Here is a 72,089-nt window from a genome sequence, read left to right on the forward strand (position 1 = left end):
TGATGCTGTTAGAAGTAGTTTTCAGACTAGAATGTTCTAATATAGTCTAGGTTCTAGACTAGATTACTCTTCAAAAGCAGTTTTTTATGGCAGGGTGGGTTGACTATGCAGATTCAGGATCAGATATGCAGCATTATGTACTTAGAAAATCGTAGCATATAAAGCCATTAAATAATGTATTACAAAGAAGTGAAAGGATTCTTACCCACATTGTGCTGATGTTTTAATCTTCTTTCTTCTACTTTTCTCTATACACAGGTTCAAATGTTATTGTCTGTATTGCTGATTGCTGGTTTTTTTTTGCCACCATTAAGCTGATTTTTAATTAATTTGACACCAATGTCAAACTGTTGCTTCTCAAATAAGCCAGAAGAATTACTTTCAAGCTGTGGAGGAAATGACGTATCATATTATATATTATTATTATATTATTTGGTAAAAAACATGAATGTGAAGGAACTCAATATGGTTCAAGATGAGTGAATGAAGGATTCCTCTCATATTTCTACATTATAAAATTATAGACATTAGTATTCATCATTGATAACAATTCAGATAGATTTTCAAACATCAAAACTGATACAATCACTGCATACAAACCTTCTCTTATGCATGCTCATCTGAATGGATGTGTCACTAGCCTGTGACTTGCCCACTGGCCTCTCAGGCTCTCAGCTGATCCTGATTTCCATCGCTACCCCATCCTGCTCTCCCAGTGGCCAGGGAGGCCACTGCCTGTTCTGCTCTCATTCCCCCATCTGTTCAGCACCCCTGCCCTTTTGGGGCAGCTGCTCTTTGCTTCTCCTTTGATTTTAAAGGAGAATTGCATGCACACATCAAGTACTAACTTTATTAGAGTTCTTTGAAGCCTTACTCTGTGCAACCATCTGTTAGAAAAGGCATGCTTGTCAAAGGCCAAATCTGCTGTCAGGAACTGCCAATTAAAAAAAAAAATATGAAAGGAAGAAGCCAAACTCTCTGCTTCATTAATGCCAATTTTCTTGACTTCTTGAAATATTACAACAGAAACCTCTGAAGAAAAATGACTGAAATATTCCATTCCACAATACAGTAACAGAATATTCCAATGACTTTATAATTAATTTTATAATTAGTATAAAGAATTTATAATTTTTACTTGTCTGCAGAATTGTTCCTATTTTGTTGGTTTTTTTTTCTTTCAGGTTGAACAAGGAGAAAACAAAAAATAAAAAGAAGAAAATTAAAAAATTAAATGGTAGAAATTCTAGAAAGAGAGTTTTTTAGTATAGAGACACTACAGAAATCTTCAAAGAGATTTGTCAATATCTGTTTTCATGGATATTTTGATTAAGCAAAAGGGAGTTTTTGGAATCCAGATCTATCATTTTAGCATTTGTAGTATTTTGTAGAACTGAGTGCAAAAAAAATTATTGTTGAAGGCACATCACATAAAGAGAAATGTAATTTTAAAACAAAGTATGAAAGCAAAGATGCTGCTGTTTTCAGTGCTCTGACACGAACATATGTGTTCTGGTTTAGGAATGGGGGCACAATTTAATATCTCCACTGAATGACTCCAAACTATGCACACTTCCATCACTCCCCACTCCCTGCATGCCCCTGCGATGGGATAGAGAGGAGAATTGGAGGCGCGAAAGGTACAAGTCATGGGCTGAGATAAGTAAGATTTACTGGAAAGAGCAATGAAATGAGACAATGAACAACAACATCAATACTAATGACAGAGTGTACAAAAAAAGGCGAACAGTTTACACCTGGTTGCTCACTGTGGAACACCTGACAATAGGGAATACCCCATTGCTCCCTCTGCTACACTGTATGACCCAGAAGGGATCTCTTCACCTGTTCCCAAAAAGTGCTGTGAGATTGCATAGGATAATCCCTGGGCCCTCCTGGCTACTGCAAAAATTAACTTTGTCCTAGCTGGAACCGGGACAATGTGGGATGAGGAAAAGAGGCATAAAAATTCCTGGAGGTATTTTGTCATCAGTGACCATGAAAATGTCTCAAAGTATTTTGCAATCATTTACTCCCATGTGAAGGAAGAAATACATCTGCTGAAGAATCAGTGTCCAGATGGCTACTCCAAGAGTTAAGAGGATGGCTTAATCAAATGCTAAAGGTGAAGGATACTAGAGTCAGAACTGGATTTAGCTCATATGTTGTCAGGAGGATGACAATGACTAGCTTGTAGAAGAGCTGCTTGCTTAAAGGACATAAACATATGGCTTGCTAAATTTCAGCAATATATAACCCAAGAACATAGTTGTATGAATGCTCAAGGAAGTCACCTTTGTGGTTCTTTAAGTCAAAACCAAAATCATATGTGAACACAAACATCACAGAATCATAGAATGGCTTGAGTTACAAGGGACCTTAAAGATTATCCAGTTCCAGCCCCCTGACATGGGCAGGGACACCTCCCACTTGTCCAGGTTGCTCAGAGTCCTGTCCAACCTGACCTTGAACACTTCCAGGGTTAGGCATCCACAGCTTCCCTATGCAACCTGTTCCTGTGCCTCACAAAGCTCACAGTAAATAATTTCTTCTTAACACGTAATCTAAACAAGCCCAGTTTTAAGCCATTCTCTCTTCTCCTATCAGTATGCGCTCTTGCAAACAGCTAGATAGTCATGCCAAGCTTTTTGTGACTATTTGCTCTCTTCCTGTAAGTTCCCTCAAGAGCCAAAAGGCTGCAATTGGGTCACCCTGAAGACTTCTCTTTTCTGGGTTCAACATCTGCAATTCTGCCAGCCTTCCTCATAGGAAAGGTGCTCCATCCCTCTGGTCATCTTGGTGGCGTCCTCTGGGCTCACTTCAACTGGTCCATGTCCTTCCTGCGCTGGGGATCTCAGGGCTGGATGCAGAACTCCCAGTGGAACCTCTCTTGAACTCCTGGTTTTGCTGCTTTTGATGCAGCCTAGGATGCAGTTGGCTTTCTATTTATCTATCTTGGTTTCATGCCACTTAAATTCTCTTGGATAGAATCAGATAATTACAGTGTCCCTAACCTCTGCCAGGGCCTGCCAAAAATCTGTAGATCGACAGTAGACTAAAGTATCCTGTGACTAGTTCCATGCTTTTTATCTAATGCATTTTAATGCTTATGGAAGAAATGCTAATCAGTTCTATGAAATTCCTAGATGTCAAAGAAGAGATCTTCAGAAAAGATAATTTCAATCTTACAAAAACATTATATTATACAAGTAAAGAGTAAGTCCAAATTATTTTATGCACATGCACAAAAACAAAGACATAAAAGCATTCATCAGTATTTAACTAGACAGAGAATACAGAGAGATGAAAAGATGCACCACAGCCTTGCTCAAGTGTTTTGCTGAAAGCAGAAGAGTACTTTTTAGTATGTCTCCTCTGCTTGCTAAATAAACCTGTGCTGAGAAGAAATATTGGGACCTGCAACATTATTATTGTTGCTGCTGTGTTCGGCAAAAGACTCCCGCGAATATTTCCAGGATGTCAGTGGAGAGAATTGGTTGCCATGGCCAAGCAAGGATCCGGAAGATAATGGTGACTGAGGGGTCTTTGTCTTAGCAGGCAATGTTTCAGCACTGAGTGTAGTGAACTGCCATGTCATCATCAGTGTGTTAGGCAGATGGAGGAGATGGAGGAGAAACAAGAGCTTTTTCACAATCTGCAGTGGAACAGACATTGATCCAGGGTCAGAGACAAGAATATCTTTGTCAACAAGACACTTTCCTCACAACTGTTTTTCCAGATGAGGCAACGGATTCAATGTCAATCCCTTTCTCATAATCAGAAGGGAAAGTAAAAGTTCAGTGTTCTGTGGTAGTTGTTTATTTTGTTTTTTGAGAGGTTTTTGGGCTTTTTAAGCAGCAGAAGGAAAACGTTGAGAATCAGTAAAAGACTTTTGTGCGTGGAAATGGGCAGAAATTCACACCCTCAGGACTTAAGTCATTCACTCTTCCTTCAGTGAACAGGATAAGGCTGGGATGTAACCATAACAGAGCTATTAATTATTAACTGCAACAGCAAGCAAAACACTCATCATATGTGGAAGTAAATAAAATCAGTTAATTTCCCTTGTTGGGTCAGTAAAATGTTACTTCACTGTGTTTCTCTTTGGCTGGTTTACGTCTTTAGCACTGACTCAGTAACAGGAGAACCAAGGAATGATTTGTTCCATTGTATATTTATGACTCCTCTTTAGTATTTTCTTGAGAATGAGGTGACATTTTTTTCTTTTACATCTTGATTTATAGTTGACCCATTTCATAAAAACAAAGACGTTTTCCAAAATATCACTAATTTCTAAGTAGCACTTTGGCAACCTGATGTCTTGCTTAAAGAGAGCTGTTTCAGAGAGATAAATTTTCTTCTTTTTTTGGTCTGGATTTTTTTATTTTTTGTTTGTTTGTATGTTCTTTAATTTGGGGAGCAAATGTCATTTCCTTTCTTCCACCAGCTTACAGATTCCATCACAAGTCATTATGAATTATTATTCATTAGAAAATTATAGAACTGTTTTGAAATAGAAGGTAAATCAATCCATAGAATAATTTCTTCATTTTATTTTGTTACAGTTAATAATTTTCCATTTTCTATGGACATAATCCTTTCTGCTTCTGGAGGATACCAGTAGGACTTATATGTCCAGCTTAATTATATTCAGCATGACATAACAAAGCTCACTGATATGGGGTGAGAAATATATCCTAACTATCATGCCGCTTGAACAATTTGATCATTATAATCAATACTTTGGAGAATTCAAAGATTCTTTGGTTTGTTTTCTAACCATTTCTAATGCTTACTCCAACTCAGACACGTAATGAGAATAGCTATAAAAAGAGATGTGCAAAACAACTGACTCAATCTGAAGCATGCCTGTTGCAGGTGTTTGGTTAAGATTTCCCTGCAGCATTGGGATAGGTACATTTTGTTGTGGTCACAGACTACACCTGAAAGGGGGCAGATACCATTAAATGCCATGTAGGAGCCTGACAACTGTCCAGTAATTGGAGTTATAGGTGGGCAAAGAGCAGAGTTTCTCAGAATGTTCACAATTAATTGGAGGAATTAGCCTGATGCACTTTAAGACTATGTTAAGTTTCCAGCTCAGAAAGAGTATTCACCTTCAATAACCTCAGATGATGAGATGAAAACCGAAAAGCACAATTTGTGCTTCAAACTCCCATCTGACTTTTCAAGACTTACCTAAGAAGTCTTAATGTTTTCTGCCAAAATATGCAAATAACACTGAAAGTCAGAGTAATACATTTAGGGATTTATTATTCGTTCATATAAATTTAGCTTAAATATAGAGTGCAGTGTGTTAGTGAGTTCTGATGCACAAGTAGCAGCAGTTTTAAATTAAAATATCCCATGCAATGCAATTAGTTGAATGTTTCTTCGTCATCATCATCATCATCATCATCATCATCATCATCATCATCATCATCATCACCATTTCTGAAATCCTGCCCTTCCCTTAGGGTTTCTGATGTTCCATACTCATAAGCAGGCTTGGTATGAGAAGATCATGGTGGTGGGTTTTGGTACCATCTATCCTAAAAATATCCTCACATCTATTTTTTTATGTATTTTAGCCATCTCCTCTGCAGGGTTGGTTTTGGGGTTGTTTTTGTTTGATTTTTTTATTTATTTACTTTTTAGGGTGATTTTGCTTTGTTTTTTAAGTTTTTTATTTTTGTTGTGTTTACTGGGCAAATTTCCAAACCCTTAGGAAATGTTAGCTTATGTGGGTTTCAGTTCCTAAAAGTGCTCACATGTGATCACTTTCAGAAGCACATGGTTGGCAGCAGCCCACTGGCTTCCAATTCAATTAGATCAGCCATGTTGCAGTGCTTGAAACAGAAAAAGCCTTAACACTGCATTTTCTTATTTTGTACCATCCTCTCAGATGATGAAAAGACTGCAAGATCTGTACTAGTTGCATTTTCTGGACAAATTTTAAAAATTGCATTAGCTACCCTTTCAAAATGTGGGACTTTTGCATTGGTTTGGCTGTGGAAATTGAATATATAACTGCACAGTATCCAATCCCTCCAATAAATACAGTCAGCGTGATGTGCCAGTAATCTACGTAGATTCAATGATTATTGCAGCTGAGATTCTCCAAAAAATCAGGCAGCAGCATGTGTTTAATGAATGAGCAAGACACTGGGAATTTGTCCAGATCCTTTTATTTCAATGTCTCTGTCTGCCCTGAATTTTGAAATGGAGTAGGGAGCTAGCAAAGTAGCCATGAATACAAGTTAGTGGGGTTTTTTGTACAGTATTTTGAGCATAGTATGTTCTATTTACTGCCTGAATGTACTGTAGTACCAGTGACACTGTGGTATTCATTGTTAGATACAAAGAATAATTATCTGGTTGACATATTAATTTCTGTTATATGTACTATTATCCAAAATCAAAAATCTGTTTTCAAGCTTTAAATATAGATCTTAAGAAAATAAATTTATTTATATATTTACATATAGCTACATACAGACACATACATGTGCACAGAGAAATAAATGCATAATTTTAAAATGTAGTATAATTGAATGGCAAAATTGCATAGATATGAAGAAATTATTGTTACTGCATTTGAGATGTCTAACCATTACAATACATGAATGTGAAAAATAAGTCTATTCCGAAAAACAAGGAAATCAGTGGAACATAGAGTACAAATCTGCTTGGTGACATGTTATGTTCACCTAAAACTGTAATTCAGACAATTATGGAGAAATTCTAGCTACAGTAAAACAAATGCTCCCTATACTAGCCTGCAGATTTCACTGCAGTGTAATCAAAAAAGGCAGCTTCTATACCATGGTCTTTTCAAAGTATTTCTTTATCATCTATTAAAATTGTGATACTCTCTGACTTAATGCACTTTTCATACATTCTGTTAGAGGCAGAATGACCTTTACCACATCATTCAAGTCAAAGATGCTATTTTAACTTTGTTCCTCCACTCTTTGTCCCTCAAAGGGCTACAGATACAGTTGTTTTCATTTCCCATTTCTATTCCATTTTCTGATTGCCCTTTATCACGTCCTCCTGTTCAGTACATTAAACTGGTCTTTCTGGGAGCTGGATCCTGAAACTTTAACCTGTTTGAAGCAATTTAGACTTACCAGCAGCCCCTCTTCCTTTTCCCATTGTGCAGAAAGTTGGTTGTATTTAATAACTTCTGACTATTTCTGTTCATATGTACTTAAAATTCTTACATGTGTAAACAAAGTGGATGAAAAAATTAGATGTAAAAAATAATTTTTGTGACTAATATAGACATTTTATGATTAAGCTTTATCCACCACTTGCAGTATTAGAGGTAGTCCATATTTACAGAAAACTCTTGTGATATTCTGTCAATAAAAAGAGCTCTTATAAGATTGCTAGTTTAACTTGCTCCTCTCTAAGGGACTTTGTTATCTGAAAAGGCAATTTAAAGATAGCTAAAATGAAAAAAGCACTCTGATAAATTACAGACCTGGTTCATTTTCTTGGCTTTATTCATTCCTGGTTTGCAATGCCAGAATTGTTGCAGCAGGACAATAAGTGAAAGGATCCCTGGAAGACCAATTGAGACAGCATTAGCTGAAATTCACTATTTTTTAAATAGGATGCAGAAGACAAAGCAGAAAAAAAAGAAAAAACCAAAACAACAAAAACTCCATAACTGAAACCAAACCTACTGCATTAATGTAGGCAACACCTCTTAAAGACCAGAAATCAGTGGGGGTGCTGACAGTCTTTGTGGTTGTAAAACATGCACTCAGTTTCATAATCTGAATTTTTGGGTCAGCGGTTTTTACTTCATCAAGTAGTATATGCCATAAATGATCTTTCAAATCATTAAATGCTCTTTTCCCTGTTTCTGTTCTGCACTACCCGAGGAAATGCAGAACACAGCACTGAATATCAGTTAATTCAGTTTAAGTTTCTAGTGTTGCCTAAATTTTAGCCAACAAATGTTATATTGTCTTTAGCTTCATGTATTGGATTTCACACAGACTGTTGTATTTACATAGACCACACTTAAAAAGTCCAAAACAAAAGGATCCTGGATAATAATATTTTTAAAATACTACTAAAAATATCACTGGAGTCCTAGAGTCATATATTTGGCCTCAGTTCACATCTTGTATTACTGTGTGGTGAAAAGAGAAAGCTGCAGTATTAACTTGGTCTCTCATAGGCCTGGTGATAAAATATCTTGGTGATGGTTAAAAGCTGGACAGCAAAGTCACCCATTTGAAGCAAAAAAGATCCAGCACAGGCATCACAAAGAGCCTAAAGCAGGAAAATTGGATGGACAAATGATCCAGTCAGCCCTGCTGCTCAGAAGGGTAAGTTAGAAACGAGGTGTAACATCAGCATGTGTCACCCTGGCTTTGTCTATTCTGAGGTCAGGCACCAGCTAGGCACTTTTTTTGGGAATTTAGCAGTCTGCAAGGCTTCCAAATACAGTCATAGCACTCCTGTGTCCCTTGCAGAGCCACAGCCAGCTGCTGTCGGAGAGTCCACTTGGCCTAAACCTGGCCCTGACAGATGCCATGAAATGTATTCTAGCCATTTTTGAGTCCCACCTTACAAGTGTTGGACCAAAACCAGATGGAGGACATCTTTTCACTCCCACATTGCCCATATACATGATAGACCTATTGTGAGATATTATATGCTTCTGCTTTATACTCAGGCTATGTAGTCAAACAAAAATTTCCTGAAAGCAGAGTCTGAAGAATCAGATTTTGATTTGCTGTGTTGACCTGAAAGGAGGTATTTGTGAAATACGGTTTGAAGGAAGTACTGCAGTGTGGAAATCCACACCTATATGCCAAGAAACTCTGAGCCAGAGCAGAGTGCCAGTGATTTGTTGCACATGGATCTCTGCCTTCACTTTCTTAATTTTATGATTAATCATAATTTTATTACTGTAGAATGTTTCTGGTTAATTTACACAATTACTAAAAGATGGAACAAAACCATTATTTACTGGAAAAATCTAAGCATATTAACTTACAAATTCTGGTGATATTATGGTGGCCTGGTATGAAAAAATACCTTCTTCAGGAAAGGTGGACAGTGATATGCCTGTAAGTTTTTTCTAAATTTCATTTAATCTCCCTAGTAAATACATTTTTAATGCATCCCATACTTATTTTAGTTAGAACATTTTTATTTTATCATTTCTGCTGGCCACTCAAATTCCTTTTCTGTAACTTTCATAAACATTCACCAACATACTGCTGTACCATGTTACTCCTATGAGTTTTCAGAGTACTGGATTTTCTATGAAACTATCAGACACTTCAATGTTTTCAAGAGGCAGTGAAGAAATATTTCTGGTATAACTGTGTAGTACACCATAATGTCATATAGCACAGTGCAAGGAGTTATCAAATTTATAATTTTAGCAATACTTGTCTGTATTTTTCTGATTAGAAGTATTTTTCTTCATTGTGCTCCTGGTGAATCATTCATCTCATAGATTTCTAAGACAGTGTCAGTACTTTTGTTCTTGAGTATAAAAAGTGGAAATTTAAACAAAAAACAAATCACAAACTTTTTTTAAGCTACTAGAAATTAGATTTAGTCTTAATTATACACAAAGTTTGATAAAAAGATAGATACTATAAAGATCCATTTTGTCTTTTCAATAAGAATTACACTTTTGGGTAATGTTTTATATTTTCTAAAAACTATTTATGTTGTGTATGCTATAGGATAAATTTGTTGCTGGGATAAATAATTTTAAAGGCATTGGTTTCAACAAAGCTGCAATTTAACTGTTTATAACTTTGTGCTTTTAATCCTTTCTTAGAGAGGTGGAACCAAAATTAATATCTTCCCAAATAAAACTTGGCATTTAAAAAAAATCTCCCTTAGGGTTACTCTTCTTCAGGAGGAGATAGTTTCAAATAGATTGTTTTTTACCGCTGCAGCACCAGGGTACACGTAAGGTTGTCATTATTGGCTAGACAAGCACTGATGATCTGCTGAAAATGGAACAGACAGAGATGTTTCACTCTGGGAACTCTAATAAGGTGTAATCTAAGACATGTTATAAACTTCCCTTCACAGCTTTCTTTAGGGATTGATAAGAGGGGGATCAGTTTTGGTGACTGTAGCCTCTCTCAGTATAGCTTTCTGTACTGAATTTCCAGACAGACAGAGGAACATCAGAAGAGCATTTGAAAAAACGGTGTTGGTAATCTCATTGAAAGGTTTCCTATTCCTGATTCTTGAGACAAATGCCTGGATGCTGGGTTTTTGGAAATTCCTTTAACAGAAAAGTTAAAGCAACTTGTGTTGAACCATGTCCAGCAAAACCTACATAAAAAGACTACAGTGCAAATGAAGGTGGCCATAACTATTGTGCTGAAGCCCGCTCTCTTGAACAGAACAGGACTGCGTTCAGATGCTGGGGCCACCTTTTCCCTGCTGTGAAAGAGTTATCTCATTTTTTCATAGAATGAGGGATCACACAAGGCATTCATATTTAAATTCCTATCATCCTGAAAGAAGACCACCAGGCTGGGAGGGGAAGCTTTCAGTCTCCAAATCTTATGATACTCTCATACTGAGGCTACATGAAATTTGGTGTATTTAATTGTAGAAGCTCTGTTACAAATCTTTGTTTTCAGCTCTTAAAAGTGTGCTGTGAAGAGCTCAGACCATTTGTGGTGAAGTTTATTTCCTTTGTAGTAGAGCAATAGTAAGGACCTCATCAGAACTTTAGGTCATATAAAGGCTTCACTGAAGTACTGATTGATGCAGTGCTTTTGGGAAATGTATACCAGATTTGCATGACTTTTGCAGACTTTTGAATGTTGACAAGGTCAGGGAACTGGTGTGAAGTAGAGAGACCCATACAAAAGCAAGCAAAGAAGGAAAGGCTAGTGAGCACAGAATAACCCTACCACTAATAATGTGAGGCCACAACACGACCACACATAATGCCTCGGTAAAAGATAATGACTCATTAGCAACAGTTTTGTTTTTGTTTTGTTTATATTTTTTTTGGTTGTTGTTGTTGGTTTTGGTCTTTTGTATTTTTTGTTTGTTTTGTTTTTGTTGAGGGAGGAAGTTTTTTGATACTCGATAAAATGTTAGGTAAAAAAAATGTGTCTTTAGACCAGGCTATTTGTGCCAATGTTTTTCAATGTTACTACCTCATGAAGATGAGATTGGAAGTTCTTGCTGACAAGAATTCACACTTGCCCAAACTCCTGAATTGAGTTTTAGATTTTACTGAGTAGAACAATAGCAATGCCAGTACCTCCTGACCTTTGACACTATGACAAGGTCCCCAGATCTGACACTGTTGGGCTAATATTTATTTTAAAAACCCATACAAACAATCATGAGATTACTAGATTCATAACTGTGAAAATATCCGGATAATATTTTGCCAATAGAAATTTTTTGAGTTTGGGGTTATTTTGTGGTGACTGAAGATCAGAAGATCATGGTGAAGGTTTGTAAAGTAATGATATACGCCCAAAACAACAAAAAGGAAGATGGCATATTGCATTTAGTCAGATTCCCCAAACCAAACAGGCGTATATATTTAAAATTTTGCTTTAATTGAAATAACAAATTGCAGACTTACAAGGAGCAGTTTCTCTCTTTTGCTAAAAGCTACATAAAGAACTTCAATGAAATCTTTTAAGCTATTCTTCTTTCTTGCTTTCTCTGGTAGCTCTCCTCCTTAGGGAGAAGCCTTTGTGTTTTACTAAAACAGATTAAGAATCCCTCTCTAAGCAAATAATTTGTATGCATAGTGCTTCCAGACAAAATTTTATTTAATAAAATGTTTGCCTGATTCCAATTTGTATTCATGAATGCAATTCTTTCTGAAATTATATAAGGAGTATTTTACAAAATGAAATATTTAATGTCTACACAGCAAAGAATTAGAGTTTGTCTGTGAGGTATCAGCAAATTCAGCAAGGGAAGAGCATTTGCTAGATTTAGTAAGATTGTTTTACTCTCAGAATGATGAAGTGGTAGCAGTTAATGCAAGTGTATTCTCTCTGTCTATGGCAGTACAAATGATTTGGGAAGAATACACCTACATTCATCCTTGTTCCAGCACTGCAGCAGTGTTACAGGATAGAGAGGACTCATTTATTTGGAACAATCTTACTCAGAAAGGTTCAAAGTCTCAGCTGTGCTAATTAGTACATCTTGAAATCCAATTTTGATGAAGACAGGCTATCATCCACTAAATGGGACTTAAGTCTGCTTTACCTCTTACAAAACAATTTCAATTTATTCTGAGAAATCCAATTTTTCAGCAAGTTCTATTACAGAAAAAAAAATAAAAGGGTTACTAGACAGATTCTGTCTAGTAGTTAAGTGGGTTTTTCAGGAAAATTATTTTCTTAGGTTCATTTTTATACCTGAATGACTTCCTCAGAATGAATGCAGTAGTGTTAGTGGTTACATGGCTACACAGTAAGTAAACCTCTTACTTATAGCAAGGCAAACCTTGAATTCTTTGGTCATTGTGGCTGTGGGCTTTTCCGGGCACTAGCAGAGGTCTCAGGTGTGCAAGTATAGTCTCACTGAAGGCGTTGCACTGCACTTTTCAGCAGATTGAATTACTTTGAGAGAACTGATGAGCCAAGGAGGTTGTACTGGTTTTGACTTTGGAGCTAGCTTATCTAGCAGAGGGTCAAGTTTCTCTGTACCCTCCACACTTGACACATACTCTAAATTTGTTCTTGGAACAAATTCTAAATGATGCAGAGCCTAAAAACAGTAGTCATACACTCGCCATGCAATTCTACCCTTTCCTTCAACAGAAATGTTCAAAAAACTCAAGTTTTGATTTAGTAGGTGCCTAGCTGGGTGTCTGCACAAAGACTTTCATGACCACAGTTACAGTGCAGATCTTCTGAGGCTTTTGAAGTTCCAAGCAAAGCCATATTTTCATATATTTATAAGAACAAGTATTACAATAAGAGTGGCAGACTAAAGGGCAGAATCAACTTGCATATGTCGTATAATTCTTTAATTTTTTCTTTATTTTTAAAGAACTAATTTTCTTAAATCAATAGGTTTAAGATTAGGTTACTCTGAAAATGTTGCAGGATAACATTTCTTATTTCTTTCAGGGAAAGCAAATTCTGTCTATTCCTACATGTTGTGCGATATAATGGCACACAGCCCACACAGTAGGTAATTTGAATGAACAGCAGGCCTTCAAATTACTCTAAAAGGGCTGTTATATTTCAAGCAGGGAACATTTTTATTACAGTCACATTCTTGACATCCCACAGGATGCATATACATTTTTTCTTCTCTATTGATATCAGACCAACAGGCAACTAACTGGAATAAACGGGCATCTCGAAATAACCGTGAACAGTTTACAAATACAGGTACCTCTGCTTTTTGATGCTGGGATATTTTGCACTGAGAGAAAGCTCTACTTTATACTCAGTAACTATACCATGAATTGCATGCAGGAAGCCTCATCACATACAATCAGTGATTCACAATTTCATTCAGAGCAGACAGCTACCAATGGCATTATTCACCCCAGTGAGCAGGGATTTGTGTAATGGGGTTTTCCAAAAGTATTAACACAGCAGTGAAGGGAGGTGGCAGCTCAATATTTTCTATTAGTGTTTGACCTTTCATCATGCTTTGGACCTTGATATAGCCTCAGCTCCTTCTCTCTTTCTCTGGAAAAAGACCTGCCCTTTTTCCTGTAGTTATGCAAGGACTCAAGCAGATGGTAGACCTACACCCACATCTTTAATCTGTGTTTGCTTTTTCACTTTGTTAACTCCCTCCTTCCTCATCCTCACTGTCTTTTTCCATTTCAAGGCTACAGAACGTGTAGCTCATTATAATGAACTGCAGTTCATTAGTGGTGCTCTCACAACCATGGAAACTCTTTTGTAAAGACCTCCCACCCAAAGAAGTGAGATAAAGAGATAAACTACTACGAATTTCACAGTATTCAAATGATAGTTTGCAAGACCTCTATCACCTAAAAAAGAAAACAAACACACCTTGTGATTCATAAAAATGCACATATTTTAATGCACTAAACACAGGGCAGTGGAATTTTCTAGGCATTTTTTTAATCTTTCCATGGGGCTTATGTTTTGTCTTTACTGTAAACTGATATGCAGTACACACATATTCAAGAGAGCTATCCATGGCTTCTGGGAAGGGCTAGTGACCAGAAAGTTCTCAAGGACTCAGCAAAGTCTATTCTTAGCACTGCTACCAGTGGAGAAGGTGAGCTTGGACATGTGAATTCACCTCTGCTCCACCCACTAAAGTACAGTGACATCTATTTGTCCTTGGGTTATGATCTGATATGTCATTAGGAAAGTTTTAATGCCCCTCTTATTGTTCATGTCTCAGGGCAAGTGAAAAACATGCAAACTCTGCCTACAACCTATTCAAACTTGAGCAGTATTCTAAAAATTGAAGGCCCATAGTTTCAGTTACTTGGCATACTTATTAGAAGAATAAATAACTTCTGTTAATGAATGGAAATCACTCCAAATGAATAGAATCTCTGCCAAAAATTTTTGCCTACCTACCCAAAACTGTCCTTAGGGATGTTCTTTCCTGATGTGTTGGCTGACATTGTTACAAAACTGTATTTGAATTTTCTAATATCCACTAAGCAACGTTCATTTGACATTCTCCAAGACAATTCATAGAAATGAGGAAAAAATAGTAAATATATTAATAATTATTTGCTTCATCGTGCTATTTAATATTGCTTGATTAAGCCACTTAAGTCTATGGTCGTTTTCCACTGTGGCAATTCCATGTTTCTGTGTGGATAACAAATTTACTCAAGATTGTGTAATACTAAGAACATGCAGAGCCGTTCAGAAGAGAGGCTGTGTTTGCAAGAGCATAAATGACCCTGACCTGCTGGCTTCTGCAGGGAGTCCACAGTGAGAAGATGAACATGGAGCAATGGCAACTGGTAAGAAGGGTCAGGTGTCATTGATGCCATGACATTCTATATGGCTCTACAGGTAAATGTACATAAATGTACAGATAGATGCCTGCAAAGGCTGTAAAAATGCTAAAATATTGCACAGAGAAAAATGTAGTAAAGATCATGGAGAAAACTGAAAAGTCAGCAAAAAGTAAAGGGCATATAGAAACGTCTCCATCATTTATGTGGAACCCCACAGAAAATTTAGCAATAAGGTGACAAGGGGAAATCTGATAGTAATAATGCTAATGACTTTTACTTCCCATTATTTCCACAGTTTTCATCACTGAAAACGAATGCAACCTTTCCCTTGACTTTGGTTGGCAAGTAAGGAATCTTAGAGGGGAAGGGGTGGATCCCTGTAACACGAGGCAGCACGAGGTTCCTGCCATTACTAATACAAACCTTCCTGATCAATGCCAGGAGGAGGAGTAGTCTGCTCAGCTTTCACTCTGAGCAAGCTGCCCTGCAGGAGCAGTAAAGAACGCAAGATACTTTCTGCACAGATTGTCAGAGCTGCTGTCCTAGCCTGCGTGTTCTAGCCATCCAGGAGATTGTTGCAGACTTGGCCATCATGCTGGAACACAGACAGGTGGCTGTGGTGTTCAATATCTCTCTTTCAGCCTTGACAGGTAAAAATTAATTTCACTTGAACAGGTAAAGGGCAGAGTTTCTTCTAGCTGGGGGGGGGTAACCCCTAAAATCATCAGCTATTCTTGGCAAGCTGATGGAATACTGCTTGTTAAAACATTTCTAGAGACACACAGGACCTCTACATCTGCAATGCTGGTGAGACTGTTGATTCAATGGTGTAAAGGGCTGGCACAGTGGGACAGGGAAAGTGAAGCACATCACCCTATCACTCTATTACATGACAATGAAAAAGAAATAGACATTCTTAAACTTGCTTCATGCCAGATGTCTTACTCATGGTCTAGGTTCTGATTGATGTTGATTTCTAAAGGTTTGTTCACTGTGTCAAACACTGCTGTAGTATTTGACATTTCATGACACAGCTAGGAGAGCAATCCACTTGATCAAGCAGTGAAAGACCACAGGGCTCAACTTAGCAGATGCCATTGGCAGATACATGACTCTACTTCCCGCTGTGACTATCCTCAAGAAAGAGGTGAGTCACATCTCTGTTAATTTACTGGAAGCCATGAGCAACAAAGTTAAGATCAATGAATGACATGTAGTTAATGTCATTCATCTCTGTTTATTAAGTCAAAAGTTTCTTAACCTTCCTCCTTCAATGAATTTTCCTTCAGGATGCCTGTCTGATTATGGGTCAAGCACACCGTGGGGTTAATGTGAGTAGTGACCAGTAAATGGAAGGACTGTTCTTAACAAACAAATTTATATCCAGTATATCGTGCCATGGGTACTTATGCATACTAATAAAGACAGAAATACTCTGCTTTTCTATAAAGGGTTCTTAACCTGAATTTAGAGATTTTACCAGCTTCTAATAACATTCCTAATAACAGTAAATGTGGTTTATGGATTTCTAACAAAACTTAGTTACTGTTTTCTCCTCAAATAAATTGAATGTGACCCTTTTTATGCTTAGAACAAAGAAATTTTCTGTTCCTCTGGTTATTATAAATGCCATCCATATTTTTTTAAAACAATCATGTTAAATACTGAGCAGTGCTACACTCTCTTACCCTTTCAGAGAAAATCAGGTTAAAAGCAGTTAGCTATCAATTTTCAGTGACAATTACACTCTCCCCTACATAGCCCAGAAAGATATTAGAGAATGCACTCAATGGTCTATCTCTTTCAATCACCTTTATGCTATTTGACATCTCAGAAACCAATGAGGTTTGTAACTTGTGTTGCTTTCCCTGTAAATCAGCAGCAAATCTCTTGCTCTCAAGTGCTCGGAAGCAGGTTCTGGAGTTGTGACCCTCATACAGACAATAAGGCAAAAATGTCTTCTCGCTCCATTCCCTTCATCAGGAATCAGGTTAAAACTTCGACAATTTTGGTTCAGAGCAGAACAGTCAATAATGGAGAGTGCAGGTCAGAGAGGTGTCTAATGGCAACTGTATTCATCCTATTGAGATGTGAGTGAGAAAGATTGGCTGAAAGCCACTGAAAACTAGCAGAGAAGAAAACAGCACTCTGAAATCTGACAATATTTTCTCCAAACTACCAATTTCATCTATAGTCTGTAAAGAATGACATCTTGCAATTTTCCAGGACTAGATGCTTACTTTTATTGCAAGCTAAGGGCCAGGCAGGATTTTATTGCAACAATAATTTTTAAATTTATGTGTAACTTCTTTGTGCCACACAAAGTTTCCTTGCAAAAAACAAAACAAAACAAAACAAACCCACAAATAAAAAACCAAAACCAAAAAACCAAACAAAAGCGTTAAAAGTCCACAGCTAGCAAAAGCAGTGTTCCATCTATCTGCCAACAGGGCCTGAAAAAAATACAGTATAAAATGCCCCTGTCCAGAAGAATTACTTTCTCTACAACACAGAGCAACACTAGTTGTCAGGTGAAACTTTGCCATTTAAACATACTGGGTAAGGACCCGCCTTTTGAACCCAATCAAATCAAGAGGCAGTCTGGAGTTCCTTCAACATAAAAGAGAACCTTGGTTACACCCAGGAGGAATTTGGTTCCATCATCTTGTGGTTTGGGTGTAGACCATGTACAGCCTGACACACTACTTATGTTTTAATCACATTTGATTTATACATAAGATGCAATTCTACCAGAAGTAGTCACCTGCACCTCCAGTGCATTGTAAATTGTCTGTGGTACACTTAGATGAATAGGAAAACTACAGTAAATAATTTGGTTATTATATTTTTTTAATTATATGCATTAGTTAGTTGATAACTGGGGTTTTTTTTCTGAGTTTACAGGTTCTAAGCAGTATGCAGGCACTAAAAATACCATGGAAGTTTTATGCTTCATTTACAAAATGGTGGAAGTTGCCTAGCATTCAGATGGAGTGCACTAATACAAAATACAGTTTTGTGCCTACTGCCATACCGTGGCAGGGGCAGGACTCTGATTACTGCACTAAATACAGAGCATTAAAAGATCCACTGCAGACCATCAGCTGTCCTGGAGAATCACTCCTAATAATAATTTTTTTCTGAAGACTAGTTTTTCCCTGTTGGACAAAATTCCAGTAAATATTTCTGATGCTAAAATCTTTTGCAATGTCCTCCATACTGATGATATAGATTAGCTAATTTTTTAGTACAACTAAATACAGCATAGGAAGATACCAAAGTATGAATTTAAATTTGCACAAACTATTTGCCATTTTGAAGGATGGTTGGAAAGAAGAGCTAAATTTCTTTATGACGTTATAAGTAAGACAGTAACTTCCCAAACATGTAGGAGAAAAGGGAAAAACTTTAGCCAGTTTGTTTAGTGAAAGCATTCCACAGAAACAGGTTAACAGGAGGAAAATCATCCTAGAACAGAAAAAATTGAGCTTAGTCTTTGTTCTCTGCTGCCTCCTCCAAGATTTTGTTCTGCCTTGCAGGGAGAAAATCTTTACACGTGAGCCACTGTTTTACATCTTAAACTTTTCCAAGGAAATGGAGGACTTTCTCATTTTCCTGTGCAGTATATAGGCCATGGATTGAATTTTGACTCAAAAGCTGTACTTTCAGTACTCATGCAGGTTTGTGCTAAATGTGCATTCAAGCTTTAGGCAGCTCAAATTTTGCTAACTAAGCAGATCTCTTGCTCCTTAAATGCCCTCTCTAGCTCAGACGCAGCACAGAAACCTGACAATCATATAGCTTGCCTAAGACTTTTCTTCGTGAGCCAAGCTTGTAACAGAAATACTCTGGTAGAGCTTTATACCCTTGCCTTCTGCACTTTTCCTTCTATGCAGTAACAGATGATGCACACCGTGTTTTACAGAGTGGAGCTCTCTGGTGCCACTGGGAGAAGGGAAGACCTTCACTGCAAACAGATGCTGTCCATTCTGCCCCACATTCACATGCATCAGCATCCAGGGAAATGCAACCTCCTGCAGCTTAGGGTAGGAAAATATTTACCCAGCCGTGCCTCAGCTGGCCTGTGTGGAACTGACTGTGTGTAGTTCTGTGGGATTCTCTGCTGGGATCCCATGTGAACAATATTATTAGGTGAGGCACGCCTGAGATTTTGGAAGTCTGTCTTGCCTGGCACACCTGAATAATGCCATTTAAAGCAGAAATTTTACAAAACCCTCACTGAGGGGGGTAACTGCCATGTTAGTTTTTAGCAGAGATAGTTGGGGAAATCCCACACAAGACTCTTTTACAGTGAATTATAGCAGGGCAATTCAGTACTGTGCTTCTAATCAGAAAAATATTGTGGTAGTTTTGGTGGAATAGAGCCTTGGTAGAAGATTTAGAAATTGTTGGACATTTTGTTTCTCAGTGAGATACATATCTGCAACCTGTACATGAAAAATTTCAGTTCCTTGGACAGGTAAGGAAAGAATGAATGGAGTCTATACCTATACTTTCATTTGAAATAAATTCAGTTTTGGAAAGAATCAGCGTTTTGAAAAAGTATGTTTTCAAAGTCTGAACATCTATCCTGTTGAAATAGGGTGCAATAACTAGATTTTCCCAGACTTGTAGTATGAACTGAGTGACTGAAAGTTGTGGCGAGTCAAGACTCTAAAATTCTACAGATACTTGCACTGTTTTAAAGGAAAATTGAAAGTTGTGTTCACAATAAGGATGCACTCACTGAGGATTGAGATCTGTTAGCCTTTGAAAATTATTGAAAAACCATATTCTTTGTAAATACAAGAGCACTTTGACTTATTAAATAAATGGATCTGGATTCTGAACCATGCTACCATGGGCAGAATCAGAAAAAGTCACAGGAAAAATCCCTGAGCAATATTATAAATTTTATAGCTTGACCGTTGCTGTGTTGCAGTAATTATACTACAATTTTTAATTTACAGTACAATTTTTTCTTTTTGAGATATTAATTAGCTAAGTCTCCATGCACACAGGATTAAGATATTGCTGAGAAGCTGTGACGAAGCCAAAGGCAGGGCTTTGCTGTCAGGTTCTGGGGGCAGGCCTGCAGCACATGGTTTGTTCCACAGCTTGCTGCCTGCCTGGGAGCCTGTGGAAACAGGGCTCAGGATTAATTTGTAGCAGAACTGCATGTTAATGCAAATTATTTCCGCAGGCTGTATTTTGCAGGTCATCATGTATCCTAACACACATAGAGGAGAAACATCTTCATGTCTGCGTTCAACAAAAGCGTTAACCCAATAAATGAACCTTTCATAAAAGCAATCAAAACAAATCAATTTTTAAAAAGCAAACAAATATATTTTTAATGCCACTGAAGGTGCCATTTAAAAATTATCACACCAGCTATAAGAAGCTAGCTGCTCAGCTGCTCAGTCAGCAGGCATAAAAACTGAATCCTTTCCTTGCTGCTGTGACAGGTTCTGGCTGCCACCAGCCCTACACAGGGCAGCACTCCTCAAGATGGGCATAGAGCCCTTTTATGTCACAACTCAGCTACATGTTGGCAGCTGCCTTAGAAGAACCACAGTCTCTGCTATTTTCTTATAAAGGTAGCGTCTCACAGATCACACAGTATTCTGATCCACAAGGATCCCCAAGTCCAACTGCTAACATACTTGTTGCAGGATTGAACCCACAGTCCTGGTGTTTAAAGCACCATACTCTAAACAGATTAACAGATCGAGGGGTCCGCACACCTTCCCTGGGGATCCACCCGGATTCATAGAGAGACCCTGTACTAATGCTTCCTTTCTGCAGTGACAGTTCAAAGACCTTCAGTGAACCTCACTTTTAGCCTAGAAAGAAAAATGTTAGAAACCGCTTTAAAAATAAAGTGCTGAAGCAGACACTGGATTTTACATTTGGATTTTTCCACCAAATAAATAGACCAACGAGAAAACAAACAAACAAACAAAAAAACCCATCAAAAAACCCAAACCCCAAGAAACAAACTAACAAAAAAGCCCCCAGCAAACAAGCAAACAAACAAAAAACCCATAAAAACCCTCCACACCATTAAAGTGGAGAAAACCTCTTAATTTATCTTTGTCCATAAATCTCAGGAACCCTGCTTTACAGCGCCATCAGGAAAGAAAAAAAAACCTGATCTGTTTCAGATGAGTGAAATTCTGAGGTGCTATGTTGGACAAAAGCTATCTTAAAAGGCACGTTTTTCTTTCTACTGGTTTGGTTTTTGTTTTTGGTTTTTTGTTTTTTTGAGGGGGAGGTTTGGGGTTTCGGTGAATAAATATGAGACCCAAGGGATTAAATTTCAAAGTAATAAAAATCAGCACAGTTCCATTGATCAGAATAGGGCTATGCTGTTTTTTGCCCTGGGGATTAGCCTCACCAAAGGCTTTGTAAGCTTTTTTAACTTAAAGAGACAGGTTTGTTCTCCGTTTCAGAGCTGAAGAAATGGAGAATTGTGAGCTCAGGTTAATGTAATCTACAGCTTTAAATTATAAACTACAGCGTGTTTGGAGGCTTTAGAGACTAATTGTAAAAATCTACTACATTGGTTGAGAGAAGCAGAACATTATAGGTTATGTGTACATATGCCCATACATACATATATTCCACAATTATTCAGTAGGTGGCAGTTAAAAGCCTAGATGAGCTTTGCAGTCGCCATTTAGGCAGCAGCACCAGCAGAGGCTGGAGTCAGTGCGCCCGTAAGAGCAGAAGGAGGGAGGCTGCGATCCAGCCATCAGGAGCATTACCCAGGAGCCAGGTACCGGGGCGTGCGGGAGGGAGGACGGGCAGCAGCCAGCCCGGGGCGCCAAGGGAGAGAAGCTGCGGGCGGCGGCACCGCAGCCCCCCGGTTCAGACAGGGGCTCCTTTCTGGTGGAGGGAGCCCAGGGCAGAGAGGGAGAAGAGCTGGTGCAATGACAGGCAGAAACTGAATAGCGTTTGAAGCTTTCTGTTCCCACACAGGTAAATTTCTTTCCATTGTTTTTGTACAATATCTTGCAGAATAGGCATAGCTTTGCATGGAATTTCGAGGTCTTCCTTTTCTTCAGCCAAAATCCACAATGTTCACTTGGGCAGAATTTCCTCTGAAGTCGGTAGAGTTTTGCCTGAGTTACAACTGCAAGATATGCTCTAAGCTAATATCTTATGTAGAGAACATGGCATGCTGTAAACTGGGGCTAGCAAGGAAGTCAGATGCTGGTCATAGACACACTGGCGAGTTAACTATCATTTTTCTGTGCGTTGGGATGCTAGTAATGACCTTTTTCTCAAGCTGCGTTTCATTACAACTCAATGTGCTGAATTTTGCCCTAGTTATAGGACTGCCACTGCAGTGGCTTAAGGAGAGATCAATTTTTTATTTCTTTTAAATGAAAGCTACATTTTAACTTAACTGATAGAAGAATATAAAAATGTGGAGTCTGAATAAAATAACACAAGGTGTATCTTTTTCCAAGGCAGATACAACTTTGCAGCATCCCACTGACAGGCAGGATTTTTTTTTTTTCAGTAGATTGTCCCTCTCTGAACTGAATGAAAGAAAATAAATCATGAAAGACCATTCTCAAGTGCCTGAGAGCTGCTGAATTCAGATTTGATAACACTTTATCCCTTTCTATCTTTCCCATAAAATGTGGGATGCTCTGTATGCTGCACCACTCGGACACAGAAGAGTGAACACAGAATGGAGCAACAAAATTGGATGCATTTTATTTTTGAAGAATTTCTGAATGTCCTATTCTCATGAGTACCTAGTGAGAGGACTCATATATGCCTGTTTATAAATGCACACACATACAGCTGTGTAGGCTGTGTACCGCTATGTACACCCCGCTCTTTTCAAGGCAGACGAGGCTGATGAAACTGACTGCTGTTGTACCTTTGCCAAGCTTTACAGTTTACCATTATCTAGAATGTTTGCAGGTCTCAACATATTTAACTCTGGCTTTTAGAGGACTATATTGGCTTGCCCCCCTCCCATTCCCTTTTTGACTTTTCTGACTAATGGACTTCAGTTATACTCGGGAGCTGCTCTCTGGGGCCCATCTGTCCTCACTTAATGCAGTAGTGCCCAATTCATGCAGAGTGGGTTTTGTACCACTGTTCTGGAGCTATGAAATGTGATATTCCTCCAGGCTTCATGTTCTCTCTCACACCACACACAGCATATCTGAGGGTCTTACATAAAGAACTGTACAAACGTGTAACAAGTTCAACCACACAGCTACAAATCAATGGTCCCATGGATCTGGAGGAATGAGTGTGATGTACAGCTATTTATCCTTATTCCTGGTAAGAGAGGAGAATGAATTGGTATAAATGAACTGTGAATACACTTAGGCAGGAAGATTTCAAACCATTAGAGTAGCAAGGTTCTTAAATTACATTCTAGTTGAAATAATATATAGAAAACCTTTTAAATACCTTTTAGTTGTAACTTGATGGAAGGGATTATGTGAAATGGTTCCCTGCAAAGGCAAAGCACTGAATTTGAAAATCCAGAAAGTCTCTTCCAGTACTGAATACCATTTTTACTTTTCTCTGGAAGTTGCCTGAACTAAGGAGTCCCTTTGCAAGCGAGTGAAGATCTTCGGAAATACAGTTTTCCAGGTATCTCACATCAGTCAGATGAAAGCATATTTCTGCTCTGTGCTGCACTATTTTTTACACCAGCAGACTCACAAGCGCTGATGTACCTCAGGCTGAGTAATATCACTTTCTCACAGTGCAGACCAGAGCTCTTAGGAAGTTAATTGGAGTTCAGAGACTCCTTCTGGCCAAGTGGTCATGATTATATTACACCAGCATTGCAGTCTCTGTAGTGCCAATAAAAATAGCGGGCTGTATATGAACTGATACTGCCGTCCTGAAGTCATTACTACCACTGTTTGTAGTTTCCTTTGAGGATAACCTGATAACTTTGTTTTCTGGATTTCTCCTGTGCTAACCAACACAGCTGCCCGTGTAGAGATCCCAGCATCATGTGTGAAAAATCAGACTTGGTCTTTCATTGTGACAGAGTATGTGCTATTGCTCCCAAAACTAGATTTTTAAATAAATGTGCAATAAACAATATTCTGGTTCAAAGATGCTCCTACAGAAAGACTGCATTCAATTTCATATTCGTTTTTTCTCTCATTATTTATGTTTGTAAACTTATGTTTTTTTCTTTTTTCTTTTTTAATGGTTTTATTTTCTACATTGGATTGCATTCAATTTACAGTGTTAATCAGTAATTCTTCTGTAATACATAATGAACTGCATTTGGATGTGCCCTCTCCCACACCTAGTGCCAGTATCAGGACATTTGTACATGTAAGCTGAAACAATATTCACTGTGGGACATTTTGTTTGTTATCTAGACTGATTCCAAAATTTTATTAATTTCCCCTTAATAATTTATGTTACTAGGACTAATTGAGCAATAATCAATATTAAATAGAGAAAGAAAAATGGTAATTTTGTAAAAAAAATGGATATTAGTAGTACTAATTTTGTAAAAACATGGATATTAGTAATACTAATTTCCTTTTAAAATGACCGATACCCAAAAACGTACCAGGAGAAAATATCTCTGGAAATTTTCTTTTCCATTTGGTATTTTAACTTTAAATACAGATGTTTCCAAGTATCAGCAATCAGATACTTTCACTGCATTTTTATTGTGACATTAAAACATGCATAAAATTATCTTACCTTACTGCTGGAAGAGCAGCAGAAAAGACCACCTGAGTGTCTATGCAGATGTACATACTAATTGAAGCAGGAAATACTCTGATTTACCTTTTTGAGAAAAGAAATATTGATTAGTTTTCAACCACAAAGTATTGATAACAGATTAATTCTTGAGATAGGTATCAAAGAAAGACAAGAAAATTTGAAAAAGTGTGTGCCAAGTCTGTGACAAACGCACTTTTGACCCACACTGAGGTCAGGAGCAACTCCTCTTGACGAAATGACTTTAAGTTGAATGTTGATTCTCTCTATCTGAGATTAAAATTAGTGTCTCTGGCTATGCAGGTCTGCAATATGCTATGGCAGGAAAATCCAGTCAGCATCAGCCTGACTGCAGATAATGAAATTGGTTTTAGTTGAATCTGAAAAGGTGTCTCAAAAGTGAAGTTGTGTCAGCCTTTCCTCATTCAAAATATGTATATATTAGAGAAACCATATGAAAAGGGCAAATTCATTCCTGGACTGGGTTTTGTTGTTTCCTTCCCAAAATGCCCAGTAGTTCTTAGCTGTAATTAATCTGGAGCTAAGAAAAGAACACTTGCCCTTATTTTATTTTTACTTGTTTATTTTTATATTCTTCCCTAAAAATTTAGCTGACAAATTTTATCTCTTCTGAAATAGTTAATTATTTAAATAATCAAATATTAGCTACTATCAGTAACTAAAATATTGCAGTTAACCCAAATAAATAACATTACCGCTTTCCCAGTCTGTACACACAAAGCTTACAATGTGTTTCTCAGTATGTTTTTATCTTCAAAATATAATTTTTATAATTTTTTTTAATACTACAAGGAAAAAAAACATGTATCTAGAAAAAATTCTCTTAAGGCTAAACCTACTTGTCTTACTTCAGAATTGAAAGTAGTGCAAGTTGAAGTACTGAACATTTATAAACAATCAGAGAGCTGCTATTACTATATTGTAGTCCACAGTTATAACTTAATTGTTGGTTTTCAAAATACTCTGATTTGCAGAAAAAAATCAGTAGAAGAACAGGCTTCTTACTAGTGTCCAGAAACATATCAACACCCATATTACATTGTTTAATTAATTATAAGGGATAATTTTGGGTCCTGAAACCCACTGTATTAACCTATTCCCAAGTTATTGCCCAACAAACCAGTGGCAAAATGTTCTGTTTAAACCATTGCTTTGAATGGAGTATTATTTGGGCTATGAAAGAGTATCAGAAATATTCCAGTCGTCAGAATAGCAATCTAGCTATCCTTCCCAGGCAGGCAAGGAAAATTAATGACAGGAGTTATATAATAAAAAGATACTTAACCTTTAATAATTTTGCTTCTACAGAAGACTTACATAAGTAGTCTCAAATTACATTAACATTATGGAATGGAGAACTACAGTGAAAGGCAAAATGGCCCCCAGTCTTCAGTGTTTCCTCTGCTGAATGGAAAACAGTCTAGCATGAATGTACAATTCTTCTGTGTAAATATACATATTTATACGGAAATAGCTTTTTGTCTATGCTGGGATTTTTATCTCACAATACTGAGATGGATAAGTCAGAAAGTATTTTTTTCCAGTGTATAGCTGGAGAAGCAGAAGTTCACAAAGCATGTAAAGTCATTGCTCAAAACCAAAAATTATTCTACTATTAGAAACCAGAGGGGCTGAAAATTCATACTGAGTCTCTGATCCTGCATTTGTAGGTGTGACAAATTCTGGTTTCTAATCATACTGCTCTGTCCAATGGCATTATGTCTTACTTGTTGAAAGGCACACATATGACAATCTTTCTATATTTCCTTGGTTAAATCAATTGAAAACTGAGGAAAAACCACTGTATTTGGTTAATTAATTTGGGAAGAAAACTTAAAAAAGCAGTTCCATAGGGAGCTAAATAGAATTCTGGTTTTTTGACATTTTTATTTCTATGTGCACATTAATGACTACCTAACTATTCATATGAAAAGTCTTCTGAGTAATTTCCTTCTGAGTTTTGATGATAAGCACTTAGAGATTAAGACACTGGTCTACCAAAATACTCAAGTAGATAAATCAAGAAAGTATCTGACATGCCTAAAGCAAAGCCTGAATTTAGACAGGAACTCTCATGAAATTCTCCCTTTTAAATTTTAAGATTAACCAAGCCACTAAATAGGAAGTAACAACCAATAGGACACCTATGCACCCTGGATAATCTTAGAATAATATTTCTGGTTCTGCACGAAAGTGAGGGTTATTTTAATATGGTAAATGTATTCACCTGTTCATCCTGGATAAACTTAGCATAATATTTCTGATGCTAACTGAAAGTAAGGGTTTTTTTGTTGTTTTTTTTTTTCACACAGTAAGTGTGTTCAATGAAGCTGAATCTTGTTTTACAGTAATGGTTCATTAGTACATATCTGTTACAAAAGAGTTCTGGGGCAACAGAGCTCCCAGGCAACAACAGAGCAAACAATTTCAGTGTGTCCCTATGTGTAAAGCTCTTTGTTGGATCAGGTCCAGCACCTTCTTCATTTTCTGCACATGAACCCTCATCAGGGAAGGGAATCAACAGATCTTACTGTGTCATTCATTCTTCTGCCACCAGTCCTGCTGTCTTCAACAAGCAATGCCACTTTAGTTAAGCCTAGTTCCAAAAATCCATGCTATTTGTTGTTCCTACAGGAAACATTGCCTATTTGCCTCTACCCTTTCTTTTTTCCAGTTCTTTCCTGCCTAGCAAAACTATTTCTGCCACAACATCTGCTGGCCGTATGTTAACCAAAGAACAAGTAAAGATTTTTGTACGGTCGCAACTATGCATATGGGATTTCTTTCTTTTACCAAGGGTTTCATAGGGTTTCAAGCAATTTTGAAAAGGCATTGTTGTAGGAATGAGATTTTCAATGTAAGTGTGATGACTACAGGACAGCACAGAGGCTGGCTTCTACCTCCTTTACATACAGCTGCTCTTAAGACAATAGTCTCTTGTAAATACAGAAAAAAAACCCCAACAAAATTTATCTGAAAGCCTCCTGTCCTTTCTATTTGTCTTCTATGTTAGGCCAGGATCTTGAAGGAAACCCACAAAACCTCTTAGGGAACTCTCTGAAAGACTTTGTGATATTAATTTCAGTTTAAGGATTCTAAATTGTTAATTTTCCATGCAAATTGAAACATTTTCAACATTGTAGAGAACCTAGCTCTAAAATTAAATCTGTTTTGGTTTAAATAAATTGAATTTTTAGTTTGAATTTTTGAATACATTGAATAATAAAAATGTCTGATTTTATTCCTTACTTTCAGATAATCAAGCAAATTTTACAATAAGGACAATGTGTCCGATAAAATCAGCAGGTTTATGACAGTACTTTTTTTGTGAAGAAGATGCCATTTTTCTAAGGAAATCTCCCTGGTCATCTTTCTATTGCTGGAAAGAAAAGCAATAAATGCTGTTCTCTGTAACTGTTGTTGAGAACAACATAAATAAAAAATGCTACTGCATTTATGCAGTGAAAAAAACCATCATGATTTAGACTAGCTGATCATCAAGAAGTAGACTTTCAAAGAACATTTTGTTTCACATGAGAATAAAAAAGTTCTTTCCCTATGGATTAGAACCTCATGTTGTAGGAAAAAGTTGTTTTAGCTGTTATGATTTGGTCTCCAAATGTGTCCAACTTTCCCTTGACTTGAGAAGACCAAATAATACAAGCAAAGGAATAGAATGAAAAAGCAAGTCTGATATTAAAAGATGAAGGCACTGGAAGTAGGAAGGTCCCCATTCTTAAAGTACATATTCATTAGCATATATGGTGAAAATACTCCCTGAGAAATGCCTCTTTATATGCACAACAAGAAAAAGGTCTTTGAAGAGCTCTCTTTTCCTCTTTCATATATATAATGTGACATTTTTCACCTTTGATATTGGGAATGGACATTGACCCTACAGTCCTGCTGAAATCCGTCTTATCTATAGCTACATTCTTCACCTTGCACCTCGTATCTTTGTATAGAGGTGTCATCACTGGATAGCCTCATGGACTGTTAATTTAAACTGAGGCAAGATTTTGAACTAAATGCATTGCCTGTACTTTATTGGTTTTTCACAATAACAATGACAATATAAACAGAGACATTGCCTTAGAGCTTAAAAAAAAATCCATGAAATTGTTTTACCTGAGGAAAAAAAATAATTCAGGAAATTAATACACAGCATCTGACAACTGCTGAATTTCGTATCAGACTGACATCTCAGTAGGACCTCATAAGAGCTCAAGAAACTGGATCAGTTAAGATGCAATCAAAGCCTCTGACTCCAGAAAGCAAAGGCAACATCACACTGTTTTTTAAAATGAATGCTACACTAAAAGATATAATCTAGTTAAAAAAACATCAACTAAACTTACAATTTGTGACATTTCATGGTGGTCTAACAATGCAAACATGGTGAAAATCTTTTGCAATAAAACCCAAGACTGGAAACATTGGAGATATGTTGATTTATTTTTTGTGCTTATTTTCAAGCATAAACTGAAAGAGTTCACCAGCTGTGAGATTCTAATCTCATATTGCTCTAAGAGTACTCAAGTAGATTAGTTTTCAGAAGTTATTTTTCAGGCTTCCTATAGCTTTTGGCTGTTATTGCATATGCTGTCTATAGCTTAAATACCAACATGGCAGGCAAGTCATAAATACATTTGACAAAAAAAGTTAAACTATAAAAAACCCAATTAGAGATAAGAGAACTGTGGAGGTCCAGTGGCTAAGTAAAGAATCAGTATAAATGATTTCTTAAATGCTAATATACTCACATGTAATTAATTAAACATCCAATGAATGTTAGGAGTTTAAACTATGAAGAGCATAATCTGTAGCATGAGTTACTTTATTTAGACATTTAAAATGCATATTTTTAATAATAAAATGCACTATATAATTAAATAAGTGATTTTATGTCATAATTACTCAGACCTTGAACTGTTTCCTTCTGTCAAAAAAACATTTCAATTCTTTCACCTGGCATATCAGAAATATCTAGGGAAAGCATGCAGACTAACATGAAGGTCTGCAGCTAAGTTGGAACTGGAGGCAGTGGTTAAATATCTTGCCCCAGTGAATAGCCCATCAAGCTCGCCTGCAGCAGCTGAACTAGAGCAGCTCCAGCCTTGTGCTAGCGAAGTATCTGCAGGAAACAGCTAGGTCAGCAGAGGTACAGACTCACTAGTTTGTGAGACTCATTTCAGACCTTTGCAATCAGACAATTCAAAATGAAGGGTATGAATGTATGCTGTGAAAATTGCTTTGGCTTGTCAAATAAGGGTAGTGTTGATAAAATGACACTTTAGAGGATGATAATAAATTTTCACTGTTGTAGTTTGTGAAAGCAGAAAAGGCAGCAAATGAGGCTTCATTACAGAATAAGTCCATTCTAACATGTAAAAAGCAACTATTTTTTTCTGTGCAGATTATGAAAGACTGGTTTTCTGAATCAGAAATGGTCCTGTACATCTGAAAAATCAGACCTTAAAGTTAATTTTCCCCTACCCTTGCTGACCATAATGCCACAAGCTGATTAAATAATGCCATACTTTATTTTGTCCTCCTGTGTGTTTCAGTTAACATATTTTAAGACAAAGAAACATCAGTAAGATTACAGGGTGGCATGAAAAGCATTAAAAAATGAACACTTGTGTGCAAGTCCAACCATTCATATAGAATGGTTGTCCCTGCAGGAGGCTCTGTGAGCAGATCCGCATAGAGAACACAGAAAAATTATTTCAGGACCCCTTAGAACTCTTCTGTATGCTTAATACTTCAGACCATTACGTGCCCCATTTAAATTTGTTCTATCTTTTGGGCTACTGTATGTGTCAGTTTTCTTGGAGATTTCTGAGTATGTTTAGAATATACAGTGTAATACAGCAGGAGTACAGTCAGCTAGCTTTTAAAATTTTATTTTTCTAGTCCACATTTCACTGATTTTCTTCGTAAAAGTTTTCATAGTGCATTTTTTCTCCTAGTGCTGTAGTTCCTAGGCTACATATAATATGACAGTGCAATGCTTATGCTGCTTCTGAAGTGGAATTTGCAGATATTGCTCTCTTGCCTTTTTACTTACAAGAAATTATTAAACTATAATTCTTATGGTAACTCATTCTGTGCAGTCATCCACAACTGTAAGCTCTAAGACTGTTCCAAATTTGCATGCTGGCAGTTCTCACATACAGATTTATTCTCAGTGGAACAGCATTATGCTAGCTTCTTCTCATATTTTTTTCCAGCTATGTTTTTTCCTTTCTTTTTAACATAATGAGCTGATCACTCATTTTCTTTGTTCCTCAGAGAGTTTTGCATCTTCTATAAACACATACATGAGCATTTTTTCTAAGGTTACCTTTTCTTTCCATTCCTTCCATTCTGGTGTCAGAAAAACAATTTTGCTTCAGTGCCTAAGGATGAACACTCTTATTTATCAATCTTTCCTATATTTAAACAAGCCTCTCAGAGTGACAGTGAATGTAGCACAGGAGAGATTGAAGGGGTGAAGCTGCCTTCTGCCTGAAGCCAGGCTGGGTAGAGGTGTAGAGCTGTGGCAGCTCTGCACTTTGCCTCGGGATCAGCATCCCCAGTTGCACTGGTTATTCTGCCTATGGTATGGCAGATGAGGAAGTACAACTCCTTCATCCAACAAATTATGTAAGGACAGATATTTTCAGCTTACTCAGACATTAAAATTAGGACACTATAGGATGCCCTGTACAAGAAAGATAACTACATCAGGATATGCTTGAACAACAAATTGAAGACATTAGTGCAGCATGCATTGCCATAGCTTAAGCCTAACTGGCGTAATGAGTAACTGCATCAAAATGCAGAAACAGAAAATTTGGCATGATCTTGCAACAAGAGTAAGGGCATGGGAAGTCCACTAAGATCCACACCTCTAAACCATCAGTATTGTCTTGCTGCTAGAGAGGTAAAAGGTAACTTAAAATCACCCCCTGCAATGCAGTGACTCCTTCTGCTGCATTGAAGAAATAGCTTAAAGGCTTGCTTTCAAAAGGGAAGAAATTCTTTGGGTTGCTCTAAATTTATTGCTGCCCAAGCAAAATTACAACAGGCAAATTTAATCACTTGGTGCCATTAAGGCACTTGGGCAAAATTCCCTATAAAGCCTGCCCATTTTCTTCAGAACAAATACAGATGCAGCAAATTTTGCATTTTTTTCCACATGTACCCCTTATATATACCAGTTTGGTCTGAAGAGTCACAATACCCTATGCTTTCTTCAATTTTTAGGGTTTATTTTTAAAGTGTTTATTTGCTTAAATCTCACTAAATATAAAAAGACTACATGTACTGATGCGCTGTGTACCCATTGAGCTGCTACTGATGGGAGGACAAATTAATCTTCACTTTATTTAAATTAATTCTAAACCATCTACAGCTTGTAAACATGTGAATATTTTACCATTTCTCTTATTTAAAAATTATTTCCATATTTATGGTCCTACTATACACAGATGGATTTTGTTAAGGGCTGCAGGAATCACAGAATTTTGTGACCTTTGACATATGCCCTTGCCAACCTTAGCAATACAAGCCACTAAAAATGTTATGAATATGTCTGCAGAACCTCTCTGATAAGTATATCTACTCTGGTGTCAAATATCATCTACTGCAAGATAAATATTGGAATAAAAAGGCAGACTGAATGTGAGCAATCTGAGTTTATCAAAATGTACTCTTTGACCTGAAATGCCAGTGGCAAAACACACTGAAGTGGGACACACGCTCCCATGGAGTTAAAAACAAAGGTCAATATGTGCTGTTGCTGAATAATCCACAAATACATCTTAGTTGTCATTTAGAACTGTAGTCCAGTCATAGTGGGAATAAATTCCTTAACTATTATTATTCCTTAACTATTGAAAAACTGGAATATTCAGAGAATTGACTGTCATGCAGTGATCAGTTTTGACTATTATTTTAGATCTATTTAAGATATAGAAGGATAATTCCCTTCCTACAGTTTGTTCAAGCCAAGGCCACGTAGACATTCCCAGATGCAACTTTTTAGTTATGTTAATATTAGTCCAGTAGGAAGAATACTGAAACATATAATGTTAATTAAAAACAGCCATGAAGCAACAAAGATGGTATTTTGCCACCAGTCCAGACTGGATTGCCATCCCTAATTTACAACTGAAATAAATCATTCTGTAACCCCCTGCAAGACTTATTAAATTAGTACAACGGCCATCACTTACATTACATTTATTTCTGTTACTGGGAAAGATATCACAGCATGCACTCCACACTTGTACCTGTACTAATGTCCGTCTCCTTGTTTTTGTTGTTTTCTCTCCTAGGTTTTCCCCCCTAGCTGAGCAAGTGACACACAGAGAAACATGCCGGAGCAAAGCAACGATTATAGGGTAGTTGTGTTTGGAGCTGGAGGAGTGGGAAAAAGTTCTTTGGTCTTGAGATTTGTGAAAGGCACTTTCAGAGAGAGCTACATCCCCACCATTGAAGACACCTATCGGCAGGTGATCAGCTGTGATAAGAGCATATGCACTTTGCAGATAACTGACACTACAGGGAGCCATCAATTTCCAGCCATGCAACGTCTCTCTATTTCTAAAGGACATGCTTTTATTTTGGTTTACTCTATCACCAGCCGACAGTCTTTGGAGGAACTCAAGCCAATCTACGAGCAAATATGTCAGATTAAAGGAGACATAGAAAGCATTCCAATAATGCTGGTGGGGAACAAAAATGATGAGAACCAAAATCGTGAGGTAGAAAGCAGTGAAGGAGAAGCCATGGCTAAGAAGTGGAAATGTGCCTTCATGGAGACCTCTGCCAAGACAAACCACAATGTGAAAGAGTTATTCCAAGAATTGCTAAACCTGGAGAAACGCAGGACTGTGAGTTTGCAAATTGATGGCAAAAAAAGCAAGCAACAGAAAAGGAAGGAGAAGCTGAAAGGAAAATGTGTGGTGATGTGAGATTGTACTGTCAGGAATCAGCTGTGAAGTCTCGTCTGACAATACGCATGTAAACCCATAGACAGCAAAAAACCTTGCAAGATCCTATTTATTAGTATCTATTTTAAAAGAAATACTTGGAAATTGAAGAAATGGGGTACTGTAATTGCTTTGAAAAAAAATTGAAAAATAAAAATATGTGTAGTCTCACAATCAATTAAAGCATATCAGGAAGAAAACAAAAGATGTCCTGGAATATCTTATTTTGCAATTTACAAAAAAGAATTGTCATCATTCACATAATATGAAAGATTGGAAGATCAACTTAATATTACCTGCATTTGCATATAATTGCAAGAGAAAACAATGTGTAATATCAGAAGAAAAACAAAGAAGTGGCAGTAAAGAAATCTAGAACATACAAATACATGCTAGTGGTGTTAACCATTTCCTTAAAGAATGCTGTGGATGAAAAATTCTATGCCATTTTAATTACTGACTGGTGGGAGAGTGTGCATAAGACAGTCTGGGATCACCTGAATAAATTAACTGTTGCGCAATAAGAGGAAGTGTGGGGATAGCAGTGAAAAGGGACAGATATTGTCTCTATGCCCCCAGCATGATACTTCTTTCTAATATGATGCAGTGTTTTAACTGAAGTTTGTGGAAAAACCAAGTCCTGTAAGTTGGAGATCATGTTTTCTGGGCTCATTGTTTCAAGGACGACCTGAGTATTTAGCCCAAATATATTTCAGAAGAACAAACATTTATTCGTGGAGAATGCCAGATGGAATGGAGTACATATAAAACCAGAAAGCTTCCCCAGGGAGAACTGACTGGGTAGTCGCCTACGAAAGGCTCTGTGGGAGAGACTCAGTTCTAATGCTGCTGCCAGTTAGATGAACACATGGTGTGGTTAGTGAATGAATGCAATGTCTTTTGAACTGGCAGTACCCTTGGAGTGGGGTTGGCATAATATACAAATTATCGTGTTAGCTGACTGATGCTTCTTCACATTACTATATTCCAGTTAGAAGGGTTTATGCTCATGCCCTACGAGATCTATTACCTTTATATTGTCTGAAGTATTTTATATTTGCCATTTAAACTAATGATTTGAACTGCTGTGACTATAGAACCAAATATATATCTGAAGCTAGTGACCACAAGAGTCTCTAAAATGGGGGTTTTTGGCATAAGCACTACAGGATCTGGAATATTCTGGAGTCAGAACTGTGTTATAATGCAATACAAAGTTCAGAATAGAAACACATTATTTAAACATCCTGTCAGGGGAAAATGCTCTTCTCAAAACCTTTGAAAGGGAAAAAAATTGTGAGCTTTCCTGGATGTCTGTCCAAAGCTTTTTTAAAAACTAATATGAATGACTGAAGTATGTATCCTAGTGATGACAAAGGCCATTTAAGATAAAATAAGCACATACAATTTTTAAACAACACATTAAAATTGTGCAAGTCTCAATTTGTACCTTAGGAACTGCTTTGAATCAATAAAAAGAGCCTACCATATTTTTAGTAAATGTTTATGTCAAGAAACATGGAAAAATGAAGTCAAGTACTAATATTATTAGCCTGCATGCTAGTGCATTATAAATATTTTACAGGGGATGTTCAAATGCAGTGTTTGCATTAAAATTTGCTACCTTGTTCCTTTCAAAGTTATTGCTTGCTTATCTTCCACATTTCTAACAAATGTGCAGATATTTCAGAGGTAGAGTAATAGCATACACAAGAATTGCTACTAGTGCTTGTCTAGAGAGGAGCACAACTTCTGTCATGCAGTCAGAAGAAGTGCTGGCACCTGTAGAATTGAATGTGAAACTCCTACTGATTTCAAAGAGACTTTTTTTTTTCTGTTTATTTTATTGCATTAAGAAGAGAAAACTGGAAAAAGCATGGAAAAGTTAATGCTCTTCATCAACAATAAATTCCAGGCTCTTACACAACACTCTTTCTTCATAAATCTCAGAGCACTTTGCAAAAATGGCAACATCATTTCCTTAACTTCTCAGGTGGTGAAAGTGAGGCACAGAGAGAGGAAACCACTGCACATAGATCGTCCAGCAGGATAGTGACAGACCCAGGGAAAAAAGCATATCTCCTCTGTCACAGTCCAATGCTCATTCTGTGTTTTGTCAGACTGTCTCTTCGCATTCTTAAATAGTTCCTGAAACACATAAAGAAGCCTGGTTTGACCTATACAGCCAAGTGCATCTTTCTTGATAGTCTGTCAATAGATCAAAAAATATTTCCACATCAGGGATGCAAAACACTTAAAAGCACTATGTTTAGTAACACTTTTATAAATGTTTATACATTTAATCTTTGTAAAAAAATTTGCTGATGATGCTCAATATCACAGCAATGGATTCCATGGATGAAGCTGGAAAATCAGAAAAATTATCAACGTTAAGGCATAATGGGTCACATACAGAGGTCAAAAGCCCTCAGATGCTAACACACCGGTGCCAAATGTCATCATGTGCGGCACATGCCTTAGCAACCATCATAGAATTATGACAGAATCTCAAAGAGAAAAATAAAAGCTATATATAGAACCTTTTAACATTATTGCTTGAACTGGAAGAATTATTTACATAGTAAAATATCTTGCAGAAGTACAATACAGGGGATCTAAATTACTTAAAATGTACTGACTGCAAAGATATTACAGGCTGAAATTAAGCCCTGGACTTCTTTTTTTTGAATGTGCCTCATAGCAAGAATAGAATAATTGCATAGCAAAGATAGAAATTAAACAAGTACCTGCCAATGTTTAGGCTTGAGGACCGTATTCCTTTAGTTCCCAGCTGAAGCTGACTCCTCACGTGCTATGTAATAAGCCATGAAGTATTTCATGGACTTGCATGTATCAAAGCAAGGCCAGAACAGAAGCAATATTACTCAAGGACCACAGACTCAAAAGAGAGCATATTTTATACCCTTGCATTGCCATCCTTGTTTCTACTATTAGATTTTACATATCTTGCATACATGTGAGCTGGTTTATAATGTTTGTTTTGCTATTACAAATAGAATTATTTTTTTTAATATGGAAAAAATAAGGTAGAACAAGAAAATGTAAAGCTTTATTACATTTTGTGTTTTATTTGGGAATGTGGTATGACTGTAATAGCCTGTTTAGAATGTTTATGCAAAATATTTAAAACATGTAAGTTCTACAGTGAATTTTAGCACCAAGAAAACACAATCTAGCCAAAAGAGATCTTTAAAATGCATGACTTTTATATGTAGATATGAAATATTAAGGTATGTTCTTGTCATGAAAACGTGTTGTTGCGATTTCTTTAGCAAATATTTTGTTTCAAAACTGAATAAGAAGTCATTTGTGTCTACTAGTTTCCATATTTGTGATGATCTAAACATTCAAAATAAAGTTTTAAATCTTAACACAAGTTTGGAAGAAGTTTTGTTGTTGCCTCCATTTGTTTGGTTAATATTATATATTTTTTGAAATTGCAAAGGCAATTCTCTAAATCAAAACAGACTCTAACATGCTAGGCAGTGTCCCAAAATCTTCAGCTATACAAATCAGTTCTGAGAGAACTGGAGCGGTATTACCTTACCTAATACTTCTTCTATTCTATTCTGGCAAACACACAAAGAAATCTACCTCCATAAAAAAAACCAAAAAACTAAACCAAACAAAACCAAACCAAAACAGCTTATCAGTAGATGCTCCTTTTGGCCAACAAAAAGCAAAATAATTCTGGAAGCAAAATAAATCTAGTCTGTATTTTATTATTTGCTTTAAAATAATGGCAGATAGAACTGTATGCTTGTGAAAAATTAATACTTAATGTATGGATCCTGCTATTCCTGCTCATTTCTAAAAAAAAATTCCTGATGTTCTTGCAAAACTTCCCACTACTGTATTCTATATTACCGCCTGTTCCGAAAAATATCAAAAATAATAGTTTACCACTTCTTGCAATTCAGAAGATGCAGCCAAAGTTGTTCAGTTAAATAATTATTTTTATATGCAAGTAATAATTCATATTCAACAGAGGAAGGGATCCATAAACAATCTGGAGTACACAGGGACAATGATAGGCACTTGAACCAGTGATGAAATATTGAGCATTGAATGTAAATTTAATGTTACTGTGAAGTAATTGCATTTGTCAGACCACAAAGGTTTTTATTTTTAGTAAAGAGCTCTTATGAATTCTTATTATTTTTTTTTTCTTCTTTCAGTATGCTGTCAGTTAACAGTCACTAATTACTTTATAAATGTTATCAGATTCCACAGAAATACCAGAAACAAAATTCCCTTGCTTTTAATATTTTTCCCATTGATTACTACTCCTGTTTCCCAATAGAAAATATTTTAATTTTTAACTCATACCCTCATTCAAATTTGTGAATACCTGCCACACTTATTTCATTGGCAATTTAACTGACATGTTTCACCCATCTTTGAAGCACGTTTTCTAATTAATCCACAAATTTATTTCATGTAGTCAAGTGTGTCTAAAGTTTAACTTCACTAAAACTGTAAAGGAGAGCGGAGCTTTGAAAATACATGGTGGGTGTTCCTTGTGAAGGATGCAGACTCTCCTGTAAATTAACCAGATGTATTTGCAGTTTAAAGAAAGCACTAAAACTCTTCTGTTTCATATAATTTATCTTGGCTGAGTACACTATTTCATAATGGGTTATAGGGGTTATGAAATCATAAAGAAACTGAAGTTTGAAGGAGGAGTTGTTATTCAGTCTGATATGTTTATTTCACACTCAGATGCCAACAAGTGGCCCACAATGGATCCCACAAGAGCATCTCTATTCTCAGCTTCTCAGATCATAGTGCAGCTGGGAAGGGGAAGGGCAGGGCAAGGATGCAGCACCAAAATCCACCCCAAAACTAAAATCAGCTTCTCAACCTCCACACCTGGTGCTCTAAAAGATATGAATTACAGTGTCTGTCACATGGAAATTACCACTGTATTTGTATTAATTTCAGTAGAGAAAGCAACAAATAAAGAAGCAGAATTGATGTTTTTCATAAGGCATGTATAGCAAATATTTTTTTTAATATGTAAAAGGAGAAAGAATGTTCTACATTATCTTTTAAAGAGAGATGGGATGACCATTGAGGGGCCATTCACCCCAGTGTATATCTGCTTTGCTGCAACTTCTGTTCAGTGTTATTGAGAACATACTTTGCCTTTGGAATTTGCCTTCCTTCTTTACTGGTTCAGATCTTGCTGCTGACCAGGGTGGTCCTAAAAAATTATTCTTGGCCTATTTGTTACTTTTTAATTACAATAAAATAATGCTGTATGCTTAGGCACACGAATTTAATTCCAGATTTTTCCTGTAGACTAGATGTCTCCTGTGCAGTGGGGTCATTGTAACAAAGTAGAAGAAAGTTGGAGGATTATAATTTGGGATGTGAGGTAGACCCAAAGAAAATTGGAATACCAGAAAATTTTGCATTTTACAGAATTTGCTGTTTCCCAGAAAATTTAAGATCAGCAAGGACTCCTGAAAGTATTTTCAAAAGAAAAGGCAATATAGAGTGGTCATGCTGAGCTATACTAATGAATGTGGCTCTTTGGACCATCACAACAGTAGGTTCCACAAGGAGAGCAATTTCTTCTCCCTCAGTGATCTCATGAAATCTTTAACTCTGATAAAAGCAACTTTAAGTTGCATGGCTGACTTACATGCCTGTGTAGGAGAACACACTCTACAGCCACAGGGTTTCAGCTCTATTTTTCTTCCTCTTGGACTACTTTGGCTGAGGTAGAATTAATTTTCATCGCAGTGGCTGGTATGGGTGTATGTTTTGGATTTGTGCTGAACACAGGTCTGAAAAAATAGAGATGTTTTTATTATTGCTGAGCAGGTCTTGCACACTGCCAAGGCTTCTTGCTCCTAATGCTGAATGGGGGTGAGGAGGGTAGGGGTGCACAAGAAGCATGAGAAGCACGAGAAGCTGGGAGCAAACAGTTGATCCCAACAGGTCCTACCAGAACATACAGCATCACGCTCAATATATAGAGCTGGGTGACAAGAGAGGAAGGCCAGGGACATTTGGGGCAATGACGCTTGTCTTCCCAAGTCACTATTACATGACAGGGCCCTGCTTTCTTGGAGATAGCAGAAGGCCTGCTTGCCCACAGAAGGAACTGAATTCATCCCTTGAGAGGCTTTGCCTGTATGTGCAGCTTCTGCTTTACCTACCAATCCATTAATGTCCATTTCATCCCATGAATTTTTTCATTTATACTTTCACAATTCTCTGCCCAATCCCACTGGTTGCAGGTGTGAGGAAGCAGCTGCTGGGGTACCTACTTGCCTGCTGGGGGTAAGCCATGATACCTATTCAGTCCAGGCAGTCCTCTTTCCCACTACATGGAGAGAGACCAGATGTCCTCCACAATGAAAGGAGATGACCTCTACAGCCATGAGCACCACACCCTTTTCTTCTGCAAACCTCACATTGAATCAAGGCTTGCCTTTTAAAATGAAATTAAAACCCAACTGGAACAACAAAGTCTAATACAGCAGCAAGGGAAAGCAAGGTAGTTCTATAGAAACGTGTCTGTAAATGACCAAATAATACTATCTTTATATGTAGCTCCAGGAAGTGCATGTTCATGTTCCAACAAATGGTAAAATATTTTGTTAGCATACAGAGGCTGAATTACAGACAATGACTTTTCTGGGGATGCTGAAGGCAGAGAAAAGGTGAATGTGTTTATTTTCAGTGGTAATATTTCAGAAGATTGAAAAAAACGAGGAAAAAACTGGTAACATATCCTTGGAATTATCCTAATGATAAAATTTATTAAGTCACAGGTGAATCATTCAGAACAAGTAGCAGTCAATATGAACCTTAGAAAAAGATTGGGGTAAAAGAAAGAGTCTTAAATTCTGTCCTTTCTTTTTACTGCCATAACCATATTTGTCCATGGTGTTCTCCTATTTCTTTTCAAACTCAAATCTGAATCAAAGACTGCTTAATTCTGTAAGTTTGACCTTCACCTAATTGTTTCAGCATATTTTTGTTTGCTGAAAAAATCTGAATACCATTTTGCAAAAACACCAAGTTACCCCACTGTGGTAGAGAACAATTTAAATTTGTTTATTATTTACTAGAAAACAGTCCAAAATAATGTATTAATAAAGTAATAAGAGTGGTCAGTAGGCAACCACTCTGTTAAATCCTTCCCATTAAAGAAAAAAAAAATCCTATCAGTTATGTAACCACAGATAAAGCGTGCCCACATTGTAGATCTCAAAAATACCATGAAAGCCAGATGGATACAAAGTCAGAATTTTATTATGGTGGGATGGGGAGGCTGGCAGGCTGGAGGGAGGGTGGGGATTGGACAGGGAAGTGCATCTGTCTGTCTCTTTTCCCTGCCTCTCCATGCCCTGGGAAAAGCCAGAAAAGCCAGTCAGCCACACTGCCTTTGCCACAGCCAAAGCACCCACTTTTCTGCTAGAAAAGATTTATAGAGCAGAGAGAAAAATCAAAAGAGCACCATTTGTGGTGTAAATAACTGATGCTTGTGTAATGTTGGCAAGTATGGTGACATGAGGGGATTCAAAAATTATGTGAGTCAAAAGTAATATTAAACTTCAGCATTATGGAATGGCCTTCAACGCCTGTGTACATAGTTCTGCATCTCTCAGAAGCTGCCATGTCTAAAGATGGTTAGGTCCATTTGGTTACATAGCACCACTTTTAACTATTTATGGAAGCCAAATTATCTAATTTTAAAGAATCAGTTGTAGTCAAGAAAACATATTATTCTGCACTATGTAAATGTAGGAGATAATGTATTGTTAAATGCAAGCTAGTAGTTAAAACTGTATTCTATTTACTGTTGTGATTTGTTTAAACATGTAAGTTGTGTTTCCTTAGAACGTTGAAATTAGTGCTCTTCTACTGGGTCCTAATATGAGTTAGGTTAGGAAAGCAAACTTTCATATCAACATAATTTTCAGCAAGGGATCTTTAAATTACATTCAATGTCAATTAGAGTTTGTAATTCAACAGAATTTTTTAACAGTCATTTGTAGGGACAGTATTAGTCATCCTTTTCTTCCACAAATATGGCTTATTGTTTGAAATATGACTAAAACAAGTGTGTTAGAGCACCAGAAGTTCAACCAGAAGTTTAAACAGGGACAAGTTTAGCTTGTATTTTTACTTTCAAATACATGGAACTATGTGCAAGTTCACATTTTTCTAAATGCTAGGGACCAAACTTATTCTTGGTTTAGTTTGTAATAAATTTGTCCTGAAGTTTTCCAATTTGTGTTCAATAACACTGTATTTGGTGTGGTCATAATGCAAGAGGCAGATAAACCTGTAAGTTACAATAGGAGACTCCTAGGAAATGTTTTCTTTTCTGTTTTCTAATTCAAACTAATTCAATTCTGTTTTCTAATTCAAACTTTATTTGAACTATAGCAAAATGACTAATACCCATGTATCCAAGTTCCTCTAGCATAGAACTGCAGCAACTTTTTTTTTCTTGAGGTTGCAGGAAATGCACAAAGCATATAAAGTGAAAACTGTATTTCCCTATGTCTCTTAATACTGTTTTGTGAAATAGGTGTCAATTTTTCGAAGTCTATCATGTCTTCCAAACTTTCAGCACAGGGTGAAAATCTGTTTCCTTTGGATACATCAGTGCATACTCCCATAGTTCTCATGCTCATGATCTGTTTAGTTTCTAAAATATGCTGTTATTTATATATTCTTTGCAGAAGGGTTCCATAAAAATAAAATTTTAAAAAGAGATGAAAGACCATGTTAGATGAAAGCTTTCTTGAGCATTCATTTGAAAATAGCTTTGCTGACAAAAAAAAGAGAGTTCTCATCTCAGCCTCAAAAGGAACAACAACAGAAACATATTGACTTCTGCTTTCATTGGCATGATTGGCTTTGCATGAGAGAAGTAAGACTAAAATGACAATATGTCTTAATTGCACCATGATGTGAGAAAGTCAGAAAGCAACTGAATCTCCTGCGCGAGATGATGGTGTCTACTGACTTTGCTTTTAATTCATTGTCTGTGGGAAAGGAGGCCATATTCCCATTGGAATTGTAATGCAAATTGTAAATTGTAAATGTTCAATATTTGAGAGTATTTAAGTAGAGAGAAGTTAAGTAGTCTTTAGCTTAGATTTGCTCACTGACTGGACATGGGCACTTACTGACCAATAGCTCACTTCACCTTTGATGAAGTGCCTATTTAAAAAAATAAATTCATGGGTACCACTCCTCTTTTATCCTATGGCTTTGTACAGGATTATAAATAGAAAACCCCCAAATTAGTGGGAACAGGTCAGCTTTCCTTATTCTTAGAATATCATATTTCCTGCTAGCAAAAGTAGAACTTTCCAGATGCATTGGGAAAGCTTTCAGTGTTTTTTGGCAGATCCATAGAGCTGGCTTTCAAAGACAGACAAACGAAGGAACCTGAATGGATGTTCTTTCTGGGAATAACACTGGCCAATGACCTCCAGTGAAAATTACATATCAAATGTCTTCCCTTCAGTTTTTTCCTTTTGAATAATAAAAATATCAGAAAAAAGCAATTTCTGTTGCTATAGTTGAATGAGATATGAATAGCGTAAATACCTTTATAAGACTTTCTACAACAAAATACTAACAAGAAAATTTGTATTATTTAACACCCAAGGAAAATATCACACAAAGACTAGGGCTTGGATTACAAACTAGTGAATGTTCCGATGTAATTCAGCTTTTCTGTCTCAGTGTAACGCTTTCTCTACCATGGAGGCAACACCTGGAGTGCTGTGTCCAGTTCTGATCTCCAAAGTACCAGAGAGACATGGAACTCCTAGAACAGGTTCAATGAAGAGCAAGGGAGATGATTAAGGGACTGGAGCATCATTGTGAGGACAGGCTGAGGGAACTGGGCCTACTCAGTCTTGAGAAGCGAAAACTGAGAGAGGGTTTCTTTCCCTAATTCCAAAATTCTCAGCTGAAATGTCAGGGGGAATAGAGTTTAGACTTTGTTAAAAATAAAAACAGAAAAATGGAGAAAGGCAAATCTAAGTCTGTATTTTTAATGCTGTTTTTTCTTTTAAACTATGTTATGTTGCTTAGACTTTTGTCCTTTTCTTTCTACCTCAGTTAAAGAGAAGATCCTGGGAAATCCTAGTAACAGTTCATAATTATTTTCCATCTCTCTTCACCCACCTCTACAGCTAAACTTTGAAGAGATAATACATACAAGGTTTCTTTCTTCAGGAATTACAGTTTCCATGTTAGTGGACTTTTTCTGGCATTTTGACGTACTGTGATAAAATAGAAAAATCCCCACCTGGCAAAAGAGGTTGCCAGGTTGGCAGCAGTGTGGCAGAAAAATCCTGCTTCACTGCATTTTTTTATCTTTTATTTTATCATTGCACAGAGAAGAAGTGTATCTGCCAGACGATTAATTTCTGGATTTTTTAATTATCTTTTGTATTTCCAGATATGAGGAAAAATAGACTGGATTTAGTCATTTATGAATCACAAATGTGTTTTCCAGCAGAAATTATGGCAGATTTATTTTAGGAAAAATCTGAAGCATGGATGAATAAGAATCCTAGTAGTCTATAAATTACTTTAATGCCATATGGACAATATGATTAGTATAGCAAGCAATCTCAAAGGGAGATTAATAATGAGATATTCATTGAAAAAAAAAAGCCAAATCTGTAACAACAACAAAATAGCCGATCTAGAAAGTTGAATGCCTCTCAAAAGTGTTGATAATTTTTGTGAAATTATTCTTTTGTTTCTTAACATCTTCAGGCATTCTTGGAAGGGACATTATGCCTGGAAGGGACACGGAAGATTTCATGCAATTTGAGGATGATCATTTTAATTTTTTTAAATTCTGCTTTATTTCAGTGACTGAGAAAATAAATTTTTTTATTTACTGGCTTGGTTGCAATGGTTCTTTTTTCTCTCCTGTAAATAAGAATTCTTCATCGACTTGAAAAGGGCAAGCCTTGTTTCAGCACTATATGTGTCTTATGTGTCTTTTATGTTTTAATGAGCCTGTGCATTCAAACACATAATCTGATACTTTGAGGTCTACACTACCTCACTTGAGACGATGTCAACCAATGTAGCTTACAGGATTGCAGATTAAAGATTTTCCATTTTATGAACAGTTTAAAAAATTTTTTATGGAGAGCAATAAAAGCTATAGTACATTAATTTCTTATTCATTCCTGCTAAAACTCATTTTCTGTTACCTATAATTAGTTTCAGTAGGTTATTAAATGTAATTACCTAGTACTTTTGAAAGTCAGTTTGTTATGGAAAAGTAATGTAGCTATTAGAATGACAATTTTTTTTAATGTACAGATTTAAATGCACTATCTAAAACTTCAGAAAAAAATAAGAGCTGTACAATGGTTCATTCCTCAACATACATGAAATGCTTCTGTGTATATTACATGAGGTATTATTGATTCCTGAAGAGACAGAAAATTATTAATATCCAGGTTTTGTTTCATTTTCCTGTGCTTTTTTTTTCAGAAGACATATGATGGTTTCCAGTACTCACAGCGCTCTTCTGCCTATCTGAAGGATAGATGGTCAGATAATTTTATAAATTTGTATGTAACTACAAAGTTGAGAAGATTTACTTAACTCAGAACCAGGAAGATAAATGTTCAGGATCTTCAGGTTCAAAGGTTCCTGCTTCCTTATTCTCTGCTACTTGAGTGTCTGAGAGAAAGGCAATTGCTTTTTCCGTGTTTGGTAATATCAGGGCTTGCTGAAATAACTACTGCTTAAAATGTCACCTTCAAGTACAAATCAAACGTTATTTAATTCAGGATTTCTAGTCAATTATTCAGACTCCAAAATAACGTAACATGCAGATTCAACTCTTCTAAAAGCACAACTTTTTGAGGATTTAGGGTAAGAATAGCCACAGAAAATTTCAAAATTACCTGAGGAGTTGTCTCACAAATATTTTTTCAGAAGTCACTAACTGCTAATCAAGAAATATACCAATAATTTAGGTAGCAATATTTCATCTAGATAAATATCAGCTTGCTGTTTTGGTTTGATGCCACACAGTATTACTATCAGATTTTTTTCAAGATAAAACACAAAAAACCCTCAGAAAACCCAAAAAACCACAAAGCAAAACAAACCTCCTAGCTTCCTAAAAAACAAAAGCAAAAGACCCAAACAAAAAAAAACCCAAAACCAAACCAAACCAGCAAAACCCCACAAATATGCAAAACAAACAGCAAAAAAACCAACCAAACAAAAAAAACCAAAAACCAAACCAAAACAAAGAAACACAGAAACAAAACAAACAAAAAAAAAACCCTTTCACAAAAGCAGGGGGAAAATAAAAAACCAAACTCTATGCCATTTAGCAGAAAATTGAGATTTTTGCACTGGTTAGTTAGGTCCAAATTCTAGATGAGGTAATTGAATCTGACTAGGTTAATTGTTTTCCTAAATCTAGATTCACATTTCTGGACAGCGTGAGATGTAGTTGACATGTCCCACCACACAGAGAAGCACATCACTTGTATGTGGGGTGAAAAAATCCAGTCAGCAATATATTCTCCCGGGATTATTGTCAGCGACAGAATATGCGCTGCTAACAACTGTCATGCTTTTGGAAGAATGGTCTTTTGCAATCCTTAAAAATATGAGTTTTAAAAGAGGATCACAGAGAAATCCCAGTTTCATATTAGGAATACAGTATCACACCAGCCCAGCCTCGTCAAGAAGAAAGCAAGAATTTGTGGTTTTTAGCACTCTGTTTTCACTGGTTGATGATGCTTCTTTTTGTTAGTTCATTGACAGGTTTCTTTCACAATATGAGATAAGCCAGTTTTCCTTTTGTGGGGTTCCTGCTTAAACTTCTTTGCAGAGGATGTAATGAATAGGAAGCCATGGGTGACAGGTTTCGCTTAAAGTTTCTCCTCATAAAGGAAAAATGTGCTTCCAAATTGAAGAAAACCAGCAAGTTCATGAGCCAGTTGTTGTCCAGATATCCTTGATAGGATACCGTTGATCTTGCCAACACAACCAAAGGTGAAGAGCTGAGGGACGCTTGCAGTAATTACCAGGACAGCAGACTCCTGGCTGGCATAGGGAAGTAAGTACATCTTAGGCTCAAGAAACTTTACAGTCTTCTTCCAGGAAACCATCCCACATCTTGAGTTGTGAATGGGGACTTCTTCAGGGGAAGAAGAGGGGAAGGAGAGAAATAGAGCAGCAGCTGCACCAGAAGTGAAACTTTAGGTACTTGCAAGATGTGAAAACTTTATAACTAATTATTTTCTAAGAGCCCATTTACTGACAGATTAATAAATACAATTATAAAAAGTTTGTCTGAAAGATACTACCACTTGAAATCATGTCCTATTCAATTACATGGCATTAAATCAAGTGGAGAGCTGACAGTATCTGACATGTAGAAGGTTGTGGCCAGCAAAGCATAATGCTAAATGTCAGGAAAAAGATACAATAAATCTGAAATCTGTTGTGTCAAACAGAAAAGAAGTATTAACACTCAAGGGCATCCAGTCATCTTTTCCAAAATCTTTGGGAAATACACAGTGTGAACGTTATCACCCAACTAAATATATTTTAATAGATTTACTTTAACCCAACTATTTTTAGTTGGTTGAGGTGATGTGAGATAATATAATTATTGCTGATATCAAGACAAAACTGTGTTGTCTGCTGGTCTTAAAAGGCAGCCTGGGCTTGCTCTGACAGGGGCAGGATCCACACAGAAGATGCCTGCAACATCTGGAGGCAATTGATCCAGTTTTGCCCAGTATCCAGCAGCATTTTACACCCTCCTGCAGGCTGGTGTTTACCAGTACCAGTCCCAACCATCACAGCTCCCTGCCACCCTGGCAGAAGGTGTGTGTAGGGACGCACACACCAAGACCTGACCATCATTCTTTGCGGTCATAACACGTCCCAAAGTGCCCCAGCCTACACACTTTTAAAACTCTCCTAGGGAAGGCAGTTCCACCACTTCCCTTGGAAGCTTGTTCCAATGCTGGACCACTGTTTCAGTGAGGAATCCTTTTCTAATATCTAATATAAGCCTCTTCTGTTGTATCTTGAGTTCATTTCCTCTTAACCTGTCACTCACTGCCTGGGAGAAGAGACTGACTTCCACCTGGCATCACCCTCCTTTCAGGTGGTTGGAGAGAGCAATAAGGTCCCTTCCCAGCCTTCTTTTCTCCAGGAAAAAGATCCCCAGCTCCTGCAGCTGGTTTCTAGACCCTTACTCAGCTTCACTGCTCTTCAAATAATACTATGAGTATAGTTCTTGATACACAGTCGATGGACTTGCACACTCAAATTGTTGGAAGGATAAAGTGTGATTATTGCAGAATAACTTTACTCTGAAATTTTATGTACAAATCTCAGCACTAATATTAAAATCAAATGTTGAACACAAATATTGGAAGTACTTGTTGTTAGTATGTATAAATTCTTTGATGAGAGGGGACCAGATTAGTACCTTTAGTTCTTATTGTGATTTGTCCTAGATTTTTATCACTTTATCTGAGCACTTAGAAAATGTCTGGCCCTGAAAAATTCTATTTGTTTTCTTAAAATGGATCATACTACTTTGTTGCTTTTCTGTTAAAGACTTGATGATGATTTTTTTTTTTTTGTTAAACTAACAACCTTAAATTTAAAAGCAAATTAACAAGGTCAAGAAATGCAGAGGAAAATATTCTTTTATATAGTACTTGCAAGTGTTCATTTCATAGTAAATAAATTAATATATAATTCAGATTATTAGAATTAATAAGAACACCCTAGGGTTTAATTGATGCAGCAAAATTAGACTTATTTTTATGTAAATCTAAAAATGAGGTGTTCACTTAGATGTACAGTACTACTACTATGCTTAAAGGTTTAGACTAAAAGTTTTCAATCCTTAAACATGAACAATAGTTAAATAAAATACAAATTTAATTTCCATTTTCACAGTGATGCTAACTAATTTGTGTGGTCTTCTTAACAGCATCATTTTAAATGAGACACAAAAATGTAATAGCAAAAATTAATTTCCATACCCAGAAAGCTTGTTGGATAATCCAACATAGGTATAATCCCAGATTATTGATGATTAAAGACTGCAGGATTTTAAGTAAAATGAAGAAAAAAACTGTGTAACATTTTTAAAATTATTACTCCTATACTGCATGCACCAATAAATACATTTAAAAGTTGCTATGGCAAATAAATTTTAAAGATTTTAATTTGACAATCTTTGCCTTCACCACTGTTTCAAGGCCAGAAAATAATTTTTTCTTACATTTGAAATGGGTGACAACGCCTTACATTACAGATTGCTTTTAAAAAAATACCATAAAACCCACAGTGACAAATCACATGATAATCAGCTTAGTTTAGATTTTTCCCATATTTCAGAATAATATATTTCTATATACTTAATACAGATGATAAGATTTCTTTTTTGAAAACAAATAATTCAGCTACATTCTTAAGGAAAATCACTTCCTTTAATATTTTTCAGATTAATTTTTTCCTCTTAAATGTCTTTGAGATTAAAATATGTTAGCATATGTGATGCAACAGTTTGTTCATATTGTTGACTGTCCAGGGACAGCCATAGCACTACAAAAATGTAGATAAGGGTTTTGACATAGAATTTAGAAGCATGTAATGAATATTGTCGGCAGACTTTTAGTGCTGAAACACCACGGGGCCATAAATTTTGTGCTAGGTCTATCAATTGAAGAAAAATTCAGTCTAACAAGATCAAAAACCATCTTAGAAATATAGTGCTTTTCAGATTAAAACTGTTGTAGCATAGCATGTGTGTGTGACAGATTTCCCCCCCCCCACACACCTTTCTGTCATGTTTTATATCATCTTATTATTTAGATGTCTGGAACACAAGTCAGAGAATTTAGCTGTAGAGAAAAAATAGGTTTTTTATTCAATTTGGAGGGAAGAACATAAAGTCTAAAAAAACACTTGACATACTCATACAGACAATTTATTAAGCATGTATTAGCAAACCCAGGAAGTGCATATGTAGCAAAGATATATGCAATTCTACTACAGTATCACTCTCATAGCACTTTCTACTAAATGTAATCAGAGTAGATTCCTTACAAGGAGTTAGTGTCCTCTGGGCAGAGGACCAGCTGACACAAACAAACTGAAACAAAGGCTGGACTTACATTGACATGATGTAGCTACTGTGCGCATTGCACATTGCACTTGATTTCACAAGAGTAAAGAAAAAAATAAAAGAAAATTACAGCCACTGTCCAGCTCTGGGTGGACTATGGTAGTACAAATGTTTTATCTCCCAAAAAAGATGACTCCCAGAGGTAGATGCTTTGGGCTTTATTTCTGAGGCACATCTACAGATTTAATTAGCCTTCACGCTTAAAACATGTTAATCCTGTGAAAGCTGCCAGTGCTAATCATGTAAAACCTAGTTTTCTGTAAGTGTTGACACTCAAGCAAAGGTAAAAAGTGAGAAAAAGTAGTCAAGGCTAAGAGAGAAGTGCAAATTATTGCAACTGGAATTCAAGGTACAATTTACATCCTGTAGCACCCGGAGTGTGGTTTGAGGGTGCTGCAGTGCATAATCACAGAAAGCATTGGTTGGAAGGTACTTCTGGTGGCCACCCAGTCCCATCTCCTGCTAAAAGCAAAAAATCAATGGTGCATTGTGTTAATTAAAACCTTTTTTCAGTGAAATCTCTACACCTCCTAGGTTAGAAGTGCTACAGTGGAATTTTTTCTTTTTCCCCTGCTGTAACTTCAGCCTGCTACTTTTCATCCTGTTGCTGTGTACCTCTGCCTCCTGGCATGCCTGGATCTCACTATAAATGTTCAGCAAACCCAGTGCTCTCCGTCTTTCCAACTAAATGTGCTTCAGTTCCCCATTTGTCTTGGTGGGTGTCTTAAAATTTGTCAATATCTTGTTTGAACTGGGAGACACAGAACTCAGAATAATGATACAGTTGAAGTTTATGAATACTGGATAGAGGCAAACAGCCACTTCCTTAAACCTGCTTCTTACATTCAGCCAGTGCAACCTAGTTTGCAGTTGGCCTTCATTACTGCAACGACAGACTACTGATCCATCTTCAATTTTGTTGTCCACTAGGACCCTCAAAACTTTTTCTTCAAAATCCCTTTCCAGCTGTCATCTGGGTGTCTTGAATATGTTCATCGCAAGGACGTGACTGCAAGTGTTGTTGCATTTTGCAATTCTTGTCTTCTCTTCAGATAACAGTCTTGAGCTCCCTTTGACCTTAGTTGGTCCCTTTAAACAGCACTACTCTCTAGTTTATCAACTGCTCCACACAGGTGAATCTCATTTGCAAGCTTGCTGAGGAAATACATCCCATCATGTGAGTTGCAAAAGACATTAAACAGTGTTGGCATTAGGATCAGCCCATCAAATGCCTGACAGCATTTGTAACCAACCTTCCAGCTGTCAGCACTAGTCCTTGAGCATAATGAACCTACCACTTTCTAACTCCCCAGCAGTCTGTTCATTCAGTCTGTACCTCTCTCTGGTTACGAGCATGAGGGACCCTTCTGAAAAGCTACAGTAAAGGTAAAAAATAGCTGCTGCTCTCCACCTGTCAGCAAACACACCAAGCAATGGCAGTGAGGCTGGTCATACACACGATGCCCCTTATAAAACTAGGCTGACTATTCCAGCCTTGTTATTTTTGAATATGTATGCTTTGTGGGTAGAGATTCTGTCATTCAGTGGAGCATGTAATTAAACCCCAAGTATCCTGATATTTCCTTCTAACACAGCAGCTAAACTGTGTGCTTTGAGTGTGCCCCAATAGCTAGGTGCATCAAGGAGCCAGTAAATAAAATGCTCTTAAAGATGCCAGCAGGGCAGTGAGAGTCCCCTCTCTGGGCCAGGCTGGACCACACTGGTTAATACATCCAGCTAAGTTTGACCAAGTACTTCTTTCAGTTTAGGCAGAAGAAGCACTCTTCCAAATTACTTGTTTTGGCTCTTGCAAACTGGATTTAGGCCATAAATCATGGAAGTGCTTCTTTGGGTTTTGGATTTAAAACCTCTCGTTTAAATGCCACTGTCTCGCACTTCATTAAAATGTATAAATAGTTACTCTGATGCTCTATATCTTGCAACATTCCAATTGTCTCAAAGAGTGCATAATTTTTACATGACCATGTGGAGATTTTGTAAGGAGAGTGATCTCACATCCTGTACATGTTGCATTTTTAACATACTGACTGATGGATGGTGTATTTTCAGCACAGAATTTGGAGCAAGACATACTATATAGATGAGAACAAAATTTACAAACTTATAACAATTTTTTTACTTGCTTGAATTGTACTTGGAGCCCAGCCTGATGACTAAAAGAAAAAATAGTGCTAGAAAAAGATTTCAAGATTAGGTTCCACACAGTTTTTTCTTTCTTTTCAAATAATGCTTCAAATAATACTTGCTCTGAAAGGGGTATCTTGCCCTAATACTCCATAATTTTAAACCTGGACTATCACTGCCCTCAGTTAAATTACAAAATTTCTTGCATGTGTTACTTTTGCACAATTAGTCTGGGCTGCGGGCATATACATTTCACATTTTGTTAGAATAATTAGGTTACAATGTTTTACAGGGTCAATATTAAACATTGTTAAAAAGAACATTCTTTTTCCCCAACTGCAATTTGTAACAGCTCACTAGAAGAAAAGAAATTTAATTTCATCTAGCAGGGGATTATGCATCCATTAAAGTACTCTTCCAGGACAGATTTAGATGACACATGGTGTTTCTAGTTTGCAAGGAACTTATTTCAGTATTTTGCAATTTTGATCCAATTTATCAGAAGATTTTCTTTGTCTCTGTGTGTGTGTGTGTGTGTGTGTGTGTGTGTGTGTGTGTATGTGTTTCATAGAATCCAGTTTACATATACACCCTAGTAAGGATTAGGAAGCTCTGTCACAGCAACTTGAAGTCTTCCGGTTCTTCAAGAAGGATCTAGGTCACTCAGGACTTCCAGAGAGTCCACTGTATTTTCAGGAGCCAAAATCCTGAAAGCCAAGAAGGAATTTGAGGAGACCAGGGATTCTTAAACTACTTTTTGGAAATGATAGTTGTCATGAAATACTGACTCAAAAAAACCCCAACCAATAACCAAAATAAATATTATCTTCTATTAAATAGAAGAATCTAAATATTTAGTCTGTCTTCATCTTAGTATCTCTATCAATAACCATTAAAATTTTACATCAATGTTCAGTTTAATGCAGAATTGTCTACATCCACATAAAAATTTTGTACTGGAGACATGACTCCAGAAAGACAACACTGATTTTACTGGGGCAGCAAAGTTAGGGGGAACATAGCAACTCAATGAACAACATGATGAGCTTTGACAGATGCACAGTGCATTCCACAAATGAGTTGTCTAAACTAGCCAGCTCTAGAGCAGGGATGGGCTAAAGCAGAGAAAGAAATGTGTGTAGCCAAATACCATAATCAGAGATTTTTCTGCCAAATTACTATTGAAGTCTCCTGCCACAAAGCAAAGGCACACTAATTTTAAGTATTTAATTTTTTAAATGAAGTTCTATAGTGAAATGCAGAGAGATATTTTCATTCCACACGGGAAGCAGTTAGCATAACAAAGTAAGAGAAAAGTGCTGTAAATCTCCATTTAATAAAACCAAAGAAATAATAAAGAGGCGAATGTAAGGTTGGAATATATCAGAACTATATAGAATAATAAAATAGTTTGAGTTGGGAGAGACCTTTAAAGGTCATCTGCCTAAAACCACTCCGTCGATAGCTCAAGTTGCCCAAAACCCCACCTGACCTGGCCCCTGAGCACTTCCAGGGCCTTCCCTCTTTAGCCCTCCTCTGGACTCACTTGAACAGGTCCATGCACTGGATGCAGCCCAGCACACGTTTGGCTTTCTGGGCTGGGAGAGCCCATGGTTGGGTCGTATCCTTCTCATCAGGGCTGCTTTGCCCAGCCTGTATTGTGTTTGCAATTGTCCTGATCATGGTCCTTGCACTTTGCTTTCTTAAGCTTCATGAAAGAACCTTCTCAGAGACCTGACTCACAAGCCTATCAGTGTCCCTTTGGATTGCATCCCTTCCCCACTGCATGCCTTTTTACCACACGTCTAGTACAATCCCCTTGCAGTGGGCAAATAATACAATTTCTAAATAAAGCTCCCCTTATTATTTTACTACCCTTTACTTTTTTTTTCTTTTTTTTTCTTTTTCTTTTTTCTTTCATAGAAGCCATAACGTTTCAGGAGCAAGAAAAAGGAAAAAAGATAAAAGAGTATAGTATCTATTCCAGGACTTTAACCTGCTTTTTTCACAAGTAACAGCCTTTCTAGAAAAAACAGAAGATTTTAAATTTATTATTCATCTAATCCAGACTGAGGGGGGCGGGGGGGGGAGGGGAAATCAGAAAAACCTTATGATCATGCCAACCAAAAAACCTGCTTTCAGGTCTGACTTCAAACTGAAGAAATACATTTTATACTCTAAATCTTTTAAGTTTTTAAATAATTCTACCATTCAAAAGCAAATGAAAGGCATAACTTCTCAGGGAAAACCCTTCATTAGCTTTAAGCAGGCCTATCTGTATAATAGTACTGTGTTATTAAATATCTTAATTTAAGATTGTGATCTGAACATCAATTTGTGGCTGAAGCAAACAGAACATTTATGCATTATATGAGACAAGAAACAGAAAAATTATTCTCAATCTGTTGTGGAAATTATCTGGGTGTTCTTATGCTGGAATACTTCATGAACTCAAGTCACCTTCAGGCTTTTGAACTCCAGGCTTGTGGTAGCAGAAATAGACAGGACTCTTTGACGTATAATGTCATTATATTTTGTCTCTGTAGCATGGCCTCAGCTCTTGAGCATTTCCTTATTTTAATGTGACTGAGAACCTGCCCTGTTCTTTTCTGCCCATTGTTGCTCATTCTGTCATACACTTCTGAAATGCCATGGAGATATTCCTCCTGAGGCAGGGAGCATAAAAGCTCTAATTTTGACAATAATGTGATGTAACCTGACAACGCGTCACTAAATGTCATCCACTGTAAACCTGAAAAAAGGCAAATAGCTCTAGCTAAGATTGTGTAGGAGCACAACACAGCCCTACTTCACTATAGAGAAAACATCACTATCCTCATCTACAACAAAATGTCACATTTTACCCTTGCATGCCTTCTCAGTTAGGAACAATGAATTTCTTGCTGCCATAAAACAAAAAATTCCCGAAAGTGACAAAGAATTAATAAATTACTCGTGGAAAAATCAGCACATTCTATTGACAAAATACTTCAGCTATAATAAAAACTAGCAGAAACAAATACTCAATCCTATTTTCTCCCATGTGATATGCTTTACCTCAGGTTAAATTTCTTTTTTGCTGTTGATTTTACATCCTTTTCCAAGCTAAATGCAACCATCATGTTTGATAATAATGAGAACACTTCATTTTTTTTTTTTCTTTGCATACCTTAGAAATCTGTCAGAGGGCTTCATTTCAGTTGGAGTGAGTAACATCCTGTTCTTATGCACGAGGTTACATTTCTCATCAAAACCCCTTCACTCGATTGTGGAAGGAGGAAAATGGCTGGTGAAGCAGCATAAAAAATCCTTTTTTTTTTTTTTTTTTAGTAACCACTGCTTTATTCTTTGCTTTTATGTGGTATTAAGGTTGTGAAAAAGAGATGTATGTAATGGTTTCTTTGATACACTTTAAGCAGCTCAACTGGAGATTGGGAAATCTTGTCATAGTAAACAGTTTCTCCTCCTATGAAAGACAAAAGAACTTTTTGACTAGTTCTTAGTCAGACTAAATAATTGTCTGAAATATTATTTTTTTAAATATTCTGGATTTCTACCAAAGCTGATGCCTGCTTGAGGAGATCAGTTCCATTTTTACAGTTTCACTTCATTATTAGGTCAGAATTAGGCTGCTGTGTCCATTCACTAAAAGAGTAATTTAGATTAAGTTTTATAAAGATACATGTTATAAAATGGGAACATAAGGCTAAATCTACATGTTTTGGCATAATTTTCATTTGCAAAATGGCTTTTATTTTCCATCTCTTCCATCACATCATGTAACTGAAGGGTTTTGAAGCGTGGCTTCTACCTAATGAACTTTTACAAAGAAGCAAGGAAAACTGCATAATTCTGAAATTAATGAATAGCCCTGAAATTAAAAGTTTGTACAAAGTGCATTCTCCTTAGAATGGTGAGTGCACAGTCTCCTTTCCCAAGGAGACACCAACTCTTATTGCAATACTCCCTCAGATCTTGGGGTAATGACCTGGCTGGTGCCACCCAAGCTTCCCACCACACTGGAAATTGCTGGATGGGTTCTGCTGCAAGATCTCCTCCTACACCTAGCTACTGACCTGTCTCTTCTTTTGTCTTCCTGCTCCTTCCCTAACATTTCCCTTCCCGTTTTGTAGAGCAGGCATGACCCCACAGACCCTAAGTTTCAAAAATGTCCCTGTGCTTCCTTGCAAGACTTGAGGCCATGGTGCTCTGTGCTTCAGAAAATCAGGAAAAGATAAATGTCTTTTCTGAGTGCTATTTAATAATTAAATTGGAAAGAAGTATTCATCTTCTTCCTCGGCTGAAGGAAAAAAAAAACTAATAAAAAACTAGAGGCAAAATGTGAAAAGAACAAAGTTGAAGAATATCCATAAATTAAAATAACTAAATATATATAATATAATAATATAACTCTATATATATAATAATATATTATATTTATAATATTGTAATAAAATAAAATACTAAAATATCCATAAATAGAAAGGAACTATTATATAAATTTAGATGGAAATTTAAAAAAATGTATAAGCCAATTAAATGGCCTAAAATTAAAAAAAAATAATACTTTCTTTCCCTCTGCTCTCGAACACTGTGATACCTTCCTTCAGAGTCATATATCACAAGCATCTATCTTTTACAAATATGAGTAAACTTGCAATATGTAGCTAATCTGCAAATCTATAAAAGAACTATTAAATATTGAATGTTAGGACATAAATGCCCAAGAAAAATAATTAAAAATTAATAAAGTATTTGCTGGTGATCAGATTCAAGTATTTTAGAGAAAAATTAGAAAAAGTAATCACCTAGCATAATTAATTTTTGTCATCTTTTTTTTCTTAAGAAGTTTTACAAGATAATGGATCATCCTAGCTGAAGCTTCTAAATATTTTCATTCCTTGTATTGTAAGACTAATAGACTTCATAAATTTTAATGATTAGTTGTTTGCTCTAGAAAGAACAGAGTGTAGGCATATGGCATCCTCACAGAAGTACCAGCTTTGAGGAACAGGACTTGGGGTTCTTTCATGCAAATATTAATTTCAATTTGAGAAGCACTGATGCTTCATGACTATAAGAAATGAACGATAAGCTTTGTAGTTATAATTTTCCTAAAAAATTGAATTTCTTGTTTAATTATGAGATAGACATATTCAGCAACCGTTAGTTGCAATACATATTGGTATAAAACTACCTTATAAAAGTAATGAAATACTATGATTAAAGCAGAATTTGCTTATGAGTACTAGATACTGTTGATTTAGAGCTGAATGCATTTTAGTTATATCATATACATTTTACTTCAATTTCTTTATTACTCTGAGAAAATTAAAACCATTACATCTCTTCCTGGAATATCTATTTTATTTAGATTTGGAGTAGGGCTAAGCTGTGACTGTTTTGCGTCAACGAGGAAAAAGAAATAGAAAAAAAATTTGCTTACAGCATGTTTGCATTTCAAGAGTGAATAATTTGATAACAAGCAATTCTGAGACAATTAGTTATGAATCACCACCCCCTAGTACACTTCAGTATATTTTCTTCAACACTTTATCTATTTTTCATGGTAGAGGAAGCCTAAAAATGACACCTGTATATATCAGAAAAAATTTATTTGTGGATTTTAAGTTGAATTTCTTAATTTAAATTCCTCAATTAATTACTGTTCCTCAGGAATTTATATTTAGTGATAATGTGTATACCCTTGCCACCTAATACTTCTAACAAGTCATAACTTCTGAATTTGAGCTGACTCAGTTACCTAGACTGTCTGAGTTAAACAATGATAGTCTGTCCCCCTGAACAGTTAAGTTCCAAAAACATGATGAGAGAAAAACCAAAACATAAAATCTGAAAAAGCCATGTCGGAAAATATAAAGTCATATAAAGTAACATATCAGCTACAAATTCAAGGAGGACTAATTAATTGAAGTCATGACAGCAGCATCATACAGCAAAGTCATTATTGAAAGACTAGTTCAGTTCTACTTAATTCTATTTTCTGTACAGATCAAATTCATGGTTTTTTCTCCCCTGAATGAAATGTATCTGTGGTTAAGATGTGGTTAAAAAAATACACAGCATGAATTTTTTGCTGTCTAAAAGGAAGTGAAGATTTCTCTTCAGCACGCACAAAAAGATCGGACTGTTCTTCCTCACCCAAGTTTTACATTGAAGCAATGTCAGCTAGAAGTGACATCTATGTAGCCATAATTTATACAGTGGAGTGAAAATTCTTGACTTGGTTTTTATAGTACATAAGAGACCTGCAGATTATGAGCTAGTATTCTATCAGAGAATGAGAGAAAGAAAGGAAAATAAGAGAATAAAAATATTAAAATATTATTGAACTGTTACAAGGTATAGCTCTATAAATCTTGGTTCTTGTATATTAGAGGATAGGCTGTCTTGGGATTATCTCCCTACCCTATAACTCAGATTGAAGATTGATCATATCTAAGATCTGAAATAGTGTGGTTAACTTTTATTCCCTATTCATTTTCATTTTTTAGCACCCTCAGTTCCACAATTTAGCCAGGTCCAGTAGGGAAGTGCCCAAGTATCTCAATAGGCTCTTCTCTAAACATCTCCACAGTAAACAACTAGACAGAAAAGAAACCCAAACAACCCAATAAAAAACCAATAAAATGCTCAACAAAAACCCAGTTTAAATGCTTTTGCTTTTTTCTTAGACGATAGCCAGCTTTTTCAGATCTGTGTACCTCAGCTAATTCTGTGAGCTCTTCAAAAGATGGGAGATGTGCCCTAACCCTGCTCTGAGAGCTGCTGCTTTATTATCAGCTTAGGTAAAAGTCAGCACAAACATCCTTGATTCCTTCTTTGGAACTCAAACCTGAGATCACCTATACAGCTTGTGGTCAAAACTAATTGCAAATTAATTACTGAACCTTCTTTTCTGCTCATTGTTTGAAAGACAGATCACAACAGCGCTTTCAAAGACCTTGGGATATCTTGTTGGAAAGTAATAAGGACTCCTGAAATCATAGCAAGATGGAGGCTCTGCAACATAGTCTGTATTTCAATAAAAGCACACAGACAACTTGAACTCTAGCTGCCTGGATGTCTCTTACAAGATGGTGGTTTGACAGATTTTGTCAGTGGTGTAAGATTTTGGCATCTCTTGAAAGTACAACCAGCAGCAGCTTGAACATGGCTTATGTTCAGTCAGTGGGAATCTTTCCAAAGTCATTGAACTTAGATTTGGTCGTGTTGCAGAGAACAAACCTGCAGTACTTGTTAGGTTGTGGCATTAGTATCTGCTTATACAAATTAATTGTATGCAAAACTAATGCTAAGTCAGCATGCTTCTGGTGCACAAAAACTCTGAAAATGTAGTCTTGGCAAATATTAACTTCTACTACGCATTGACAAGAGAGGAAAAAATGAAAGCTTTGCCAAATGCCATAAAACAACAGTGGCAATAAGGTTTTTAAATCTCTGAAAAAGAGGAAGTGGAGAATTCTGTTCTTCCTATAAGGAACTATGATGCCACTACCTTTTCACTGAAAAGGAATTGCTAAGAGAAGTTCTGTTTACAGTTATACTCATTTATGTATACATAGTCTTCTCTGTACACTAGCCTTTTCCCTTATAGTCACAAAATGTTTGAAAAACTCAATAATTTCTTTGATGTATGTTGATTTTACCAATAAACAGCATTTTTAATGCCAGCAACAATGTTGCTAAATTATCATAAATTGGACTTAATTTATAAGATTTTACCATTATCCTGTTGTATCATTCTTGTATTATGCTGCTATGTCTAACTTCTTGCTGAGCACATTTTGTAAGTGTATTGGGTCTGACTGAGGTAAAGTTCCCAGCCCTCACAGTGCTGTGCTTTGCACTGGTTGCTGGCAGGCTGCTGACAGCACACCCTGCTTTGGCTGCTGCCGAGCAGTCCTGTCCCTCTGACATTGCCCCACATCAAAGGGCTGGGAGGGCACACAGCCAGGGCAGCTGTCCCAAACTAGCCAAAGGGATATTCCATGCCATATCTCACCAGCTCAGATAGAAAAGGTAAGGGAGGGAGGAGGGATGGGCAGGCCTTTGTTGCTCCACACTGTTCGCCTTCCAGAATAGCTGCTATGTGTGCTGCAGCCCTGCTACCCAGGAAGGGTCTGAACATCACTCATTGATGGGAAGTACAGACTGACTTTTTGTTGGGAAGGATGAAAGTTTGACAAGAAAGTCTCACAGATATGTATGCTTAGCAGAAAGATTTTTAAATGTAGAGTCTCATGAAGGAATAGAGACGGAAGCAAGTTTTGGTATAGAAGAAAAGAATTGCTGAGCCAGTCTTACTTGATAACCAAGAAGGCAAAGGGTATGTTAGAAGGGGTTACTTAGAAGGGGTTTTTATGACTCAGAGAGAAGAATAAACCCACCTCAAACAAGAAGATGTTTTTACTAAGCAGGAAGATAGCACAGGCAAACAAGCCTGCTGATGGGGCAAGTAGAAAAAAGGTCTCAGAATTTTCCACTGCAAGAAAACTGAAAAACAACTTCTAGCTTAAACTGTAATGTACTAACTTTTAGTGATTGGAGAATAGTAACATGAATATGGTAATTATAGTAGTTATGATAGGCTATAGATAATAGTTAAGGTGTAGATTGGTTCTACTGTATTAAGATGCTAAGCAAAAAAAAGTATATAAAGTATATATATGCAATGTAACCAAAACCAAAGGGTCTCCAGGCCTGCCTGCAGCTGGAGCTGACAGCTGTAGGCACAGGCTCTGTTGCCCATGACCCTGGACTGCTGTAACCTCTTGGATGGAATAAACTGCATTTTGGAGACCTGCCTGGAGTCCCACATCTCTCATTTAGGCTCTTTCAACTTTTCCTTCTGCTTATGCGAACACAAACTTCTGCTTTTCCTGTAATTTTGCTTTAGAAAACTGCCTTATCTCAACCTACTAGTTGTTTTCCATCTCTGTCTTCCCTGTCCTACTGAGAAAGGGAGTGATGGCATGTCACCTGGCACTCAGCCAAGGTCAAACCACTACAGTAAGTAATGACAAAATGTGTAGAGATATTAATATTTGCAGAAAATGCAGACATTATTTTCAGACATCAGGAAATGTCAGTAACACTTCAGAAGAAGATCATCTGACTCCTTACAAAACTATTTTCCAAAGATCTTTCTCCCTTCTAAGAGACTATCCTCACAACTTCATTTTTGCATAAGGTTAAAGAAGCAGAATTAGATGATCAGACCTACTGCAAAGTATGCCATTTTCTCATTCCTATATTTAGAAACAATGATGCTGTATTTGAAAAAAAGAATAATTATTGTCTTTTGAAATATGTATGCATAATTCAAACTGCTTCTCTTCATGCTCCATGGAGAAAGACATCACATATTCTTCTGCTATTTTTTTATCATAAAGGATGTAATTATATTTCTATAATATCAGATAGGATTTTCTTTCCCAGATTTTTTCACAAAATAATGATCTTTAATGAGAGCGAATTTTACCATTATGCTGGTTTCAATACCAGCCAGAAAATAGACTTGAAATAGCCACTCCCCTTCGCCCATCCCTTCCAGTAAGGGAAGGACAAAAGCAGAGATTATGGGTTGAGATAACAATTTACTGAAAGCACAAAGCAATGGAATAAGATCCACACAATAACAGCAGTATTAATAGCAAAAAATATACAGAAAGAGAAGGTGCTTTATGCACCAAAAAGTGTTTACTGCTGGGAACACAAAGCCAAGATGGCACACAACCCTGAAGGTCATGTCTGCATGGCTTCCCCACACAGAGGCATTATGATGACTGTCCCCACGCGCCACCCACGTGGCCATCAGGACCTAGGGCAAGATGGGGAGGGGGCTCCCACAGCTTCCCAACCCCCCAGACTGAAACAATGACAAACAATGGCAAACAAGCTCCCCCAAAACCAAGTCATCCCAGTCAGGATGTCGTCCCAGTCACACCAGTGTTCTGTTGAGCTCAGTTCCATGCAGGTTCCTGCACCACCTTTTTTGCTACTGTGCTGCACTGGAGGGCAATCCCATGGGTGGCTGCCCTTTTTCCAGACATTCTGATGCATTCCTTTTGGCTTGGATTTTCTGGGCTCATCTGGGCTCCCTTCCACATGGTTCAACCATCTCACCTGGGCTGGGGTTCCCACTCTCCACTCCTCCTGTGGCAGGCTCTGTGCCAGTGCTGTCAGCTCAGCACTAGTGGGAATTTTCATTTTTTCTGCTCTCCTTTCAGCAACATGTCTTGTAGCTGTGTTCTGGAGAAAATGGGCCGGGGGTGGGGGGGCACCAGCAGTGGGAGCCAGTTGTTGAAGGGTCTGGTGTGAAGACCTTTGATGGAGAGGAGGAGGCAAAATGATGCACTTTTCATGGGGCACTCACTTTTCTCCCTGAAACCAGGCTCCTCAGCGATGATGTGCCAGGTATGGAATAACAACCTGGCCATGCCCACACCACACTAAGTGCCCCCCACTCCCTGATGCAAGGGCAGGCATCAATTCTGATCTACTTGAGACACAACCTGTTTAAAATCCCCAACCATACATCACTTTGTTAATTCTTACCACTTAAATTACAGATTTTTGAAAAAAAATTATTTTTATCTTAGTTTTTCTGAATTAATTATTGTAATAAGGCAACCACAAAAAGCAAACCAAGATGTTGCAATTGCTGAAAGTTTGGTGACTCATTAAAACAGTCACTAAAAGGATCAAATAGTGACAAAAATCGTAAGACCAAACATGTATCATGACAACAAAAGTTCTTAGTAGAAGGTGTACCTTACAACTTCTATTTCTGATGCTGCCATTAAATACTCTTACAGAGACAATATGAATCAGACAAATTGAACCAAACCTATTGCTAAATTCTCCCCTGGAAGAGTCATCTACCTCTCACTATGCTTCAGATTTCACACTGGAAACAGAACTCAAATAATAGTGAGCTGTTTCAGAAGACCACATCTTATTTAATTAACTACTCCCACATATCAGCTCTGTCACATCTGGTATCGCCTTAAATCTGCTACTATCAACCTTCAGCTCTGTAACTTGAGATCAAGTACTGCCAGATAGAAGAGAGTGAAACTGGGTGCTTCACTGAAAGCCTCTGCTGCAACACTCCTGTTTAATTCCCTACCCCCATACACAGGCACTTCTGATTAAACATCTAGTGCCTCAGGAATAAGTGATTAGTGAAAATGTATGCATGAAGGCATATTTGTGGCTTTGAACTTTCTTTAAATTTTGTGTTCTATATAAGAGAAAACAAAACCACAGACAAAAATGACTCAAACTTTATAAAAAACAGCATGACAGAGTACCTTCCAAATTCTCTTTTCTATGGGAAAGATCCTTAGAAAAACTTCAAGGACAAAGTTGAACCTGTTTCCCTAAAAGAAATGAAAGAATGGGCCAGACAGCTTAGTGTAGATATACAGAAAGGCATGTTCCCCTTTAAAGGAAAAAGGAATAGCAACCTTTTTTTTTTTCTGTGAAAACCTGTTAAATTTAGACAGCAGTAAAACTAGAAAAATCACTGAGTTCTGAATGTATTCTCTCACAGTTGCCTTTGAATGTAGCCAGATGCTCAATTGCCTACTTTAGGAGAGAAGTGTGGGTCCAGTTATGACTTATGGCATCCCAAGAGTCTCAGTATGTGTGACCTGCAGCAGTACACCATCATTTCCATCTGTCATCTACTCCTGGTATGCTATATAACCATTGTATTATCGTCTGAGCTCAACACTTGGCAGTATTCACTGAATTTCACCCATTTGTGTTACTCTTGCTAAACTCCTATCAGAAGCACAGGACCTGTCTTTATTAAAAGTCACACTGAGATGAGTAAATGGACTCGTTTCCATTTAGGAGTTTTGTGTTCGTGCATGATTAATAATATACAAAATAAATGTGGAAATATAGGAGTTTCCACTCTTCATTTGGACCTTGAATGCACACTCTTCAGTATAAATTTTGCCTATTATACTTTCTCAGGACCAGAATACTTTATTAAAATATGTATGGTATAGAGAAACCCAGTTCTGAGGGGAATATGTAATGCCCATATTTTTAAGGCTGTTGATGAAAATGTATTTGCATAAAAATTAAGTTAGCACTTGACGCAACCTTAATTGCACTTGCACTCAAGATAATTCTAACTGTATGTTCACAAATATCACATTTAGACCTTTCATAATCATTGCATTAAATACATCTACTTACATGAGAGATTAATTAAGTAAAGCTATGTGATACTTAAGTAAATAATGCAACATGAAGTTCTTGATGATCTTTGGATTTAATTAAAGTAATACAAAAGAAGAACGTAAAATGACAATATAAAGTATAATTTTAATTTTGGCTTTATACCTAAATGACTTTCAGCATAGTAGCTACTGATGAATAGCTGTTATATATAGAACTAAAGGGAAATACATAAATACCATGTGCATTTCCACATCACTAAGCAGCCCTCTGAGCCACCCTTTCTTCCACTTCACCTTTACCTCTTTTCTGGTAGATAGTGTTCGGAGACTCTATGTGAAAATGAAGGAAAGGCAAATGAAAGAAGATATAGTATGAAACACAGAGAAAGGAGTTAACTGGAGAAAGAAATTGCAGCATAAGTAACCAGGAGGGAAGAGCTGAGCCAGTCCCTGAGAGAAGTCTGGCACACTATCAATACACAAAAGCAGTGCAATAAGGAGTAATTCAATCTAAACACCTTTGCTGTCCTTTCTTTCCAATAACTGCTTGCCTGTACACCTCAGTTTTGACAGCAGAAAGAGTTTTAAGGAAAGCAGGGGACACTTCTGTTGGATCATGGTCACTGCTCCTCCTGTTCCTTTCTGAAGCCAAACTGTATCTGAAAGAATGGGTAGCCATGCCCAAGCCATCCCCACATATTAAGGATACAAAATGACGGGAAAGAAAGGTTACATCACACACTGCTATCGCAGTAGTTACAACTGAATTGGATTTCCAGCAGGATAGAAAGCAAAGCAAACAGAAATGACATATGTATGAATACTATAAATAACTTACTACTGATGAAGTGATTTGTTCTGACTGGCTCACTTGACATCAAGCATGGCACATTATCTCAGCAATATCTCATTAGCCTTTGCAGGAGAAGCCTGGACTGTCAAGAGAAAGGGAATACTTGCTACTCTTGAAATACTGTATACAGGGTAAAATAGAAGAAAATAAAAATCCTGCAGACATCTCATATTTTCTTATGTTCTTTTCATTTCTTAGCACCACATTTTCTTCTGTGAAATAAGCAAGTTAATTAAATCATAGAATAAAATTAAAATTAAAAATTAAATTCAATTAATTAAATAACTTCACTTTTAAAAAGCCACACAAAACTGTGAAGGAAGAAAAAGCTCCTCCAGCCCTCTCCTTTTGTTCTCTAATTTCCATTGCATTCCATTAAACCCTTCAACTTGCAATGCTAAATCACACTCTTGTATATGTATCTCAGTCTTAAAAGAAAACAACTGTACTTCAACCCATAATTACCAAAAATTCAGGAAATTGCATGAAAAAATATCTGCTGATATGACACCATATATGCTTTAGCATGATGCAGTCTTTCACAGCATCCAGTCAATGCCTGTATGATCTCAGAGGGCAAGGCTCCTTTATTCTGAGGCACATTTTTAACTCAGAAAAATGTGTGGAAGAGAGTCTGGAAATCTGTATCTGAACTTATGGTTCTCATCTTGAGCATCGGGTAGATGGAAATTGTTCTGTCCCACATAGCAAGTCCTTGAATAATGTCTCTATTTGATAAGGACTTAATCCTTCAGTAAGAAATGTTGTGGTAAGACATGGCAACAGAAACTTTTGTTCCTTAGTGCTTTCCAGATTTGTTCTAGAGACTGACAGGTTTTCTTCTTTGTGATACTGTTTACATTTCATCACATTTCTATCAAAGCCTGATTTTATTTGGAATAGAAACAGGCATTTCAAAACTATTCACAGGGAAGAGTCTGCAAAAAATAACTGTGTCAACTAAAACATTCTGATAAAATTTGAATTGACACTGCTTCACACTGTTGGGATTATTCCACCTTAAGTACTATTATGGTAGCATTGAAGAATTATTCCTTTGCAAACCTTTACATATCAGCAGAACTTGGTTGGAAGATAAATCCGCTGAAGCTTCTTAGGCTGAGCTCCAATATTTTTCTGTCTGCGGACTCAGTTCTTCTCTTACCCATTGGAATGAATATTGTTTCACAGGAGATACTGAAAGGAGCATGGACTCCACAGCAGTAAACTCATAAAAATAAATAGGAGTGGATGACTGATTCCAGCAGAGCTGTAAAAAAAATCTTTGTCATAGCAAGTGTGAATGCTGCGCAGAGGAAGGAACTAACCCATAAGTGGGAAAAGTAACATGCATAGTTTTAAGTTTAAAATAAGTTTTCCAAAAGAAGATGTCCACGTCATCTCATTTTGAAAGGACTTCTCGAACACAATATTAAGTTACCTCAAAACTCTGGAGGTATAAGGAGAACACCCAGGTGTTTTCCCATGGTAATTTAACATGTGTGCTTTGGTCAAACAATATCAGAGATGACATGGTGCACTGACCTTAACATAAACTAGCTAAACATATTCTTATCCAAATGGGTTTCAGGGTTGCTCAACCATGGTGATTCCAGAGCCCTGAAGTCTATGCCACCCGAATTAGTTAAGCACTTTATAAAAGTACACCTCTCTGTTACAGTCATAATTTCAGTTAGCAGCAAAGACATGTTCTGTAATCAAATATGCGTCTTTTAATTTCTTTTTTAACTAAGCCAGTACTGAAATACCATTATTTACCCTTATATTATTTTGTTGTCAGATGTACCTATCTTTTGTGCATCCATTGGAAAAGATGGATCTTTTCCAATCTTGAAGGAGCATTAAACATCTCCATTAACAATGAAGAGGGATTAAAATCATAAAAGATGCCAAAAGTGGTCTGTATATTAAAAATTACATTTTAATTAAATTCTAATATAATTGAATTAACATATCTTAATTAAAACCTGTAAACATTTAAAATTTTACAGTAAAAAGTGCATTAGAGACACTGAATGCTCCATTTTTAGTTTTTTAGGTTTGATTTTTTTATTAAAGTTAAGAAACTTTTACAGAGATGGTATAAAGACCATGTTAAATTTACTGAAAACATATTATAGGTATAAGTTAAGAAGCACACATTTAATAGAAACTGATGAGCATAGATTGAAATATCTATAGTGTTAAAGCAAAATTTTGGTTTAGGTGGTTTCATGTTCACTACACATTCACACGCAAGCTGTTTCAACAGGTGGGTCCCTCACAAACAGAGTTTGACACCTCTCATTTTCAGAACATATTTATTTAGAAAAAAAGAAGCGGCTAATTCCTCTCTTGAATCTCTAACTCCCACTCTTAGTCTGGAAGGAACATTTGAAAGCCCAGCTAGGTCTGATGTTGGGCTGTAGTCCATTTTTTGCATTTCAGTCACACCTCCCAAACTGTGTGGCATGCTGGTCCCTAACCTGCAGGCTTAACATCCTCCTTTGCAGATCTGTTTTGTTGTTTGTCTGTGATGAGACTTGTTTAGAAACCTAGCAGATGCTATGTATTTGTAGTAAAATCCAGTTAGTTCACAGCTGAAGAGGTGAAAGTAAGAAGAATATTCTTTACCAAACATAGCTGAAGCAGAACATCTTAGAAACTACCAGAGACAAAGGTGGAAGTGGCATGTAGTAAAGTGTTGTAACTAAAGCATCAACTTACATGTTAGAAACTGGTCAGATGATATTGCACTTTTTACAGTTCCTTCTGTTTATACACAAAAAGTAATGGCTTCCAGAGACCTCATGGGACTGAATGGTTCAGTCCCAAGGTTAGGCTTCTGTCTCTGGAGTTGCTATTTGGGGTGGACTATGCAGCAGCATCCTGAAAACAAGCTTTTGAAAAACATTCTTTTCTTTTGTGAGCATAAGCAGAAGTCCAGGCTTTCTAACCTGGCCCATCAGAAAAGCACTTAAATAGACTCAGCCAGCAACACAGGTGAAGCCCTTTAGTGGTGCTAAATTTCTAGCACAGAAGCTGAACCAATTAGCTGAATATAGCCTCTGAGTAGAAAATAACTTTTAAGAAGTACCTTCACCTACTATTTGTCTCCCTGAAGACATCACTAAAATCTTAAGCACCGTGACACAGGAAGCAGGATTGCAAGCTCTTCTTTGCAAAATGCAGCTGCCACTTTCTAAAAGGTATAGACTCTTATTTGAAAAAGGAAAGGCTTTTTTTGGCCTCATTTGCATTATCTACTGGTCAGCACTTTGTACAGCACACAGTCAGCTTCTTGAGTTTTCACATGTAAGTCAGTTTAAGCTCCCTCCATTGGCTGAGTTCCTCTAAATGAGCTTTAAGTAATTGGATTATACAGGGAATTCATTCTATTTGTCATTAAGTTAAAAAGAGGAAGTGTTTCTTTGAAAAATAGGCAAGGGTGTTATCAGCAGTAGAAAATAAAGCTAAGAAAAATGTAAAGAATCTGTTAACAAAACAAGATATAATCTTGGGGTTTTTTGGCACTTGTTAACCCAAGCACCACAAAAAAGCAGCATAAGTTCAGATTTAAGAAATTTTAAAATCTTTATGCATACACGACTCAGAAAAATTGTTCTTGATACTGCATCAACCCCTCTAGTCCTTACATTAATAAATTAGTAAATAAGGAGTATGGCCTTTATTTTCTGTATATTCCTTATTCCTATAGATGAGAGTAAGCAAGAAATATTGCATAGGGCTAGCAAATTTTTTGGGATCACTAACAACTCAGAGCAAGGAAGTGAACCTCTGTGAGCTCTTTATCATCGGCCTAACTTTTAGCCCACAAAACCATAAAAACAGCCAATGCACTGAAATGTATTGCTTAGGTAACAGAAGCCAGAGTGAAAAGCATGAATTTGACTGGGAAAAACCTCCACCCAAACAAATATATACTCATATGACTTTTATCTCAGCTTAACAATACAGCACAATCAGCTTGCCTTTACCTGGCAATGTGCTGATCTTTTCAAAATTTCATCTTTTTCTTTTATTTTTCATCCCTTTATAGATGTAAGACTACACTACTAGAAAGTATGAATATGTTTTTAAAAGGATGCATTCTGAAATTCATGCAACAGAGAAAACAAGAAAAGATGAGTCTTATGTTTTTGTACCATGAAGAGAAATATTTTTTTAAATTATATAATTTGAAATCACATCGGTTAAGAGACATTCACATGTCCTAAATTTTTTGAAAGCACAGGAAGAGCTTTGGTAAAGTATCAAAAAAATGAAGACCTACAAAAATTATCCTATAAATAATACACAGTAATTACAACAATACGTAAGAAAAGTCCCTTTGTTGGAATAGGGCACAAACAAGGTTACATCTGCAGAAGCACTAAATGGCATGGGCAATCTATCTCTCATATCCACATACTGTGTTTATGTTCTGCTGTTTTCAAACAGAAGATACTTCTGTCACAAGATAATTAGGCAAGAAAATTATGTTCACTCCTGTTTTTGTTTTCTGACTACAGGCTATTCGGCAGTCGTGCAAAATGGAAGGGGAATGAACATAAGAGCAACATCTAACCAGTCGATACACGTTCTCACCTCACATGACAGAGGCAATGCTTAAGTGCCTCAGACTGAAGGGTTAGCTGGCCACAGGACTCCCACACCCCGGGTAAAACTTCGAGTTACTCAATTTTTGAAAAAAAAGGAAACCAGACATGGAAATATTGCACTTTGTTTGTGTCTGCTCGTCTATTGTTCCAGAAAAATAACTTGTGATTTAATATCATTAAAACACCAAACACCAAGACAGATGCTTGGACATTTGGCAGTATTGGGATTGGCATGCTCAGTGCACTCTCAGAAACAGACTTCCAAGTTATCCTCTCCCATAACAGAGTGAGATGCTTAAACTCCTAGGAGTTTGCAGTTCTAACTGTGCCCAGAATCATACCACATGGCTTTCCATATCCCTTATTCTGTAGTGATTTGTTCCAAGGAAGAATACAACAGCCATGGCTGAGGCACCTAGGGAAGAGGACAATGACAGCCTTTCTTTTTAAGGCCTATAGTTTTCATGGTCTTGTATCAAGGTCCTTGTACAGTAAGTGAATTCTCAAGAGAGTGATTCAAATTATCCAAATTAGATGCTTACTTATTGTAAATATCCACTCTAGAGTGAGAAGTAGACAGGAATTTTGTGCCTAATTGTTTACAAATCTTCAGCTACCACTGCAATACAATAAGATGTCAAAATCATATACTTATTTCCTTTACCTTTATATTGGGAAGGGGGAAAGGGCAAATAATAGCATTTACTTCTATTATAAAATTGATAGTATAGAATGTCCTAAAAAATTGAACCTTTGTTAAAACTGCTTCTCTTCAGATACTTGTTGATACACAGTCTATTAGAACAGGGTTATTTTTCGCTCAGCCTCTCCTAGAATACTTCACAGATGAATTGCAGAACAGATTTCTGTAGAAAATTGCAAGACTACTTTCATGGTACTTGAAGAAAAGTTGAAGTGCTTTGAACTCCAAAACATGACTGAAGAATTTACTTTATGAACACTGTACTGGGGGTCATTCAAATGTCAAGGGAAAATTATCTATAAATACCAGAGATTTTTACATCATTGTGAGCTACTATCGTTTTTTCAGAAAGCACTCTACATATAATGGAATAGTGTATTGCATAATATTTATCCTTTTTCCTAAAGTAATTTTTCTTTTTTTTTTTTTAAGGCTGTTAGGGAAATAAACCAAAAACCATAACCCAACAACACGAACCACATTTTCATTTATGAATGATGCAGAATAGGTGTTTGTACAAAAAGAGAAATGTATTCAAATCATGCCTTTATTTATCTCACAAGAACTTTTGCTTAAATCAGGTAGAAAAAGGTAAATTGACTATTTCTATACAAATTGTAATTATCACCTTCTGGTAAAGTTCATGCACACATTCAGTACAAGTAGAAAGCTAGTATGGGTCCAGTAGTTTAAGTCAAAATTTAAGACTCAGTCAACTAGGATGCAGTTTGACATTTAAATAGCTGACCTAATTTTTAAATGAGCTGCATGTATGCAATATCCATAAAGGTTAATGTTTTTATAAACAAACCTTCTGTAAAGAATTTTTATTATCATTAAGCATGAACAAATTCTTTATAAAATGGATTCAGAACACTAAAGCAAGTATAAAAGTATTATGGCCTGAAAAAAAATCAGTTTCAGAAAAATGAGCAGCTCTGGAATGTGCCACCTAGCCAACAGTGGTAGAAAATGCGAGTCAATAAGAAGAAAAAGTGGTGTCTAGGTCCTCTCTGTTGTCAACAGTTGCATGAAAGATTGAAATCTAGTTGCCCTCTTGCATCCTTTCTGATCCATTATGCATCATCCAGACTTGTTTTATCCTGATAAAACTGTTGAAAATACCTTTTAAAAAACCAAGAAAAGACCACAGCCATCCTTCCAAGCCTATAAAGGTATGGAAATTTACACACTTTTTTCCTCCATTGTATACAAATGTACCAGGAACCAACAGGCGAATTATACAGTCCTCTGGCCCGAGTCCTTGAGACTCTGATGACATGTTAGAAACTCCAGTTTCCAGACTGAGGACCAATATATGTCTCAGACTGAAGCCATTTAATCAGTATTTTCAGTTCCAAGTGTTACAATGAGTCCATCTGAGTCTTAACACAGCTTGTAAATACCTCTGGTTTTGAGATAAATTGTCAACCTACATACACATTATCTCCAGTCCTGCAGATAAGGATGTCATACTCCGCTAAAAATGATGTGGATTGGATTTGACCCAAGCACAGATACTCACATCTATGACAGCATGTACACTACAGATCATTTTCGTGACCTTCTGCATGCTTATGCAGGGAGGAAATGGGAGCATCCATTACTACTC

General features: G+C 36.7%; 1 protein-coding gene across 1 annotated transcript; it reads left to right on the top strand.

Moving 5' to 3' along the window:
• The first annotated feature begins 21,548 nt into the window (after positions 1-21,548).
• DIRAS2 (DIRAS family GTPase 2) lies at positions 21,549-37,057 on the top strand. The gene is made up of 2 exons (XM_030969319.1): positions 21,549-21,749; positions 33,052-37,057. The coding sequence occupies exon 2, from the start codon at positions 33,091-33,093 to the stop codon at positions 33,688-33,690; it is 600 nt and encodes a 199-aa protein (XP_030825179.1). The 5' UTR covers positions 21,549-21,749; positions 33,052-33,090; the 3' UTR covers positions 33,691-37,057.
• Positions 37,058-72,089: the final 35,032 nt, after the last annotated feature.

The sequence above is a fragment of the Camarhynchus parvulus genome, chromosome Z, assembly GCF_901933205.1.
Source record: "Camarhynchus parvulus chromosome Z, STF_HiC, whole genome shotgun sequence".
NCBI classification, from domain to species: Eukaryota; Metazoa; Chordata; class Aves; order Passeriformes; family Thraupidae; genus Camarhynchus; species Camarhynchus parvulus.

Excerpts from the sequence above, each read along its gene's own strand:
- DIRAS2 (XM_030969319.1), top strand. The coding sequence starts at position 33,091 with ATGCCGGAGCAAAGCAACGATTATAGGGTAGTTGTGTTTGGAGCTGGA.